This window comes from Vigna umbellata, chromosome 8, assembly GCF_029865625.1.
Source record: "Vigna umbellata cultivar VRB3 chromosome 8, Vumbellata_1.0, whole genome shotgun sequence".
Lineage (NCBI taxonomy): Eukaryota > Viridiplantae > Streptophyta > Magnoliopsida > Fabales > Fabaceae > Vigna > Vigna umbellata.
Genome location: NC_142172.1, coordinates 17,075,180 through 17,141,880, shown reverse-complemented (window position 1 = coordinate 17,141,880; position 66,701 = coordinate 17,075,180). Strand labels below are relative to the sequence as shown.

Sequence of the window (66,701 nt, the reverse complement as noted above, 5' to 3'; positions counted from 1 at the left end):
CTGAAAAAAATTTGATGCTGAGTTCATGTTATGACATAGGCACGACACTTTCACTGCTTTATTATCAATGAAATCACTGAAATAATTCAAACCGAAATCTAAACCTAACTTTTTTTTTTATATTAAAATCTAAATCAACAGCTTCTGTCATATTAACCCATTCAAACTGAGAAAATAGTAATTATCAAAAGCATATGAATTTTGAAAGCAGTGAAAGGCGAAAACCATGAATGGTCATTTGACACGTGAGAAAATGATGGGAAGAAAACATGATATAGAGGTGGTGATGATGTGATGGAAGAGAGAAAAAAATATATAAAAGATGTAAAGTTAATGTAATAATTGAGGTGTAAAATGAATAAAATCAAAATAAATGTAATGAAAAGTCAAAAACATAAACAAAAGTTCATGACAGTAACGTTTCTCTTTCTCCATTTTTGTTGAACGTGGAAGGGTGGCACACCAAGATGTGACATAAAGAAGTGAAAGAGGAAACTACATAGCAAATAATGTTACTGTTGCTTGGGAACGACATGTTTGAATTTTTGGTCTTTCCAACCATGATTGCTATTTTGATTTCTTCACGTTCTCGAAACTATAACATTGTATAATTTAGTTTCAGATTGTTTCAGAGATCAGACTGAGACATTTTGCATAAAAGATATTGCGCTGTTGACAATTGAAATACTTGATTTTAGATTCCTGTAAAAAGAATTCTGAGGTATCTTTCTGCTGTAGTCATGTGATGGCTTTTACCACAATTTGGTATTATGAATAGTTTTCTACCTACCGATACGAGGGGGAAATTATTTTCATTGGGTTAAACTGGAAATTAAACTTTTTTAGAGTTTAGAAAAACAGTAGTATGCAGGGTGTAACAGGATGTAACGTAACAAAAATATATTTTAGAAATAGCAGTGATATAAAACAATGATATTCGATTATTTTAATATTAAATAATTTTAATATAAATAATTATGTTATAAATTAGTTTTATTATTTTAAAATATATTTAGAAATCACTTTTTTAAAATTTTTTGATTTTTTTTAGAAGTTTTTTTTTCTATTCATCTGATTGAGGAATTAAGGTCATAAAACTGATCCTAGCGGCGAGCTCTTCAATTCAGATCGATCAGTTTCTTCGTCTGAGTAAGTTAAGTTTCTATTTTTTTTTCTCTAGTCCTTTCTTTCTTCTCTTGCATGTGGGTCCACTCATTTTGCATGTAATGTTTGAGTCTTCTATAATATTCTCTGTTGATCAGTGGTAATAACGGTATACCCTGATCGTGTTTTTGTGATCTGTAGGTACAGATAGAGCTCCTTGAACTGTATGAGCATAATAGGGTTTCTAAAGCAGTTGATCTTCTAAAAAGGTAAGAGAAGATAGTTTTATGTTTTAAGTATTTAATTTCCATTATGCTTGATGAAATTTCGAAATGAAAATATGATTTAGTTATGTTAGAAGAATGACTTGGTGAAAATGTTGTTTTGATTAGAGTGAAATTGGTTGTATGATGCTTGATGACTTGTATGAGTATGTGTTTGATTGGAATAACCTTGTTGATGGTATTTTAGTGAAATGGTGGTGTTATAATTGGTTGGATTGTTGAATGAAATTGAAATTGTAGAATTTTAGATCATTTTAGTCAAAGTGAGGGTGTTAGTAGTTGACTTTCACAATAAATGGTAAAATGGATAAAATGAGAGTTTAAGATCTTTGGTAGTGTCATTTTTGATGTGTTGTCTGATCATTGTATCCTTCCTTACATAGTTTATTTACCCCCTTATGTTTTTGGATGTGTTATATATGTTCACTTACACTCACATCAACGTACAAAGTTATTAAATGTGTTTTTGTTGGCTATGGATCAACTCAAAAAGGTTATCGTGCTTACCATCCACCATAAAAAAAATTTATATTTCTATGGATGTGACATTTAATGAGCATAAATTTTTTATGTTGATTCTACACTTCAAGAAGGCAATGAAGTGAAATGCATAATCATGATGTTAGTATGTTTGATATCTCAAATAAAATTATATTGTGAAGATAAATTATCATGTGAGGATTATTCTGCAGGAAGTGAGCCAATTCTAAATATGGACGTTTCTTTTTTGGATAATACAGTGTCTTTTGATCATAACCAATTGGCTCAATCTTCTTCACAGGTTCAACTTGACTCTTCAGAGGTACCTTCTGATCCTATCCTGATAATACTAATGTAGGTGAAACTAATCATGAACTTATTTCTCTTGATCCTACCTTTGATAATACTAATTTAGACAAAACCAATCATGAACTTGATTCTTGTATGCTTGAGACCACCAACACACCAAACACTGAGTCTACTACTGTTCAATATAATCTTCCTCTCCGTTCTAACCGTGGTCAACCTCCAACTAAATATGAACCAAACCTCCAAGCCAAAGTTAAATATTCCATTAATAGATATGTGTATCTCAGAGGTTATCTAAGTCATATTCATAATTTGTATATCAATTATCTTCAATTTCTATTCCTAGTAATATACAAGAAGCTTTAGCAGATCCTAAACGGACCATAGCAATGGTTGATGAGATGATAGCTTGAGAAAGAAACAACACTTGAGATTTTTTGTCCTTACCAAGAGGAAAGAAAACTGTGGGCTGCAAATGGGTATTTACAATTAATTATAAAGCCGATGAAACTATTGAGAGGTATAAAGCACGACCTGTGGCTAAAGGTTACACTCAGTCTTATGGTGTAGATTATCAAGAGACGTTCGCACCGATAGCCAAACTCAACACTGTGAGAATACTTTTGTCGCTAGCAACAAACCAAGATTGGCCTCATTTACAATTTGATGTGAAAAATGCTTTCTTACATGGAGAAATTTTAGAAGAAATTTATATGGATTCTCCACCAGTCATGACATATTCAATTGGGAAGGTTTGAAAATTAAAGAAGGCTCTATATGGATTAAAACAATCCCCAAGAGCATGGTTTGGAAGATTTACCAAGTTTATGGAGGCTTTTGGCTATAGAGCAAGTACCTTTGATCATACCTTATTTTTGAAGAGAGGAAAAGGAAAAATTATAGCTTTGATTATATATGTAGATGACATGATTGTTACAGAAAATGGCCAAGATGAGATTTTTAGTTTACAACGATACCTTGCATCTGAATTTGAGATGAAATAACTTGGAAACCTCAAATACTTTTTGGGTATTGAAGTAGCTATGATCAAAACATGACATTTTTTTCTATAAACAAAATATACTATTGACTTACTATCGAAAACCGAGCTGCTTGGGAGTAAACCAGTTAATACACCAATTGAACAAAATCATAAACTCTTTCAATGTTCAAATTCAGCAAACATAGACAAAGGGAGATACCAAAGGATGGTAGAAAAATTAATTTATTTATCCGATACACATTCCGATATTACCTATACAGTGGATGTTGTTAGTCAATTTATGCATGACCCACAAAAGCTTCATATGGATGATGTTGAGAGGATTTTGAGATATTTGAAGTCTACTCCTAGAAAAGAAATGTTGTTCTCAAATCATGGAAACTTAAAGGTAGAAGGGTATATTGATGCAGATTTGGCAGGTTCAAAAGATGATAGAAGATTTACCTCTGGATACTTTACTTTTGTAGGAGGGAATCTTGTAACTTGGAGGAGTAAAAAACAATATGTAGTAGCAAGGTCTAGTGTTGAAGCATAATTCAGAGGCATGATACTAGGTGTATGTGAACTTTTGTGGATTAAAAATGTGCTCTCAGATTTGGGTTTTAAACAAAATGAAATTATGAGTTTGTACGGTGACAATACGTCGACTATAGCAATTGCTCACAATCTTGTGTAACATGATAGAACAAAGCATGTGAAGATTGATAGAAACTTCATCAAATAAAAGCTGAAATAATTTTCTTTCCCTTTGTAAGATTAAAATTGTAGTTGGTTGATGTTTTCACCAAAAGAGTGTCAAACAGAGTGTTTAATGAGTTTCTATTCAAGTTGAGAATGTGTGATATATGTAAAATGGGGTGTTACAATATCCATGCACCAACTTGAGTGAATGAGTTAAAATATGTGAAATATTCTCTTAACTATAATTTAAACATTATTATAATTTGTGCAGATATCATTCCTAATGAAAATCATAAAGCCTTATGTGTATGTATCTATTGTACACTAATATCTCAAATAATATATGAAAATTATTCTTTAAACTTTTTTTAAAAATTATTCTTTAAACATTTTTTTAACATGATAGAACAAAGCATGTGGAGATTGATAGACACTTCATCAAATAAAAGCTGAAATAATTTTCTTTTCCTTTGTAAGATTAGAATTGCAGTTGGTTGATGTTTTCACCAAAAGAGTGTCAAGTAGAGTGTTTAATGAGTTTCTATTCAAGTTGAGAATGTGTGATATCTGTAAAATGGGGTGTTACAATATCCATGCACCAACTTGAGTGAATGAGTTAAAATATGTGAAATATTCTCTTAACTATAATTTAAACATTATTATAATTTGTGCAGATATCATTCCTAACGAAAATTATAAACCCTTGTGTATGTATCTATTGTACACTAATATCTCAAATAATATATGAAAATTATTCTTTAAACATTTTTTTATATCATGTAAGCACACGTACCTTCTTGTTGTCATGATTACATTCACCTACTTCACCGTGTTTTTCCATTTAAAAAAAGGAAAAGAAAAGACAAAACTATTGAACTACAAAAACCCAATAAAAGAAAGAAACAACTCCATAAACAGATTGAAAATAACAAACCAATGACAGAAGCATCGAACATGAATAAAAGAAAACAAGCTTATATAAGAATCCAGAACAAAAAAGAGCAAAAACTTAATCTTATGGACAAAAGGTTTTGAAAAATTCAACATAGTGTATAACTCCAACACCGTCGACATTGTGAAAAAGAGATAAAAAACCTAAACCAGAAAATAAAGATGAATACCTACAACAAAGGAACAACAAAACTCGTCATGAACTACGGTGGTTCGACTAATAGAACCAATTACCTTGTAATACATGAAAATGTCAAAATATTATAAAAAAATGTAAATATATCATTTCCCTTTTCCTTATAACTTAAATGGGAATACAAAATGGAGAATATCATGATTACCGTAACTGCGTAGCAAGATTCGAACACAAAAAGAAAGGTTTAATACCTCTTTTGGTCCCTCGAAAGGGGACAAATGTTCAATTGGGTTCTACCTTTTTTTAGAAGTTCAATGTGGTCCCAAATTTTGTAAAAAGTGTGCAATCAAGTCCTTTTTGAAAACGGCGTTGATTTTTTAACGGAGCAGTTGACAGGGTGGACTGAAGTTAGCTACGTGGCTGTGAGAGGGTAATACGTGGTTTTCCTAATTCGGAAAATCTTAAATTTGAAAATTAGGAACCTAATTAAAATTAGAATTAAGAGGGAAAACTCCCCATCTGAAAGGATTATGAACCCTAAATTGGAAATCCCAATTTCTTTCTACCCTCTTCTTCTTATGTCTGCTTCGTCACGCTCATGTGAGGGAAAGATATAGTTTTCCCTTCTCTTCTTCTCCTTCGGCGCTGCTCTGCAACCATATGGCAGCTTCCTTTCTCTCACGTTGGGACAACTCGCGACAGCTTTAGGGTGGTCCGCGGCGGCGGAGCTTGTGAGCGACACAGCGACAGAGGCGCGACCCTTGGGGTTTCGATGGTGGTTCGCGCGGTGGGTCTCGAGCGACAGGTTTGCGGAGATCAACGAAACTTCGCCGAGGTTGGCCGCTGGATCTCTGGGTTTTGGTTTTTGTTTTTGGTTCTAGTTTTCTGCAGGTGGAGGGCTGGCCTCACGGTATGGTTCGACTTCTTCGACCTGGTTTATTCCTTCAGCGGCGGTCTTTGGTCTTGGAATGAGGGGAACTCAAGCAAAAAAAAATTCAAGTATACTATGTTTGCTAACAATAGATTCATCTCTGTATGTTTGCGTATGGAATTCGGCTAGCAGATTCTATTCCTTCTAAATAACATGATTCCTGAATGCCGTGATCATTTTGGGTGACAAGAACAAGATGAATGCCACGTATCACCCTCACACAGCCACGTATCACCCTCACACAGCCACATATTACCCTCTCACAGCCACGTAGCTAACTTCAGTCCACCTTGTCCGTTAAAAAATCAACGCCGTTTCCAAAAAGGACTTGATTGCACCCTTTTTACAAAATTTGGGACCACATTGAACTTCTAAAAAAAGGTAGGACTCAATTGAACATTTGCCCCCTTTCGAGGGACCAAAAGAGGTATTAAACCAAAAAGAAAAGTCATAGATAGAAAATTAAAGTTACGGATAAAAGAAAGAAAACACTTCTTTTCCCATTGTAGACAATTTTTAAAGTTTATTGACGTTAGATTATCAACTTTTTCTAAACAAGATTTTTTACTGTTTAAATACAATTTAATTTTGTAAAGAACTAATATTTTACAGTATATATTTTATTAATTTTACAAGTTGTTTGTTATTGAAATTTTGTTTTTTGATAAATGAATTTTTACCAACACCTTTTTTCTAGTTATAAACTTATATATTTATTAAATTACTTTATTAAAAATTTATAATTTTTTATAAACTCATGTAAATAATAATTTAAAAAATATATTTAATTTAATATTTAGAAATTAAATAGGAATAAAAAATTTGAAGAGTGATTATAATAAATAAGATAATTTAATGATATTGTAATTATGGTAATAAATAAATTATCACAATAAAATATTGCATATAGGGTTTCTTTTTTTGTAAAATTAATTTTGATAAATATTTATTAATTTGGTTAAAATAATTTATTTAATAATTTTGTGTGTAATAAGTTAAAAAAATAAAATTAAACAATAATTTGATTGTAGTTGAAAATATTTGAAAAGAAATTTAATGTAAAGTTAAAAATTAATGATATGAATGTAAAAAAAAGGAGTTTATTTATAGAAAAATTAATTAAAGAAAATATTAAAAAATTATAAATTTGTTTAAAAAATATTATTTAGAAAAAATCTATAAATTTAAAATATAGCAAAATATAAAAAATTCTTAATAGATTTTTATAAAAAATTTAAAATACAAAAAGGTATAAAATTCAAAAACTCGAATTTAAAAATTCAAATTATTCAAAATTTTTATTACATAAATTATTTAAACCAAATAAATATACATATATAAAAATTAACTTTACAAAAAATAACAATAATTACAATATTTTGTTATGATAATTTTTCTATTACCATAAGTACAATATACTTTAACTATCTTATTTATTATAATTATTTTTCAAAATTCTTATTCCTAATTAATTTATAAAAATTAAATTAAGTATATTTTTTAAATTTATATTCACATGAGTGTATAAAAAGTTATAAATTTTAATAAAATATTTTATTATAAATAAATATACAAATCGATAAAATTAGAAAAAAATGTTGTTAAGAATTTATTCCTCAAAAATTAGAATTCTAACAACAAATAACATGAAAAAATAGAGAAAAACATTATGATAATTTAATCTTTCTTAACAAAAGATTGTATTTAAATATTAAAAGGATCTAGTTTAAGAAAAAAAATTCCGATAATATACTTATATTAATAAAATTTGAAAATTGTCTATGAAAGGAAAAAGGTACAAGGAAAAAGCAAAAGTTGTAAATAGAAAAAAATATTTATGAAAAGTGTAAAACAAGGGTCCATAAGAATGTACAACATTTTATATTTTATAAATGATAAATGTAACTGATTTGGGCATGGTTGGAATTTATCTTAATTTTAATAAAATGTATTTATCAAATATATATAATATTTCAGTTCTTAAATTGGATATATATATATATATATATATATATATATATATATATATATATTTTTTTTTTTTTTTCCAATATTCGTTCAAATACCTATATATGTCATTATATTATTTTCTGCTTAAAAATTACTAAAATACCTTAGATAATTTTTATTTTTATTTTTAAATATTTGAATTTTAATCAAATATTATTTGAAATTTTTATTTTATATTTATATAATTATAATTTTTTATATTTGACATTGAGTAAAAAAATGTATTATTTTGATATTATATATATAATAATATTAGATTTTTCTATTATGATATTTCTTTGAATTTTTAAGACTTAATACCACTGTTGGTTCTTATTTTTGTTAATTTTATTCCATGTGGAACTCATTTTTTTCGAATGTTCAATAGTCTCTAATTTCGTAATTTATTTCAATTTGGTCTTTTTTGCTGCAACATTTAAATCGTTAACCACAAAATGTCTATAGCACCAATCAGTGAATTACATGGCAGTTATTGGCTGACGTGGTTAGGATCAGAGTTGACTAAGGATGGTCGCACCAATGAGGACTTGACATGTGACAACCCCTTTCTTCACCCAAAATTAGGGTTTTAGATTTGCATTTGCAGATTGGGGAAAAGCTTGCTCTAGTGCCGTCACGCAAGAATATGGTTTCTCCTTCACGACGGATATGGTGAACTTCATGATAGTTGGTTTGTTTCTAGGTTTTTCTCCTGTAGTGATGAGAAGGCATGGTGGAGAAGTAAAGAGGCGTTGGTGCGCCATTTGAAGATGATTGCGTGATTTGGCTTTACGTTTCTGCGATTTGAGTTTTGCTCGCGATAGGTTGGTTATGATGTTGGTGGCTCTTCACCATTGCGGCACGAATCGTGCTTATGGTTTGAAGGAGATTTCTGGTTCTCTGGTTTTTGATCTTCTGTGTTTTCAGGTTGATGGTGGCTAGGAGAGAATGAAGAAACTTCACGACAACGTTGGCGCGAGGAACTCGCGATTCGGTTTCGTGATCCTTGTGGCGTAGCGTTTGGAATAGCGGCGCGGCCAGTGTGTGATATGTTCGCAAAAGGTTTCTAGTTAGGGTTTCGAAATGTCTGATGATGGAGGTGCGAAGATGGTAGTTGTCTGTGAGCGTAGCGGTAGCGACTAGGGTTAGGTGGTGGCTCGGGTTTTTGGGAGAAATTAGGGTTTCTGAAAGTAGGAGTTGATGATGATGACGTGTCAAGGGTGATGTGTCCACGTCAGCCAATAACTGGCATGCAATTCACTGATTGGTGCTGTGGACATTTTGTCGTTAACGATTTAAACGTCATTAGCCAAAATTGAACATAAATTGTGATATAAGAGACTACATTGAATATTCGGAAAAAATGAATCCTACATCGAACAAAGTTGGCGAAAATAAAGACGAACAGTGACATTAAGCCAATTTTAAATTACTTAATCAAAATTTTAAATAATAAATGGATGAATACACGAATACTCATTCTTTCATATTACATATGAAAATGTGGATATAAATGAATTTTTACTTTGAAATGTAAACAAGGATATAGTTTTACTTTGACAATATGAAAAATTCAAATTTGCACTCCTAACTTGTGGTCCTTATTAGCATAAATCATATATACTAGATACCAAACTTGATTCAAGATGACTCAACTCACCTTGAATTGACTTGGACTCGTGCCGAATCAATTTAATTTGGATTTGGTTAACATAACTTTATATAGATTCAGGTCAACTAGGCTCAACTTGAACTAGGCTGACTCGACTACATCATGGATTGGTTTGATATGGTATTGATCGAATTAGGACCAACTTGGGCCTAATCCAATTCAACTGAAAGTAGGTTAGCCCTAACTTGGATGAACATTAACACACTTTGACTTGGCTCGATTTGGGTTCAAACTTAGGTCGGACAAACTCAACTTGACCTGGGTTTTAGTAGACTCGACTTGGCCTGACTTAAGTTGGTCTAGATTAAGCTTGACCATACGTAATCTTAATTGGACTATGATCCATTTAGGTCTACCTCAACTCAATTAAAGGTGGGTCAACCCCAACTTATGTGAATATGAATTCACTCTTGCTCAATTAAGGGTGGGTTAACCCCAACTTAGATGAATATGAATTCACTCTTGCTCGACTGTATGTAGGATGCTTCTCCATACAATATATCTTTATATATTAAAAACTCTAAAACTCCAAACAATAAAATGGAAGAATTGGTGAAGATGAAAGGTATGGTTGGAAGTAAAAAGCATATTCTTAATGAAGAAAGAAAGGAGTAATGGTGTTGTGGGGATCTCCTCCTTTACAGAATAGAGCGAAGGAAAATCAAATCCCTGAAGAATCTCTCCTACTTGTGCAATTCTTGTTTCCTTATTGGTTCTTTTGGTAGCACAGACCTTAGCCTTTAGAACCTAGATTGACACAAACAGAATCCTAATCTTGTCGTACCCACATCATGGGTCAATATCTCCATTCCATTAGTCAACATGTTGATGTGTCTTTCCCTCATACAATGATAGTTCAATTGCCATGCACCACAGGCTTGAACAAGGGTTAGAACTTTGTGTTGTCGCATATACCCCAAGATCCTTTCCTTTTTTTTTCAATAAATTATCTAGGAAAAGTGAAAAGAACATCTTAGTGTTGATATTGGACCGACAAGGAAGGAGATAACGATGACGATGGAATCCAGTGAATGTTGGTGATCATGATATTCTCCGAAAAAGGTCAAATTAGTTAGTAGGTGTATCTGAATAGGAATGTCCAAATCCCCAAAGAATATTCATCTCTATGGGGTGACTAAGGAATGGGGTCACCCATTCATCATTTCCAATAATTTCCATCACTAAATAATAATTAATCATTTTTTTTCATTCTAATGCTTTGTTTTAGACTATAATCTCATTCTGGTTGGAACTCTGATTAAAACCTCATCAAAGTTTGTTTTCATGGAGGAATGACTTTAAATAGTGTTCAAACATTCCACTTTGATTCAACACATTCAAAAGTTTTTGTTCATACATGTTCTGAAGCAAAATTTGTATGAACATTTAAGTACAAGAGTGTCTTGTACCAGTTTATCAGAAGAATATATTATAGGTTGTCTTGCAGCAAGTTCATCATACAATTACAGACCACTTTTACCTTTGCACCATTTTAACTTAAATGGTCTGAACGATGAAGATTTTCTAGAACAAATGATGTTGTGCACTACACTTTCACATGCCACAAAAGGTAATCTTCTGACACGTTTTCATTTTTATAGAATGCTTAATTTTCTTATTTATATTCAACCTGGGATTTACAACTCACATTTAAGTTTAACGATAATGAGATCACTTAATCATTTTAAATATGACTTTAAATGTATATTAGAAACAAATTATGGTTAAACCTCCAACAATGATTTGGTGGAATAAAATCTCACTCGAACTTAGTAAGTAAAAACAAAAAGCTTATGAAAGATGCTAAGTTAGATTCTATTATTAGATTTTGTTTCGACTCATGTCTTTTGAGATAGTACTGTTAAGGTAAATAAGTGTGTTTGAGTTTATGTGCCTTTTAGAAAAATAATATCCACTTTTGAGTTTTGTTATACTTTTTCTTTAAAACAAGTGTTATAGTGTTAAATAAAAAGAATGTATTTAAATTATCATTAATCTTTAAGTTTTTTTTATTATGTGAAACTATAAAAGTTATCGGAATCGGAACGTTTAATTATGAAAATTTGAGATTTAGTTATTGCTAAAGTTGATAAAAACTACTTAATAACGATAAATAATTATAAAAAAAATTATAACCTCAAACTTGTTAGTTTGTTTATTTTCAATTGAGTTCAATAATTTTTACAAAATGTTTATTTTAATTGTTTTTAAAATTTAAAATTTTCTAATTTTATTTGATAAATAACTATTAAAAGGATAAATTAGAGGGATTTATCGTCTCACAGGTTAGCTATGCTTGTTAAGAATATTTAATTACAGAATATGAGCACGTTAAGAAATCTCTAATACAAATTCTTTTATAAATGGAGCAATTTGTAATGTTTTAGGTGATTTTAAGTATCTATAGAAACTCTTGTATACCTTATAATATCTATCCTCATGGTTATACAATTTTACTAACATTGTTTATTTTTATTCGCTTTTGACTATTATCTTTATTCTACTTTCTATATTTTTTATGATTTCTATTTCTGGTATAATCCTTTTTTTAATAATATTTTATTGTTTATAACTCTTGCACCAATTTACTATATATTAAATATGTAATTCTATTAAAATATATTATTAGAAAAGTGTAGTTATAAAAGGTCAAAATGACAAGTCAAACTATATTTGAGGTTAGCAAACTATATTTTTATTATAGCTAAAATTTATACAAATTTTATTAAATAAAAAATCAGGTTTATAATTGTATGATTTTAAATAAATTTTAATTGATAATCAAAGTGTGTTTGAGGTTAATGTATACATTGTTTTAGCACTTCTCACATGGAGAGTCTCAATGACACCTGCCATTTTCTGGGTTTGGGCTCTTGGTGGACTGTTATTTAGAGCTATGGACATAACAATAAGCAACTATTGGGTGTTGCTCCCTCCACCACCCTAAGTGCTCAGACATCTTCCACTATTTTCTTTTATTCCAAAAATACTCTACACCTCCCTGCTATTTTTTTTTATTTCAAAAATACCATACACCTCCCCACTATATTCAACAATCTTTCTTTTTTTCTCTCCACATTAATGAAGCATTCACATGGCTCAGATTTAAACTTGTGATACTTTGCAAAATTTTATTTACATTTTTCCTTAAATAAGTTTGATTCAATCTTATTTTCACTGTTCAATATTTTTTTTCTTCTTCAAATTACTTAATGTATAGTACAAAATATTAACCGAGTGGTTACAAACAACCAACCGGATATTCAGGTAATCTGTTTATATCTTATTCTGTTTATATTTTATTGGGCTTATATCAGCTCAGGATCCATGAGATAAATTATAAATACAGAGCCAGGGCCAAAAGCCAGGTACGTTCCACTTACGCATTATTCACTCTACGCTACTCTCAAATACTCAATAGTGATAATCATTCACTAAATATTCAACCAAGAGCCGAGGCTCTTCAAATCACACGCCTAACTTGGGCGTCGGAGTACCTTTTGCAGGTACATCCTCCCTCGTCAAGAAGGAGACCGGTCGGTTTGTGCCAACACCGATCGGCCAATAGCAGGAGTTTGGAAGCGAGCGAGCGGCCCAGACACGTCAGCAGGTTAGTCTCTCGGTCCCCAAAAGTATCTACCGAAACATTTTGGCGCCCACCGTGGGGCCGAGCGGCAAACCCAACGGTGACCACGAGGAGCATGGAGGAACAACAAAGCTGAACGGTAAAGCCCGTTCCCTATGAAACACTCTACGTGAATCATCATCTCTACGTGAGACGTCATCCACAAGATAAGTATTTTTTGAAATATGAATATTTCATAAAATATCTAATTAATAATAGATATTATAACAACTATTTTATATATATTTTTTAAATATATATAGTATAATCCATAATATATTATATGATATATGATATATATATTATAGTATATAACTATAAATATAGTTATCTAATTATTATAACCGAAATATTTTCTAGCATGATTAAAATAGTCAAAGAAATTGTTGTGTGAGAGATAAGTATCAATAGCAATATTATAAAATCTCAAGACGGTTTTGATACCTTGTTTATTATCTATGTGATTTATTCAGTGCAATTCATAATATCTGGTAACCGAATCATTTATTATACGGTCATATACCATAATATATATCATCATGAGAATTTCAGCAATGAACATCTTGAAGAAATATATATCAAAATCCACGCCATCAATTATGCAAGTGCATACTAAGATCTAGTCATAAACGGACTTCATGGAATTCAATTAACGAAGGGGAAGTCTCCTATTACAAACACTGATTGCCAATTTCGTCAGCAAAGTTCATAATTAACGATCAAGTCAGGGACCGAGCGGTAAATCCCTCTCGGGAGAGAGGTAAAGCCCTCTCAAAGACGAACGGTAAATCCCGTTCAGTAGGAAACACTCCTAGATCAAAGCAGAGGTAAAACCCTCTCAAAGCCGAACGGTAAAGCCCGTTCCCTAGGAAGCACTCCTAGGTCGAAGACCGAGCGGTAAATCCCCCTCGGGAGAGAGGTAAAGCCCTCTCAAAGACGAACGGTAAATCCCGTTCACTAGGAAACAATCCTAGCTCAAAACAGAGGTAAAACCCTCTCAAAGCCGAACGGTAAAGCCCGTTCCCTAGGAAGCACTCCTAGGTCGAAGACCGAGCGGTAAATCCCCCTCGGGAGAGAGGTAAAGCCCTCTCAAAGACGAACGGTAAATCCCGTTCACTAGGAAACAATCCTAGCTCAAAACAGAGGTGAAACCCTCTCAAAGCCGAACGGTAAAGCCCGTTCCCTAGGAAGCACTCCTAGGTCGAAGACCGAGCGAACGGTAAAGCCCGTTCCCTAGGAAGCACTCCTAGGTCGAAGACCGAGCGATAAATCCCCCTCGGGAGAGAGGTAAAGCCCTCTCGGTTCATGTTGAAGAACGAGCGGTAAATTCCTCTCGCTTAATGTCTAAGGACGAGCGGTAAAGCCCGCTCGGTTAAAGTCGAAGGCCGAGAGGTAAATCCCTCTCGGTTCATGTTGAAGGACGAGCGGTAAATCCCGCTCGGTTAAAGTCGAAGGCCGAGAGGTAAATCCCTCTCGGTTCATGTTGAAGGACGAGCGGTAAATCCCGCTCGGTTAATATCGAAGGCCGAGAGGTAAATCCCTCTCGGTTCATGTTGAAGAACGAGCGGTAAATTCCTCTCGCTTAATGTCTAAGGACGAGCGGTAAATCCCGCTCGGTTAAAGTCGAAGGCCGAGAGGTAAATCCCTCTCGGTTCATGTTGAAGGACGAGCGGTAAATCCTGCTCGGTTAAAGTCGAAGGCCGAGAGGTAAATCCCTCTCGGTTCATGTTGAAGGACGAGCGGTAAATCCCGCTCGGTTAATGTCGAAGGCCGAGAGGTAAATCCCTCTCGGTTCATGTTGAAAGACGAGCGGTAAATCCCGCTCGGTTAATGTTGAAGGTCGAGAGGTAAAACCCTCTCGATTAATGTTGAAGACCGAGAGGTAAATTCCTCTCGGTTCATGTTGAAGGACGAGCGGTAAATCCCGCTCGGTTAATGTCGAAGGCCGAGAGGTAAATCCCTCTCGGTTCATGTTGAAGGACGAGCGGTAAATCCCGCTCGGTTAATGTTGAAGGTCGAGAGGTAAAACCCTCTCGATTAATGTTGAAGACCGAGAGGTAAATTCCTCTCGGTTCATGTTGAAGGACGAGCGGTAAATCCCGCTCGGTTAAAGTCGAAGGCCGAGAGGTAAATTCCTCTCGGTTCATGTTGAAGGACGAGCGGTAAATCCCGCTCGGTTAAAGTCGAAGGCCGAGAGGTAAATCCCTCTCGGTTCATGTTGAAGGACGAGCGGTAAATCCCGCTCGGTTAAAGTCGAAGGCCGAGAGGTAAATCCCTCTCGGTTCATGTTGAAGGACGAGCGGTAAATCCCGCTCGGTTAATGTCGAGGGTCGAGAGGTAAAGCCCTCTCGGTTAACGTAGAAGACCGAGAGGTAAATTCCTCTCGGTTCCTATTGAAGGACGAGCGGTAAATCCCGCTCGGTTAATGTTGAAAGTCGAGCGGTAAAACGCTTTCAATTCCGCCAACACAGCCTCCCTCAAACTCATCAGTCCTATAGTTAACCACGGCTAAAGCCAACCGCTTAACTCGGACTTGGGGGGCATAATGTATAGTACAAAATATTAACCGAGTGGTTACAAACAACCAACCGGATATTCAGGTAATCTGTTTATATCTTATTCTGTTTATATTTTATTGGGCTTATATCAGCTCAGGATCCATGAGATAAATTATAAATACAGAGCCAGGGCCAAAAGCCAGGTACGTTCCACTTACGCATTATTCACTCTACGCTACTCTCAAATACTCAATAGTGATAATCATTCACTAAATATTCAACCAAGAGCCGAGGCTCTTCAAATCACACGCCTAACTTGGGCGTCGGAGTACCTTTTGCAGGTACATCCTCCCTCGTCAAGAAGGAGACCGGTCGGTTTGTGCCAACACCGATCGGCCAATAGCAGGAGTTTGGAAGCGAGCGAGCGGCCCAGACACGTCAGCAGGTTAGTCTCTCGGTCCCCAAAAGTATCTACCGAAACACTTAATAAATGGTAAAATTTTGTTCTAAATTTCTAGAAAAATGTTTATATATATGTGTGTTTTTTTTACATTTAATATCTATAATTTTTAACATTATATTATGTTTTAACTTACTAACATGTTTGACTCAAATAACTTGAATAAAGTATTTAATTTATTAGATAAATAATATAAAAATATTATTAAATATTTAAAATATAAAAGAAAAGTTATTTGTTAAAGATTTGAAATTTATTTAGTTCTTTCGCCATTATAAAGTTAGTATATAATAAAAATTATAATAATAATATATTATTTACTATTAATATTATTATGTTTATTATTTTGTATTTGCATTTAACTTTTAAGTTTATAAAATGGAAGTGGTAGAAGCACTAATATTGAAGTTTTCTCTGAATTTTATATTTTGCAATATATCAAGTTTAAATCTAAGCCATATGAATGCTCCATTAATGCAGAGAGAGAAATAGAAAGATTGTTGAGGATAGTGGGGAGGTGTAATTTTTGGAATAAAAAAAAAATAGTGGAAAGGTGTAGAAGCACTTGGGTGGTGGAGAGAGCAACACCCCTCACATAATCTTTGCTATTCCCACCCTAACAACTTTGATGTAGATACAGCTTGTTCAACATTATGCATAATTTTTTTTTTAGCTGTATATACTTTAAAACAAGAACATGTTTCCCTTGAATGCAAAATAAACACATGACACAATGAAAATGTTATTTTATCAATGAAAATGTTATTTTATAGTTTGCAACACATAATGAAAACATAATTTCATTGTATTATGTGTCATACATAACATAGTAAATGCAGTGAAAATATCATCTAACCATAGCTTTTGAGAGATTGTTTAAGAAAGGTTTTATCTTGATCATCTTTGTAAATGGGAATTAGAAACTCTTCTTATACCTTTATTTATTATTTATACATGTTTTCATTAATATAAAAAAAGCATTTATTAATTCATTAAGGGGTGAACAAGGCACATATTTGAATTAATGTATATGTAATATTGATTTAGTGAGTGCAATCTCAACCATTCTTCTAACTTTTAATCATCCCCTAACGAGTGAAGAGATTAAGTCTTGGTCTATCTTTTGCTAACTACCATACTTTATAGAATGTAATACAAAATTTCTACATGTAATTTTGGATAACTTGTATTTCCTTTCATTAATATTTATATTTTGGTTGTTATATTATATAATAGTCAATGGTATTATATAATAATGATTAAAGATATATGTGATTAGTTTAAAAATAAGACAAGTTTATAATATATAAGTTATAATATATAAGTGAAGACAAATTTTTTTTCTTTTCTTTTTAAATAGTAAAATTGAGTTAGATTTAAATTTTATTATCTTAATATGATATTATATTTATTCATAAAATATTATTAGAATAATTAAAAGTTAATTCTAGGTTGATATTTAGATTTAATGTATCATTTATTTTTAGATCCTAAATTTTGATATTTTTGGGATGAAAATTATCGTAAAAATGTTACTGTCAAATAAAAATAAGATCAACTTATAATATAAATGAGAATATTTTTTCTTAATAAAATTCAATTAGATTTAAATTTTTACTATTTTATATTTGTTTCACTAAAAAAATATTTATTTTTTATTTTAATATACTTCTAAATATGGGACTTTTGACACCACAAGAAAGAGCCATTGAAAGACCTATTTTACCTTATCCATCCTTGTTTTATGCCTCGACATATCCTAATCCCTACAATAGGATTTCCTCGTACGATCCACACGGATTTAGGAGCTCAAGTAAGTTTAAAGGATTTATCAATTCAATCTGAACAATTTTTGCGTTTTTTACTATAAAAAATATTTTTTCCACGGACAAAATCCCCGTATGTAATGTATAAAATTTATAAATAATTAGATATTACATATGTATATAAACTAGACATAAATAAACTTTTATACAGAAAGAATTTTATAAGTAACTTAGATACAAATTTTTTCATACATAACACAATGCATAAAAAATTACCTATAAATTATTTCATATGTAATTTTCAGTGAATTACATATGAAATCATTTGAATGTGACTTACATGCGAAATAATCTGCAGGTAATTCACCTAAAATACATACATGTATATTACATACGAAAAAAATATGTAAGTAATGTTGGATGTATTACATACAAAATTATCTATAGGTAATGTTGGATGAATTTCATACAGATTATTCTGTAGGTAAATTTATATGTAATAATATACTTTTCAAAAGTTGTCTAAATAATTACTTTACAGTTTCAAATAGTAGTCTAGTATAGTTCTTAGTTTTAGTACTTTTACCTCATTTTAGTTACTTAGTTTTAGGTCTTAGGAAGTTTTAGGTAAATTTAGCAGGTTGAGTTGTTTCTTAGTTAAACCATTTTAAACTTTTAGGACAATTGATTTACTTCCTTCTAGGACATTTTAACGCATTTTTATGTTTTTAGGCTAATTTAGTAGATTATTAGTTTTAGGTACTGAATTCTTTAAATTTTCTTAGAAATCAATTTTTGGTTATTCGTAACCATTTCAAACTTGAATAGGTTATTTCAATATGATTTCTTCAATTGTTTTATTACAATCCTTAGCTTTAGCATGATTTAGTAGCTCTTAAGAAGTGAAATTTTGATTATTTTTTTTTTGTTATTTTTGAATTGTAACTTGGTTTTTATATTCCTTTAAAAAGTTTTTTAGGTAAATACTTGTACAGTTTCGAATAGTAGTCTAGTACAAATTTTAGTTTTAACACTTTTAGTCCATTTTAGTTATTAGTTTTTTTGTCATGTTTTATGTTTTAGGTAAATTTAGTAAGTTGAGTTGTTTTTAGTTATATTTTATCATTTTAAACTTATTAGAACAATTATTTTATTTTCTTGAAGAACAATTTAGTGAAATTTTATGTTTTTAGACTAGTTTAATAGACTATCAAAGTTTTGGTTATTTTCAACCATTTAAAACTTGAATAGTTAGTTTTAATATGATTTTCTTTACTGGTTTAATGTTGCCCCTAGTTTTAGCATGATTTTGTAGCTTTTAAATAGTAGATTTTTTATTATTTTTTTAATATTTTTGAATTGTGACTTAGTTTTTGTCTTTTATCATTCAAATCTTTGAGTTAATGTAGTTTGGGGTAACGAAGGGATGAGAATAGAATAGATAAGGTAGGAATATGTTTTTTAAGCCAAAAAAAAAAGTGGAGGTTTAAGGGGAACTAACATTTATTTATTTAATGACTATGCTCCAGTGAATAATATAATGTGATTACACTAAGATTATTAGAAATTAACTCATCATGGAAGCAAGGGAAACTCAGGGAATTCAGCATTAATCAGAATAGTTAGATGGTAGCTTACGGGACATATACCCAACTACATTACATGGATTTCTGCATTATGGGTCATATATCCAACACAATCAAGGATTTCTTAAGACTCCACAATGACGAGCTGAGTGGAAACACACCTCCTAGTTTTGGCTATCTCGTTTCTCTTCAAAGAGTTTCATCATCAAACAACAAATTAAGTTTTAGTGCAAGTTCCTCTAAAAATTTCTTAAATGCTAATATTTAAATGTTTAATAGCATGTGAAATTGGAAGAAAAAAATATAGATTTTCATTCAAAGTATTTTGATTGGTGGGTCGAGGATAAGTCTTCTCACACGGTTTATCTTCCAGCTCCAAGCTTAGGTCTTAGTTCTGTTCTTAGCTTTCCTCACACCATTCGGTCAAATCGAACGTCATTTACAGAAGACACTCAAATCAATATTTGTTTAGTCAACTTTAGCAATAAATGTGTAGTAAAACGTAACCAATTATATGAATATCAAATGTGTATTTATAAACTTTTAAAATGGGTCTCTGATTAGAGTCAATAAAATTATAGTCCCTATACTCATAACTTAGATTAAGATTAATCTAATTATTCTTGATAACTAATCCGGTTTAGTTATACCGATCGCTTTGGTGTTCGGTCCATAACTGATGATCATATAATAAACAAAGTATTAGATTAATCTCTAAAATTATTTTATTTTATATATATATATATATATATATATATATATATATATATATATATATATATATATATATATATATATATATATATAGACACACACACGATAGCATGATTAATAAAAATTCATTAATGTATTATCTGAAGAAAAAGAAAATAATCAAAAACTAATCAAGAACGTTAACACCGTGTCGATATGTATCACATATAATTTATTTTATTACTTAGTCAAATCTTTCATAAGTGAACTTTAGTTTATGATTAAGTATATCCCATATCGAAGTATTTTTAAGGTGTCTATAGTTAAGAATTCATTAAAAGACTCTTCACGTAAATTTTAGTAAAAGTATTTGACCATTGTGAAGAATAGTTTATAGAAGAGGAGCTTTTCTATAACCCCACTCCCATGTAGACGTATTCACAAAGTTGACATCAAACATATAATTGCAATCTTTTATATCTATGCATTTCCCACATTCATATGCATATAGCCACATTTTTGATACAATTTATTATATGTGTACACCCTCTACAACAATTTGGACACAACCACACTCTTCTAATTAGATTCATACAAACATGTCTCTCACATCTATTTATTATACTCACAATAATATTATAATCACAATTTTGTGGATAGAAACTCCACCTCTCTGGTTAAACCTTTTTTGAGTTCTTAAGAAATTGACTACACAATAATATTCTCTTTATTAAATATGCAAGATATTCAAATTATTTCATATGTGGGTATTTGTCTATATTTGTCACATAAAAAAGCTACAAAAGATGAACTACAAAACCTTATACTCATATAAATGATAAAATGCAGATAAGATAACTAACTTCACATTGATAAGATAAATCACAACTTGAGTTTAAAAAGTAATTGGACTTATTCATTTTGATGCAAATGCTTTTGACCTTGTGTTTCTACTTTTTGATCTTGGTTAAGCAGTGAAAGGTGCGCACTATTTAATGAATTAGACAATACAAAATTTACTCTAAGCTATTGTTGGTTGAGAACTAAAGAGTGTATACGTTAAATTAATTAGACAATACAAAATTTGCACCAATATCTCTTTTAGTTAAGTATTAAAAAGTGGACACTATTTAATTAATTTGACAATTAAAGGTTTGCATTGAGTTAATGTTGTTGAATACTTTTGTACACCAACCTCTACCAATCTATACACTAACTATTGTTATTAAACATTCCCATAACAATTAACAATCTTTACTTAAAACATAATAGCTCTCAAGTCAAACACCATCTATTATGCTTTGATTTTTCACTAACTCATTAAAAGACACTCTATGTTCCAGTAAAATATATATATATATATATATATATATATATATATATATATATATATATATATATATATATATATATATATATATATATATATATAACAGGGAAAGTAAACCTAAGATATCTGTGTCAGACAGAATTGGGTGTATGATAAAAATTTAGTAATTGAGGATCACTACAAATTTTGGCCATAAAGAGTACATGATTGTGGTCCATTGGCCACAGCAAAAACAGTGAATTGAATGAACCTGCAATATTTTGATATGGGGTTGTCGTGGATGGTAGTGTTTTCATTCGACCATGAAAACGTTGGTTCTGTCTGGTATACATGCATGCTTGTGGAAGAGGTAGAGACACGTGGCGCACAACCATGGTTGCATGTCACTTCCAACAATCTCATCTAGCTAGGACCTAACACGAGTTTGCTTAAGAAAAAAGTTTTTTTAACTAATTCTTTTAACGAATCTTTTACAATAGTCTACTTAATAATTTGTGATTGGTGTGCCTAAAATGTATGGATCAATAAAATAATAATATATAATTTATTATCAAAAAATTATTAAAAAAAGTTGTTAAAAGATCGTATTACTTTGCTTAATCAACATTGTTCACTCATTTTCTTTTACTGTTTTGTTATTATGCACTCTACCTTCAGTTCCATCATTAGATATGGTAAAAAATATTTATAACTAGATCGGCATAAAGATAAACCCTAGTTAAAGTATACCTAAGAAGAAGAAAAGAAGATAAGTGGTGATTTAAAGGAGAAAAAGTGAGGGATATACACTTGGAAATGCAGAGTTTGGTGTTTGAGAATGATTGGAAAGAGAAGAGGTCACGCCATGGTCCATGAAAAGCACGTTACAATGATTGCATGGCTACTAGCACACATCTTTTGGAAAAAAAGACATATTGGATGCTGTATCTTAATGCTCTCCCCACTGATTTTTGGCATGAATCACCCATCACTGCTGCAGCGTGGCAATCAAACAGAAATGTGAGAAAAGACACTATCGATCCTCGTTCATTCTCCATCATCTCTTGCGTTGCTGTGTTGCATGCATGGTGCCAGATAGAGGTGGAAAAACATGAAGCCGTAAACAGACAAAGGTTTTCACGCTTGAGTTTCTGTATGATGCCTGATCAGGGCCACTATGGGCCACAAATTTGGCTATTCTTGGAAGCACTGAGTAGAAGACCAAGATATTCATGTGAGTTGTGGCAGACTTTGCTGGTTTTGATTAACCTGGATTCTTCTGTAAATAGTTTCTTATTATTTGGGTATTATAGTATTCATGACATGAAAAATAATAGATGTTGAGTGCATACTTATATGTATTTTCTAGTCCCTTGAACAAAGTTTCTATTTTAATAATCAAAAGGGGAGACACAGGATAGATTTTCCAATAAAGATTAGGTATCTATAAAGTTAATTGATATTAGTTATTTTGAATTTATATAGACATTTTTTTATTAAATTTATTACAAATATTTTAATAATATTTTTAGAATCCCTATGAGCTGAAAGTTTGATATAGATGTCATTTACTCACTTTTCAATGACATTTTTTTTTTCAAAGGGTAATAATTGAAAATGTTAATTTGTTGATTGAGAGTTTCTGCAAGTAGTTTGAAAAATGTTATTCTAGTTAAAAAAAATGTGCCTTAATTAGAACAAGTGTTGGAGCAAATTTGGACCTACATTACACTTCTGCAAAATTTTAAAACAAAAGTGTGACTGCAAGACCTTATTTCGTGCTTAAATATACGTAGACACGACAAATAATTTTGGGAGAAGGTTAAGGAGATTAAACCATAAATAATTTTGGGAGTTAGTTGAGAGAACAAAGACACAAGAATGAGTTATTATACAATTTGTCCTTATAGTATGTGTATCGTATGACTGTCGAGTCACATACTAGACGGTCAATCATTGGTCAAACACTTTCACAAATTATCTTTCAGATTGTGCCGCTAGGAAACGAGACCGAAATATCAGTAGAATGGGAGATTAGCTTTAATGCTGAGTCATTAAAATAAAAGTGCGATTACTATCAATTGGAACGTAATTAGGCCAATACAAAATAAAAAGCACACTATAAAATCTATAAATATAGGTTTGGGGTAAAAAGATAAGTAATTGCATTTACTATACATTTAATATTTGAACTTTTGAAACTCAAACTAACTTTTGACATCAAAACATCTTCTATAAGTACCCTCTGAACGGTATTAGACGAATGACTACAACAAATTTGAAGTGAATGACTATGTTTAGATCCTTTGGATAATTACATAGACTTTGGACGTTGACCTCGTCCCTACACTCTAAAACAATATGTTTAACCTTTTAAGTTATAACTTAATATTTATCATAGGTTTGTTTCAACATAATAATATAAACTTTATTTTCAAGATAAATATAAGCAACATCGCAAAGAAACCTAAAAACATAACATAAATTAAAATGCATGACACTATTCGGAAGTTAAATATTGAACTCTTGGCAAAGAGTGAGGAGAAGACACTTGAAGAAAAGATTGAGCAATTGATGAAAAATCATGAGCAATAGAGTGAACTCACAATGGTTAAAATAATCCTATGATAGAGGATTATCGCTTGATCTTATAGAAGAAGAACTTGAGAAAGAACCATTACACTTCAAAGGACCTGTGACAAGGTTAAGGATCAAAAAGTTGGAAGAATAAATCTCGTCGAGGCTCATGATGCTCCATGAAAATTGGAATTAAAGGGACATAAAGATCATGGCTTGGAGTATAATTATATAATAGTTTAGGAAATTAAAAATATTTGTAATTTTTTTTAATTGCAAACAATTTGTTGCTGTTTTTTTTTTAATTTTCAAGTTATTTTTGGACTTAATGTCTTTGGGCTTTCTTTTAGGGTTTCTTAAGTATCTTAAACATTTGTGCTTATATATAGGGGCACCAAATATATATAGACACTTTTGAGTCATATTATATGTATTTGCATTCTTGAGAGAAGATTCTCTTGGTTCTTGAATTAGAACTCTAATTCTTATCAAAGATTAACATCTTTGTGGTGAATCTTCACTTGACTTATCAATCTATTAGATTGTGACGTCTTCATCTCTGTTTTATTTCAAATTCTTCTATGATTTATTTTTGTTGTGCCTTTTGAGGATTCAAATTAAGAAAAGATCGTACTCTTTCCTGGACAATATCATATTCCATTGACAATTTTCAGACTTTCGTGGATGTGTCATTGTTAAAAGTCCAACAAAAATGATAATGATTACAATAATCATCACTAAAGATTTGACAAAAAAGATGACATTTGTTTCTGAATGGTTGCTAAAAGTCCAACAAAAAAGACAATTAACTTTAAAACAGTCGTTAAAAGTCATTAGAAAAAAGAAAAAGAAAATAAAGTGTTGCACATTACAATGAAATTAACAATACCAAAGTAGTAGAAAAACATGTCCATTTGAGGTGTTAAAAGACTTATAAGTTTTTACGAGTTAACTATTTACTTACTTATGAAGTCGTAAAGATAAATAAAAAATAAATAAGAAAGTCATTGGATAAATCTAAAGTACCAACTATATGGGAGAAGGAGACTGGCGGTGAGAGTTTTGCTTCTTGATGTAGAGAGTTTCATGGATGAGCTTTGCGATGTGGTGTGGAGAATTTGGCGAAGGAGTCTCGCAGTGTCGATTTTACAACACGATGTGATGGAAACTTGTGATGTGTGATGATATTGATAATGCTTTCACTAGTGCAGTAAGAGGAAATGACACCGGTTACTTTTGCTTATAGGCACCGGTTCTACAACCGAGACATATATAGACGAGATAAAAAATGGTAGGTTTTATGCCTCGGTTACGGACCGAGTCAAAAAGAATAGAATTATGCCTCGGTTTTTAAGTAACCGAGGCAGTAACGTATTTTTTTTTTAATTTTTTCAGCCATCCTCAGTCATCCTCAGCCATTTGGGGGTTCACAGCAAGAACAACAACATATCAGAAATTCCTACATACACCACAAAACAATACATAACACACACATAAGCTTCGCGTGCCCTAGATCCTGACGGTACCGGAGGCATCGACGGAGGCGACCCACTCGTCGTTGGGGGAGAAACGCGCGATGGTGGCCGAGGCGGAGGAGACGAACTTGCGAGGTTGAACAACGACCAATTGGGATTTTCTGATTTAGGGCTTCGTGATTTGGGCTTCGCGATCTAGAGCGGTGGATGAAACCCTCTTTGAATCCTCATCACAACACGATTTTCTTCTGTTTTAACTCCAACAATATCTCTATTTTCACCCTTCTTTCTTCCCTCATCAGCACCCTCGTCCGAAACAACACCATTTCTGGCCGTTTCAACTCCAATCCTCTTTCCTTATACCCTCATCGGAAAAAACAAAGGACCAAAACAGAGAGCGAGATAAAAGGAACGAAGCGAGCTGCACTTACCTTTAATTGGGAAGAGATCTGATGCTCACTGGAGGCGGGCTGACAACGAGAGGAAGACGCGGACACAGAGCAACGCGGAACAGAGGATTGAAAAGGTGTGGTTGGGTCTCAGTGGAAATGGCAGCAGCGACCTAGGGCTGACAGATGCAGAATGTGGTGGGAGCGTGACAGGGAGGCGCACGCGGGGGAGACTGGTGGCCACGGTGAAGTCGTAGCCTTTGCTATTTGAAGAGGCTCACTAGAATCTGTCATGGTGACGAGGGTGTGAGCTCCGATGCCGGATGATGTGCAGTGAGCTCGAATGGGGGAGCGCGGGGAAGATTTAATCGATGTCGTTTAAGCTCGTCGGAACCCCACCGGAACCTCACCGAGTGAGGGGTAGAGGAATTATAGAGAAAGGGGAATGAAGGAGAAGAACAGCGGTGGACTCGGTGGACTCGTGGCGGAGTGGCGACGACGCTGGTGGGGGCAGCCCTTGGAGAGAACAGCGGTGGTGGCGACAACCCGTGGAGAGAACAACGGCAGTTGCGGCAAAGGGCGACGAAGAAGAGAAATGGACAGGGCGGCGGTGAAGAAGCAGTGAAGAGAAATGGTGCGAAGAATGTTGTAGCTCAAAGAGAAAGAAGAGAAAAAGGGCTAAAAATTTTGAAATTAGGGTTGAAGCTTATATGCCTCGGTTCTGCGTGCAACCGAGGCAATAAATGCCTATATGCCTCAGTTAACAAAGCAACCGATGCCTATACACCTCAAAAATAAATAAAAGAAAAATATAAAATGACATTTTTGAAATTACATTCAACTTATACGCATCGGTTCGCCACAGAACCGAGGCAGTAAGCAGGATCTGAAAAGCTGTTGAATTTTTCAGGGTTTTAGGCATCAGTTAAAATTGCAACCGAGGTAATACAGCTTATATGCCTCGGTTCCCTTTGAACCGGGGAACCGAGGCATATAAGTTCGACAGAATTACAAAAATGCCACTGTATTCTGATAGGCTTCGGTTTCTCCTAAACCGAGGCTTATTGTGCGAATTTAAATGTTGTTTTTTTACTAGTGTTTACATTTAACGGAGGTTTTCGCAGAGCAATTTGCAACTAGCAGAGAGACTTAGAAAGCTTCACCAATAATGGTAGTGACAATTATGAGAGGCAAGAGAAAGAGAAAATGAAAGTGTATGAGAAGAGAAAATAAAAGTGTAAGGAAAGAGAATGTCTTTTCTTACAAAAGTACTACACATTCCATGGCAAAAATTGGTTTTATTGTTTCATGAATATATTATTAGCCACCAAATATTTTTGTGACCTGTAAATTATAATTTAGCGACAATAGAATATTAATTTGTACCGAATTAGTGATAAAAAAGTATTTAAATTTTAATAATAAATTATCAGGGTGAATTTATTATTTGGAGTGATGAAAACTTGTTACTCTTTTTCGTTGTTAAATTGATTTCTTATATTTGGAGTGATCAAAATGTTACTGATGACATGGAGATAGATTTTACAGGAAAAAGAAAAAATTGATCATTAATTATTATAATGTATATTTTTTTGTGATATTCTATTAACCTTTTATTGTTAAAAAGAAAACTTTAAGTTTAATTTAATTTTATAAAATTAATTTATAAAATAAAATTTGGGTTCATTTATATATTTTAAATTAATTTTATTTATAGTAGTAAAATTTTCAATATAATTTTTTGTTAAGATATAACGTTTAAATATGAGACTTAAAAAGTATTTGTTAAGATATAACATTTAAATATGAGACTTAAAAAGTAGAATTTAAATTGAATTTAATTGTAAGATAAAATTTATATTTGTTTATATAATTTAAATTTATCTCTAATTAATATGAGATTTTTAGCATTCTTTATTAATTAATATTGAGTTATTTTCAATTGAGAACATATATAATCTTTTAACCATTGGACTTTGTAAGAATTATATCAATTTTGAGTCTAATTAGAAATATTCATTCAACCATAAAAAAACATATTTTAAAATACAACATCATTACCAAATTGTACATTAGGCATAAGGTAAATGCATATCTAATTTGTTTTAATAATATTATATGCATGATATAAATAATCATTAAACCGATGCAATTAAAACATGTGATTTGAACTTTATATTATACAATTCAATATCATATTATAAATCCTGTAACGATAATTAAGTACCCACAATAATTAATATTAATAATATGAGAATACTATGTATAAATAACAAAAGGAATAGCTGAAAAATATGAGAATATTATGTATAAATATGAGAAGAGTTGTTATACAAAGATGAAAAAGATATAAAAAGAATAACGAATCATAGAAAGAAAGGGTTATAAATAGAAGAAAAATAAGAGTCAAAAGGCAAGAACATACAACTTTAAATTATTCAACTTTATAACTTATTTTGACACCTTTTTTTACCATTTATATACTCTCCTAATTTTTATCTAAAAATTTATTTAGGAGTTAGGTTTGAACAGAAATCGAAAGGACATTTTTTTATGTAAAATAAATATTTTCTATTTTGGTAGGCTTTTAAATAAAAAAAAATAATAATATATTAACATAAACTTATCTTAATCTCTTTATTCCCTTTACCAAAAATACCCAATGCTAACCTAATCTTATCTTGTTTTACAATAAAATCTTTTTAAGTAGAATAAATATATATATATATATATATATATATATATATATATATATTAATGCAATATTTTGTAAATTTAGTATAAAAATACAAATTATAAACATCAAGGGAAATTTAATCGAATCTCATTGTGTATTTATAATTACAATAAATGTTTATTTCACTTCTGATTATTACTCACATGAAATAAATCTTCTTTTATTTGCCCATTATATGAATGGCCTACGGAAGTCTTCCAAAATTGAATTTAATAAAATGTTATCCCAATAATATTACATGTATAAAATACGTAAAAAGTAAATATATCATTTATTTTTCATGAGGTGTGATTTGTATTTTCTTTCCATCTGAATAATAGATACAAACAAAATAAAGATACATAAAAATATAGTAATGAGAAAAAAATTAAAAATTATTTAGAATAACTCTACAAATATTGGAAGGTCATAGCAAAAATTTGCTTCAAGTGTTTTAAAGATCAAATATTTGTTTCAAATACTCAAAGAATTCTAATAATTATTTAAATATTTGTTTCAATACTCGTAATCAAATATGTTACAATAAATATATACTTGAAATTTATAAAAGAAAAAAGGACATCAACACAATGACAACAAGTATTAGTAAAATCATTCATGTAATTATATGATCATGTAATGAAGTTAGAATTGTAGTAAAGAGTGATTGATTGTTTATCCTCTTTGACCGGAGTTGCTCCAATAGTTTTTTTTTTTTATTATTATTATTATCTTTATTTATTTATTTATTTTAACGTATTGTTTCTAATAAAGAGTGAGAATTAAAAAATAAATGTGGAAGTTAGAAACAACTTTATGTCAAACAATATTTAGTATTATTGATGTTAGGAGAGTTTATCACGAGTGACATTATGCACTAATTATATTTGACAATGTTCATAAAAAACCCACTCATTCACCAGAGACATTTGATATGTAAAATCCTTTTCCATATCAATTTCTCCAATTGATTTCTAAGATCATTTTCAATAATATCTTAGAAAAGTAGATATATAATTTTGTAACTGAAATATTTATAAATAGAAAAGTAAAACCAAGGTTTAAGGACTTGGAATCTTTATTAATGATGTCAATTAGGGAAAAGTTGTTCATATACACTATAAAACTATAAATATAGATAAAATTAAAAAAAGTTATGAGTTATGTAATTTGATAAGAAGAAAAATAGAATATATAATATATTATAAAAGTCGAATAATTAATATTTTATGCTACTTTAATAAGCTGTGTATTAAAAAGAAGTACAGTAAAAAAGAGTATTATATGTGTTGCTAAAACTGATAGAAGGAATAAGTGTATTTTATATTGGGCTTGTTTGTTAATAGAGACCAAATTCACTGCTATTTTTCCAAAGAATTATTAAGCAGCCATGATTACTTATTATATTATATTACATTTTTTTTATTATGTTAAAATTTAATTATTACAGTAATGTTTAGCATTTTAAATATTAATTTCAAATTTAGTAACTTTTTAATATATATTTGTTTTGTTATTTTATTTAAATTTAAAATATTATTTAGGAAATCTAAATTTTAAAATCAACATAAATTGAATTCATTGAAAATAAGAAAAAAAATACGGAAGAGAGTGAAGAACTTAAAAATCACCACAAAACAACTAAATAATATATATATATATATATATATATATATATATATATATATATATATATATATATATATATTAAAAATATATTAAACAATAAACACATAAACAAATAATCACCTTTATATAATATACCTAACATTACTAATTACTTTTTATCACTTTCTGTTTATTAAATTATACATATAATTTATTTACTCGAAAGGAACCCTTTCTTCTAGAAAAAATAGAAATTTCTTTAATTGGAAATAGGCAATTCCATTCAAGTACGATTTTTTCTATTTCCATACAGATAACTGAATCTAGATCATGTAAGCCTTCATCATACGAAATTCATTTACTTCAACTTCCAACCTCACAAAACAAACTTCACTTAATAATAATAATAATAATCTATATCATTATATAAAATATATGCGGTTTTCTAACTATTTTAATTTCATTTTAAATAATTTCAATGACTTAAAATCACGTTTGATTTAATAAAACACGTAAATATACAGTTTCTCTGCACAAGTTCTTCACTTAAGAATAACCAACCGCCTTACAGTCTATAAGAAACTATTCTTTCAAATACACAACAAATTATTTTTTATAACTATAATAATATACATATTTTGTAGGTTACAATAACTATTTACTGTTATTTCTCTCTCACAATCTCAATCTTTTTTTCACTTTCTAAAACATACCACATCACAGGGATTAGAAAGAACTATATTCACTTCGATTTTAAAGAAATCAAAATATATAAAAGAGCAGTGATAGTTTCGTAGTTTAAACTAACGTATATGTCTCGGTTGTCCCGAAACTGATGCTTAAAGGGTGCTACTGCTTCGGTTCTAGGCAAAACCGAGACATAAAACTCTGTTCCAGGATTGCTCCAATTTCAGAGAAGTCACTTCAACTTGTGAGGAAAACACTGGCTAAATATGTAATTCATTTATACAATAGTATGTAGTAGATATTAGGATATAATAAGTTCTGAGTTTATGTTTCTAAGTTGTTTTATGCTTTTCTACATTATTATTAGTTTAACTTTGTATATTGCATTGATTTATGCTTCAAACTTGATTTATGTTTCTAAGAAGTTGATTTATGATTCCATTGAATATATTTATGTTTTAATATAATTTTCATTCAAAATATACGTTTCTGGATTATTCTGAACTGTTCTGGTTATAAAAATATATTTAAGTCTATTTCTGTAGTTGAGAATGTTTCAAAAACAAACCTCATTTTAAGAAAAAAACAGGGGTATATGCCTCGGTTGAGGTCACAACCAAGGTAGAAAAGCCCCTTATGGCCTCAGTTATGGCCACACCCGAAGCAAAAAGGCTGGCAGATGAGAGAAAAAAAAGGGCTCTATTGTCTCGGTTCAAGCTACAACCGAGCCAGTAGAGGGGGACATACCGCCTCGGTTCAGGGGGAACGAGGCATAAAAATAATCATTGTCGTTTTCGCTTGGATATGCCTCGATTCTAGAACCGCTACCTATATGTAAAAATAATCGTTGTCGTTTTCGCTTACTGTACTAGTGTCACATTACAAATTATCCATTATTTATTATATAACCACCATTATTCTTTTAATACGGAAATAAAAAAAATATATTTTTCAATAATAATATATAGTAATAATATTTTATATTATTACATATACAAGGATGATTTATTTTCTTAACCTAGGTTGAACCATTTTATTTATTTTGTTTTATCTACATATTTTCTTTCATGTCTCAAGTTTCATTTATATTTTATAATGACTTCAAAGTTTTATATTCTCTTACATCTCATTTTTCTTTTCTTTCTTTAACGGATCACTTTTTTAAATTAGAAAACAACATAAAATAAATAAATAAATATTAGATTAAAAAATATAAATTATTACAACAGCTAAATATGAACCCGATAAAAGAAAAGAAAATAAAGTAAAAGACATGATAAAACCAAAACTAATAGTAATAGTATATTATTTGAACTACCATGTTTCATTACAGAAAAACTAAAACCGAACACCAATAACCATCGAACTCCATTATTAAACTAACACAAACTCTCCGTTCCACCGTCATAACAGAGTCTCCTACTCCGTCCGCAACCACTTCACTCACCAGCAAAGAATGCTTCAGTTTCGGTTAAAACCAGTAACGGCATTCGCGGCGAAGCCGTCACCGTTGGTGGCTTTCGTCACGGTAATCGTCATTGGAGTGGTGGGGTTTTATTCCCTACATTTCCCTTTCCGTTCCGCCACTTCCCTCGACGCTTCGCGCTTCGGCCACGTGTTCCTCTCGTCCTCCTCCAACGCAACGATCTCCAACTACCTTCGCGGGCTCACCGTGCACCCTCACCTCGCGGGAACAAAACCCGCTTCCCTAACCGCGCGCTACGTGCTCAACCACTTCACCGGCCTCGGGCTCCGAACCAGGACCGCTAAGCACCGCGTGCTATTGTCCTACCCGCTGCGCTCCTCTCTCTCGGCTCATTTTGGTGACGGTTCGAGTTTGGAGTTTCAGTTGGGGGAGGGAGAGGGGGACGGGGAGGTGGTGGCGCCGTACCACGCGTACTCGCCGTCGGGGTCGGCGTGGGCTGCGGCGGTGTTCGTGAACTACGGGCGGGAGGAGGACTTCCGGTTGCTGGCGGCGGCGGGGGTGAGGGTGGCGGGATGCGTTGCGGTGGCGAGGAGCGGCGGGGGAGTGGGGCGTGGGGCGGTGGTGGAGGCGGCCGAGAGGCATGGTGCGGCGGCGGCGGTGGTGTTCAGGGAGGGGGACACGTGGCCCCGAGGTTTTGAGAGGGGACACGTGATGAGAGGGGGGATTGGGGACCCGCTGAGTCCTGGGTGGGGTGGGGTGGATGGCGGCGAGAGTTTGGGTTTGGATGATAGTGAGGTTTTGAGAAGGTTTCCTAAAATTCCATCCATGCCTTTGTCTTCTGAGGCTGCTGAGAGGATCTTGGTCTCGCTTGGTGGAGCTCCTCTGCCCTCTGATTGGACGGGTACCCTAAAGTCCTCCAAGGTTACGAATGTTGGTCCTGGCCCCACCATCCTCAACTTCACTTATCAGGTAATTTTCTTTTGCTTCTTCATATTTTAGTCCATGCATGCATGTAAAATTTTAGATTAGTTCAAGTTTTGTGCCATTAATTTTCTGGAGAAGAAATTTAGAATTTTTACACTGTCTAAGTATGTTCGTTTCTACATTTATACCTACTATGAATTCTGATTGATTAACAGTGTAAAATTCTCGTGTATCCATGATGCACCGAGAGTGAAAAAAATTTCAAGTCAGTTATTTTAGGTACGAACTTTAAAGTAATAATTATTATAAAAATAAAGAAATTTATTATATATTGATAGTTGTAACTTGTATGTTATATTTTTTCTGAAAGTCTTTTATAGTCAACTAACTAATATCACTCTAAATATAATTTTTAAGACAACTATGACAAAAGTGAACTCTTTTATCATACGCAACCACTTATGATTAGATGTGTATTCTAACTAAATTCTCGTTTGCATTATTAAGAAGAAGAGATCAACTTAGATATATTGTCAACTTAAATTTTTTTCTTTAATATTTAACAGAAAACACATAATATTTATGTGGTAGAATAGTCAAATTCACTAATTATTTGTCTAAAACAAATTGACCTTGTACTTAAATTAAAATACGATAGAGAAAATATATAGAGAAATGTTGAGTTATTTTTTGAAGTTCAGGTTTTTGGCCAAGTCTAATGTGTGTCTAGGTAAACGTTAACCAAAAGCTTGTAACATGAAAGTCTTTCTAAACATCCAGGATATGGTATACAGTTTATTGTTCGTGTTTGTTGTTGTATGTTTTTGATTATGACAGCATATCGATGTTCATCTTAACAACTACTAGCAAGCTGTACGTTTTCTGTGCATGTTTTCAGTCTGGCTTATTTGGTTTTTCAGGGAGAAATGAAAGTGGCTACCATTGAAAACGTTTTTGCCATTATCAAGGGACGGGAAGAATCTGATCGCTATGTTCTGCTTGGGAACCATAGAGATGCATGGACATATGGTGCTGTTGACCCCAACAGTGGGTCAGCTGCCCTACTTGACATTGCTCGTAGATATGCTATTCTATTGCGTTTGGGGTGGACTCCACGGAGGACCATCATTCTATGCAGTTGGGATGCAGAGGAATTTGGAATGGTAGGTAGCTCCACTAATCTTGCGTTCATCATGGTTAACCACTTTCATTATGTGGCCACTCGATTTTCATAAATGATAAGTCAATGAATCTGAACACATGTGGTGAAAGTGAAACTCTACTTACATTTGTCTTATTTACCTAAATTTGTTGCCACTATCTTGAGTTAGTCTCTTTCACACGCGTTAGAGTCTTTGATAAGATTTTTGCTTTAAAAGTAAATGTATAGTTTGTGCTTTTTATTTGATCAATTTTCTTTATTTCAATGACGGTGTCACTTCCAGTAATGTGCTCTCTAAATCAAATTTATCTGTTTCCGTAGATAGGATCCACAGAGTGGGTTGAACAAAACCTTGTTAATCTTCGTTCCAAAGCTGTAGCATACCTTAATGTAGACTGTGCTGTTCAAGGGCCTGGTCTTTTTGCTGGCTCAACTCCTCAGCTAGATGATCTCCTTCTCGATATCATCAAAAAGGTATTTGAAGTAATTATACATGCATATGCAAATCTGCACGGGGGTAGTGTTTTAAACATAGTTGATCATGGTATTTGATTAATGCTTTATGTTAGTATTTTGAGGTTGTGAAAGGAATAGTTGATGGGATAGAGAAAATGTAGAGATAGTTGAATGTAGAGTAGTAGTTAGAAGAAGTGTTGTAGTTGTCTTTAGTTGTAGTAGATGTTTGCTTCATTCAAATGGTAGATGTTGTCTACACTCAAATGGTAGATGTTGTCTACATCTTGCATCAAATGGTAGAGTTCATGGATATTTATAGACCTATAGATTATTCTAGAACATGCTAGCTACAACTTATGTGAAATGTTTTAGACTTTTACCTATGTAGAATATTCTTGATTTTGCTTCCTATCATTAGACTTTTCTACAATATTCTAGAACTTGTGTTACATTTCTTTTCTTCTATCTTAGGAGTTTTTACATTCTTCTAGAATTTGCATTACACTTTAATACTCCTCCTTAATGAAAATTCGGTAACTCCAAGCATTATGCGTAGTAGTTCAAATCTTGGTTTTGGTAATGCCTTCGTAAATATATCTGCAATTTGGTCTTTTGTTGGGCAGTACTCGAGTCGAATTTGTTTAGTTGTCTCTTCATCTTGAATGAAGTGATATTTAATGGCTATGTGTTTTGTTCTTTGATGATGGACTGGATATTTTGCTATTGCTATTGTCGATTTGTTGTCGCAATAATAATAATCGGTCCATCTTGTGGTTCACCCATTTCTTCAAGTATTCTTCGTAGCCATATTGCTTGACTCGTGGTTTCAGCAGCTGCTACATACTCTACTTTTGCTGTTGATTGTGCCACGGTTGCTTGCTTTTTTGATGCCAAGATAAAATACCCGATCCTAGTGAGAAAGCATATGCTGACGTACTTTTCATGTCGTCCATTGATCCTACCCAATCACTATCTGTGTAGCCAATTCCTTGCGTTAGTCATGGTTTTGTACCATATATACCAAACTCCTTTGTGCCTTGTAGATATCTTAAATTCTTTTTCCTACTCCATAATGAATTTGACTTGGCTTTTGCATGAATCTTGATAGAAGACTTGTAGCATACATAATGTCTAGTTGTGTGGCTGTGAGATAGAGAAGACTTCCAATTAAGCTTTTGTACCATGGTGCATCTGCTTCTTGTGCTCCATCATCTTTCTGTAGCTTCTCGTTTACCACCAGCGGAGTAGTGACAGGTTTACAACCATTCATCTTGAACTTCTTTAATAGAGCTTCAATATATTTCTTTTGAGAGATAAATATACTTTCTTTTTCTTGTTTCACCTATATACCGAGGAAATAGTTCATCAAGCCAAGGTCGGTCATTTCAAATGTCTTCATCATGTCTTTTTAAAATTCTTTCATCATCTTTATATTATTTCCTGTATAAATAAAATCATCGACATATATAGAGACAATGAGATGCTATTGACCTTGTGCCTTAATATATAATGTTGGCTCACTCTTGCTCCTCTTGAATCCTTGATCGATGAAGTATTTATCAATCTTGCTATACCATGCTCGAGGAGCTTACTTCAGGCCATATAATGCTTTTTTAAGTCTTAGTACTTTGCCTTCATTGCCTTCGTTGATGAAGCCCTGTGGTTTTTCAACATAAATCTCTTCTTCGAGCACCCCATTTAGAAAGGCTGACTTTTTGTGCTGCAAGAGCTATTAAAACTCTAATTGTATCTAAGCGAGCAACTGGAGCAAATGTCTCATTGTAGTCTATTCCTAGTTGTTGTGAGTAGCCTTTGGCAACCAATCTTGCTTTATGCTTTTGTATAGTTCCATCAGGATTGAGCTTTGTTTTATATATCCATTTGACTCCAATGATGTCTTTTCCATGAGGGCAATTTATGAGTTTCCAAGTGTTATTCTTCTCAATCATTTTAATCTCTTCTTCCATAGCCTTGACCCATACTTCTTGCTTTGATGCTTCTTCATAACAGTTAGGCTCAATCATGGTCATATTGCAAGTTTCATATATGTCTACCAAAGATCTTTCTCTTCTTGGACTAGATTCAGGTGAAGAATCTTGTGGTGGAGGTAGAGAAAGCGTACCTGAATTTTCTGCCTTTTCTTGAGTTTCTTCTTGAGATTGTTGCACTGAAAGTAGAATGTTGTTTTTAACAACTTTTTCTTCTTCTCAATTCCAAGAAGCATTTTCATCAACTTTAACATCTCGACTGATGATGAGCTTTTTTGTTTGTAGGTTGTAAACTCGATAGCCTTTTGACTGTGTGCTATATCCCAAAAATATTTCTCGTATAGTCTTGTCTTCTAGCTTGTGCCTCTTTTGATCAGGAACATATATGTAGCACATAGATCCAAATACTCGTAGGTGTTTAGCTGATGACTTTCTTCCACTCCAAGCTTCAATAGGAGTCTTGTCTTGGACTACTTTAGTTGGACATCTGTCCAAAAAGTGTTAAGCATACTTTTCTCTTTCAGCATTGATCTTGCCATCTCCATAACTGTGCGATTCTTTTTCTCTGACACGCCATTTTGTTGTGAAGTATATGCGACTGTAAGTTGTCGCTCTATGCCTTCATCTTCATAGAATTTGTCAAACTTGCGAGATGTGTACTCCTTGCCACGATCGCTTCTAAGTATTTTTATCTATTTTCCACTTTGCTTCTCAACAAGGGCCTTGAATTTCTTGAATACTCCAAAAACTTCTGACTTTGCCTTTAAGAAATAGACACATGTCATTCTAAAGAAGTCGTCAATGAAGAGGATGAAATACCCGTTGTTATGATGTGAAGGTGTTTTCATCGGTCCGCAATCGGTATGAATCAACTCCAATAAGTCTTTTGCTCTCCATGCTTTGTCTGTCGAGAATGGTAATCGGTGTTGTTTTCCGAGGAGACATCCTTCGCATGATTCAATATTCTCCTTAAAGCATGGAAGATCTCTCATCATGTTTTTCTTATATAGAAGTTTTAAGGCATGTGTGTTGAAGTGGCCAAATCTCCTATGCCAAAGCCATGAGTCATCAACTTCTACCTTCATGGCAATATTAGTTCCAAGTTTGAAGCTTATAGGAAAGCTTATATTTCTCTTCTCCATTTTTACTTGGCCAATTTTTATCATTTTACTATCATAAATTTTGCATGTATCTTTCTCAAAATGAAGAGAATATCCATTCTTCATCATTTGGCCAATACTTAAAAGATTCTCTTTAAGATTGGGAACTAATAAAACATCCTTGATAAATTTCGTACCTTTCTTTGTCTCCATCATGATAGTTCCTTTGTCTCGAGACTCCACTGTGGTGTCATTTCCTAGTCGAACTTTGACATTGATAGATTTATCAATGTCTTTGAAGATGCTTTGATCTTTCGTCATGTGATTGTTGCATCCACTATCCAAGTACCAACTTCCTTCTCTATCAGGAGATTCTTGATTGGCGTAGAATAAGAGTTTTCCTGATTATCTTCTTCTGCAAAGTTTGCTTGATGCTTATTTTTATTACGACAATACCTTTCTACGTGACCAAATTTCTTGCAATAGTGGCATTGAGGTTTTCCATGATGCCAACAATCTTTTTCCAAATGACTTGTCTTTTTACAGATGCCACATGGAGGATATTTTCCTTGAAGAGTCATAGAGAAGCTTCTAGGATTTTCTTTATTTCTAGAAATTTCTTCTCTACTTTTATTTCCTTCATATTCTTTATTCGGAGACCGTAATTTTAGTTTTGATTGAAAGACATTTTCAACCGAGTCTTCTTTATGCCTTTTCAATCTTTGTTCATAAGCTTCAAGAGAGCCCATTAGTTGTGTTACTAACAATGTAGCCAAATCTTTTGTTTGTTCAATCGCGGTTGCGATTGCATCATATTTTGGGGAATAGAAATTAAAATTTTCTCAACAATCTTTTTGTCAAGAATATTTTTCCCATAGGCTCTCATCTGTCTAACTATTTCTTTTATTCTAGAATAGTAGTCTTTAATGGTCTCAGATTCTTTCATTCTTAATAATTCAAACTCTCGTCTTAGAGAATGAAGTTTAACATTGCGTACCTTGTCACTTCCTTGAAACTCCTCTTATATTGTGTTCCAAGCTTGTTTTGCACTTGTGGCACCAATTATCCTTGGAAAAATTGTGTCATCAACTGCTTGTTGAAGAACAAATAAAGTCCTTGAATCCTTCTGCTTGTTTTCCTTCAACTCCTTCTTTTGAGCTACAGTAAGAGTGGAGGTGTCTTCTGGAATAGTGAATCCTTCTTCTATGATGTCCCATAAATCTTGAGAACGGAAGAATGTCTTCATTTTGACACTCCAGAAATCATAATTTTCTCCTATGAAAATAGGTACTGGAGTTGATGATGTTTGATTGGTAGTATCCATGAGTTGAGAAAATATTTTGGAGGTAGTACATGATGGAGTAATAGTTTTATTTAAGGTAGTTGAAGATTTTTATCTACGCCCAATAGATGACCGAACGTAGCTCTGGTACCACTGTTAGTATTTTGAGGTTGTGAAAGGAATAGTTGATGGGATAGAGAAAATGTAGAGATAGTTGAATGTAGATTAGTAGTTGGAAGAAGTGTTGTAGTTGTCTTTAGTTGTAGTAGATGTTGGCTTCATTCAAATGGTAGATGTTGTCTACATTCAAATGGTAGATGTTGTCTACATTCAAATGGTAAATGTTGTCTACATCTTGCATCAAATGGTAGAGTTCATGGATATTTATAGACCCATAGATTATTCTAGAACATGCTAGCTACAACTTATGTGGAATGTTCTAGATTTTTATCTATGTAGAATATTCTTGATTTTTCTTCCTATTATTAGATTTTTCTACAATATTCTAGAACTTGTGCTACATTTCTTTTCTTCTATCTTAGAAGTTTCTACATTCTTCTAGAATTTGCATTACACTTTAATACTTTACATCAAGTTCCATGTCTGTTTATTTCAGGTCAAGGATCCTGACTCTGATGAGGGTACACCGATATATCAGAATTGGGCAACTGGTGGTGGAAAATCTAATGTAGGACTAACTTCTTGGTTGTCTAGATGCCTTTCGAGTTTTGATAGATTCATATGTATTGTTTTCCCTTTTTGCTAGTTATGTTTTTATTTAGGAATCTAATTTAAAATTGAAAAAAAAATCTTTCAGCATTAATTGATGGTGATAAAAAACCATATATTTGTTGCTCAGCAGTTTTATCTTGGTTGATTGCAGATTCAAAGGCTGGGTAGAGTTGATTCTGATTTTGCTCCTTTTGTGCAACATGCAGGGGTTCCATCTATTGATATATATTATGGTAAAGGTATGCACCTCATTGATATGAACTCAAAGGGTTCCATATGATTTGAGAAAAAGTCGTGTCAAAATGTATCACATACTCGTGCTTTATGTGTTGACTAATGTTATGTCTTTTCTCTAGATTATCCTGTTTATCATACTGCTTTCGACTCCTACAACTGGATGACTGAGTTTGGAGATCCGTTCTTTCAGCGCCATGTAGCTGGTTTGATTTCTTGTTTAATACTCCTTTTACCAAAAACTTTAAAATTATAATTTTATTGGCAAATCCATGTGTTAGTCATGAGATGATATATTTTTAAGGGACTTAAAGATTAAAGGATTAGGCACAAAGGTAATGTGTTTAAACTATATGTATATTTGTATATTATTCAACTGAATGTAAAGCGTAGTATCACCCTTATTTATAAGGGTTAGAACCTCTGACCAGTGTGCACCAGATAAAACAACACCGAAACACAAAAAACAGATAACTATTAACATGAAACAACTTTATGCAACATTTTGGCTTAACACCTGTACACTTAAACATATTCTAATACACCTCCCTAAGCCAAAACTAGATTGTTCTAGCAACCCCAGTCAGCTTCTTAAGGCTTGTAAATCTTTCAAATTTGAGAGCCTTGGTTAGAACGTCAGCAAGTTGCATTTCTGATATGTAATCGCACAACTCCAACGTTTCATCCTTCACTCGCTCACGATAGAATGAAACTTTGTTTCAATATGCTTGCTTCTTCCATGAGAAGTAGGGTGCTTGGCCAAATCTATTGCAGATTTGTTGTCAATGCATAGTTGTATTTTTTCCGCTAATTCTATCTTCAATCCCTCCATCATATATTTTAGCCACATAGCTTGGCATGTTGCCTCACATGCTACAATATATTCTGCTTCACAAGAGCTTAAAGCCACCACAGGTTCCTTGGTTGAACTCCATGATAATGGTGAGTTTCCATGGAAGAACAAATACCCTCCCGTGCTTTTCCTATCACTTTTATCTCCACACTATTTTGCATCAGAATAGGCCTTTATTCTCATTACTATACCTTCTCTTCTTCTTGAAATAGAATGTTATAGTTGTGTGTGCCTTGTATGTATCTTAAAATGCGTTTTACAACATTCAAGTGTGATATTCCTGGATTTTGCATGTACCTGCTCACAAGACCAACACTATAACTCACATATTGCCTTGTATTGCACAAGTATCTTAAACTTCCTACCATGTTATGATAAAGAGTAACATCTACAACCTCCTCTTCTGGATCAATTTCCAGTCTTAAACCCACTTCTACAGGTGTATTTGCAGCATTGCAATTCTGCATTTCAGCCTTCTTCAACATCTCTTTAGCATAGCGTGATTGATGCATCACTATCCCCTTCTTAGTTTCAACAAATTCTATGCCAAGAAAGTAATTTAGCTTGCCTAAATCACTCATTTCAAACTCATTCAGCATATGGAGCTTGAAATTATGAATGGCCTTCTCATTGCTTCCAGTAATTAGCATGTCATCTACATATAGGCATACTATTAGTCTTTCAACTCTCCCTTCTCTTTTGCTGCTCTGCACATAGACACCATGTTCTGAAATACACCTCTCAAAACCAATGTTATCCATGAATTGATCAATCCTCCGATTCCAAGCTCTAGGGACCTGTTTTAGCCCATACAGGGCTTTCTTTAATTTGTAAACCATTCCCTGCTGCACCTCAACTTCGAATCTAGGAAGCTGCATTACATTGACCTCTTCTTCCAATCTTCCATTTAGAAAAGCTGACTTTACATCCAATTGATGCAATGATCAACCAAAATGATTTGCTAAAGCCACCACAAGTCTCACCATTTCCATCCTAGCCACAGGTGCATATAACTCACCATAGTTTATTCCTCCTAGTCTAGCCATAACTCCATTGTAACCTCCTTCTTGCCCTCTTATCCTCCCAGATGTTCTTCTTCTACACTTCTTGAAGACTCAAGATACCTCACTTCTTGATGGCCTCAAGATACACACTCTGAAGAATTCTCATACCACTATGGATACACTTCTTGAAACCTGAAGAACAAACTAGAAAACTAGTTTGTCTCACACTCACACTCACAGGTTTCGAACCTATGCTCTTGATACCATAAAAGATTAGGCATAAAAAAGAAGAAAGGTAACGTGTTTAAACTGTATGTATATTTGTATATTATTCAGGTGAATGTAAAGGAGAGTATCACCCTTATTTATATGGGTTAGAACCTCTTATCAGTGTGCACCAGATAGAACAACACCGAAACACCAAAAACAGACAACAGTTAAAATGAAACAACTTTTTACAACATTTTGGCTAAACACTTGTACACTTAAATAGATTCTAATAAAGATGAGATAGAATCTTTAAAACACATGTAGATGTACCTCTAAAAGTCTATACACACCCATAAACATAATATCTCACTAACAAATCTTTTATTTCTAATTAGTTTTGTTTATCTCTAAGTTGTCTAGTTATATTATAATTTTTTTCTTTCCTATATAAAATGGTTTGGTCAGGTCGTGAAGCTTTAAATAAACATGAACCCTTAAATATCCATTTCATACCCTGATTTCTGTTTAATGAAGATTAATCACATAGTAGCATTTATTCAACACAATATCCCTGAACAAAATTATTGCAATTCATGTCAAACAAGTTCAACATAAAAAAAATCATATTGGATCATCTAAAGGTTGATAAAGATGAAAAAAAAAACATGTCCACCACCTACAAAAAATTATTCAACAAAGAAAATAATCTTGAATCATGGTTTACCATATCTAACATCCAAATCACATGCTTTGACCAAATCTCTTCTTTGCTTCCATCTTTAAAATAGCCAGATTGTTCTCCAAAATAATCACATTCTCCTTTAACCTTTTCACAGCAAGAACTTTCTCAACCCGAGTTTTCATGTCTAAGACAGATTCAACATGAGGTTTCAGCCATTGTAGATCAAATCCAAAGTTCTGAACTTCTTCCTATATAATTTGGAGATGATGACAAACATCATCGTCCATGTCTCTAACCCTTTTAGTCCTGAGGAAAAAAAAAGAACTTTACCTAGTGCTATAAAAGACATTGAGTAAAACTTTGAGTTTTCCTCTTCTTGCTCTCAAGAAGGGAAGGATATCGAGAACAAACTTCAACAGAGGAATAAAGTCTTCCTACAACTCCAGTTGGTTTATGAAGCCTGAGGTTGAACTCTCACTATAATGAAAATACAAGCTTGAGGATTCTTCAAACATGATCAAGAAGACAACGGAAGAAAAGAATCGGAAAGAAAAGAGAAACGTGTTAAATAAACTTAGATTTAAAAAAGGTTAAAAGTGTATTGGTTTATTGATTTTGTTAGTTTTAGGGGATATTTTTTGTTGGGCATTATTAGATTCAAGTACGCGTTTTCAGTTGGTTAGTTTTTATATTTTTATACAGCTACACTATTGAATGTTTTTATTCTGTTTCTCTGTACGACTATTTTAATAGCCTTATTCAATTAAGGAAAGGTAGCACACATTTTACACTTAGAAATATGCCTTTGTGCTTGAGAGATTTTTAACAAAGTGGTATCAGAGCTTTGGGAGGGAAGAAGTGAGTGTTTGATTTTTTTGTGAGAGAGATGATAAAGGTTGTCAATAGTATGAGTGTGCCACAATTGACAAAAAAAAAACAATTATAATAATTTGTGCCTACAGATGAAGACGTTATTAAGATCTCAAGACATTTGGGATATGGTGGAAGACGGGTACGTTGAACTTGATGAAGATGATCATCAGACGGTGGCACAGACAACCCTGTTGAAAAAAAAACACATGCAAGAGATGGGTAAACATTGTGTTCTCACTACAATGCAGTAGATGAGTAGGGATTTGAAAAAATAGTGACGAAGCTTGAGAGATATTGGAGGTTGCGTATAAAGGTGACAACCGCGTTAGACAAGTCCAGATACAAGCTCTACAGGAGAGTTTGAACAGTTGAAGATGAGGTCTAAAGCGTATATAATTGAGTACATAACTCGAGTGGAGAAGTGGCCAACCAACTCGGCAAGAATGGAGATCCCTTACAAAAGATATTTCGAAAGTATTGTGTGGGCCATCGGAGAATCGAAGGACTTGTTCGTTCTCACCGTGGATGAACTTGTTGGTCATTGGAAGCCCACGAATAAAGGAGGAGTTGAGATGGACAGGTTGAACCTCTCGATCAAGCAGTGGCATAATTTAACTCGAATGAAATTTGGATTACTCATAGCCAAATTACTCAGAGTCGAGGTCTTGGAAGTAGAGGATGAGGAAGCCAAGGACGAGATAGACGTGATCGAGGTAATTTTAAGAATGAGAGTGAAGTGCATACCGTTCAGCAGAATTGGCATGACCGAGGACAAAGGAAAGACCAAGGAGATTGATCATGAGTGGAGTGTTTTAAGTGTAACAAGCATGACCACTATGCAAACGAATGTAGATAAAGGAAATGCTATAATTGTGGTAAGTCCGGTCACATTGCTAAATTTTGTCGAGCTGAGAAGAAAAGTGAGAGAAACCTTCTTAAAGAAGAAGAAGATGAAGAAGAGTGTGGATGAAGTGGACATGGAGAGCTCGGTTCCAACAATGGATGAAGTGATCTCGAAAAATGGTGCGACAAATGTTGAGAAGGCAAACGTGGAAAATAAACTCAAGTATGAGAAGCTCAAATATTGAGAAGTCGAACAATCTGATGAGTAAAATTCCAGACAAAGACTAAGAAGTTGATCAAGATTGTTGAGAAATCGCCTAAGGTCATAAACGAATTAGTCGAAGTTATTAAAAATTCAGACATAACAAAATAGGTCAAAACATTAAAGAGGTCTACCAAGACAAAAGATAAGAGGGCCATATGAAAAAAAAGAGGAAATAAAATATGATTAAAAGAAGCAAATCCAGTGGGATGATTGACTGTTTTTATTCTGCTTTTGTACTATTATTTTAATAGTCTTATTCAATTAATGAAAGGTATCACACATTTACCGATAGAAATATATAGTGAGAGATCTTTAACAAAATGGAGTCTTGGAGCTAGAGTTGAAACATATGCCCTATGCTATATGTCTGTTTGTATCTATCTAAAACTGATAAAAGGAATAAGTGTATTTTATATTGGGCTTGTTTGTTGATAGAGACGAAATTAACTGCTATTTTTTCAAATAATTATTAAACAGTGTAACTGATGATATACATGATTACTTATTATATTATATTGCATTATTTTATTCTGTTAAAATTTAATTATTACAGTAATGTTTAGCATTTTAAATATTTTAAATTAAAAAAATTATTTAGGAAATCTAAATTTAAAAATAAACATTAATTAAATTCATTGAAAAGAAGAAAAAATACTGAAGAGAGTAGAGAACTTAAAAATCACCACAAAACAAATAAATAAAATATACCCCTCGTAGCAAAAACTTTAAAATTATAATTTTATTGGCGAATCATGTGTCAGTCATGAGATGATATATCTTATCTGTTCTTTGTTGTATCAGTTACTGGAATTTGGGGGCTTCTAGCCCTTCGCCTTGCTGATGATTCCATTATACCTTTCAATTATGTGTCTTATGCGGATCAGTTACAGGTATGCATTTATCTTCATAAGTATTTTGATTAACTTTTTGTTAAGTACTATCTTTCGATATTAGAATATCAAACAAGGAGGGAGTTTTAGTTAGACGGATAATGGCAAAATTATATTAGTTTTGATAAGTTAGAATCCAATTTACAATATCTTTAGTGTCCACAATAGTTATACTTGAAAAAGAGAGTAAGTTTCTTGTTTTCATTCAAGATAATTATATTTTTCTTGCCTCTATTTTAGCAATCTAATTTTTCAAAAGAGAAATAGAAAAACAAAATAATCTAAAAAATCATACACATATTTTATCTTAAATTAAAAAGATTATATAGATATTTTCTCTAATTATAAAAGTTATTATGATACTAGAATACTAAAATTGATTTTACAACTTGAACCCACGACAACGATCAGCCTAATCTTTTGAGCTAGGCTCACTTGGCCATCAAATCTTAATGGCGGTTAGTGTTAATATTAATTACGTAAGGACTTGAGAAATTACTAATTTTTTTAATTTTAAGTCTATCTTAATCTTATAAAATTAATAATTTGTAAGATAAAGTTTTTGTGCACTTTGATTATTTGATTTTGTTAGTTCAAATATTTAGTTTTGATTCTGTGTTTAGTTGAAATGTTTAAGTTTTTCTAAGGAAAGAATAGAATGCTAATATTTGGCTGATAGGCAAAGAGGGTAAGATGTGGGGGTGAATTGAAAGAAGTTTTATGAATTCTAACATTGTACTTCTATGTCTTCCATCAATTCAAAACATTCTAGTATCATTATTGATTAGATAACCATCCACCACTTTGGACAGGTGTACAATGACATATTGAGCAACTTGTTAGACAAGCAAATTTCTCTACATCCACTAACTGCGTCGATTCAAGAATTTGCTTCTGCTGCCAAAGAAGCTAATGAGGAATCAAAGGTAAAAGGAAAGTGCAATGGGTTGTAATGTATTAGCATTATTTATGATTTAAATTTGACATAATTACTATTACTATTATCATGCCTTCTTCTACTTGTCTTCATGTACTGCAGAAACTGAGACTGCAAGAAAACTCAGATCATTTTGTGGATATGAAGATACGAGCATTGAATGATAGACTGATGCTTACGGAAAAAGGTTTCTTGGATGTTGACGGGCTTCGAGGAAGACAATGGTTCAAGCATCTTGTGAGTGTGTTTGCCTTCAATGTGCACTTTAAACTCTTCTTGTGCTAGTTGTATGTTAAAAATTTCATATGATAAATTGCTAATTTGTGTCATTACATTACATTACTGCACAGGTTTTTGGGCCTCCCAGAGACCAAGAAAGCAAGTTGGATTTCTTCCCTGGAATAGCTGACTCTATGTCTGAGATGTTTAAAATGAGTGAAAAAGAAAGGCTGGCAGCAATTCAGCATGAGCTTTGGAGGGTGGCCAGGGCTATTCAAAGAGCTGCTTCAGCACTAAGAGGAGATTTGGCCTAAAACTACTGGAAAAGATGGAATTTATCTTAGTTGAACTGTAAATATCAGTTTCTATTTTGTGCTTCATTTTTACCAGTAAATGTTCAACTGTACATTGAGGTTAAATCACTTGCCTTGTTTGTTTATTGTTTCTTTGATGAGAATTCACTTTTCTAGTCGGCTTATATGAACTCCATTGTTTTTTCTGGTTTGTCTTTCTTTTATGTTTTGTTCACTTGGAGTGATAGAGGAAGATAATTTGGGGAGAGTAATGGAATGAATTTAAAGAGATTTGAAGGTAAATATTTTTGTGTTTACTTAAGTGAATTTAGAAGTAATTAAAAATGAATTTAGAAGTAAAGTTTGTAAGAATTAGTGTAGGATTTGATTAATGTGACAAATAAAAAAATTGTTTAATGAATAGAAATTGAATATTATTAAAATGTCTTTAGTTATTAAAGTAATATAAAATTATAATTGTTAATGTTATATTTAATTATAAAAATGTTTATAAAAAATAAAAAATTAACATTAATTATTTAATATTAAAATTTAAATTTAAGAGCTATTTAATATTATCAAATTGTTTTTAAGTTTTTAATATTATCAAATTATTTAAAGATTAAATTAGAATGTTTCTAAGGTAAAATCTTAATTAGTTTTTAAGATAATATTAAATGATGTTAAATATTTATATATTAGAATTTCAATTTAAGAGGCAATTTAATAATCCATTACAATAGAAGAATAATAATTCTGCATTATTTTTGAAGAATAAAAAAAATATTAAAAAGAAAACAAAGAAAGCTTCTTCTTTGTTCCACACGTCCTTTGAAAAAATAGACTGCTCAGACAATGCTATTCAATGATGTTAAAGTAGTTGTTGAGTTTTTGTCTAACACAGAAAAGAAAAGGGTGTGTTTAGGCCTTTGTCCTGAGTCAATATTTTTTTCAATTTTTGTCACCTTTCTTCTTCTCCAACTAAGAAATCCAGTGGGAGTCTTGCAGCGCGCACGGGAAAATTCTTTCCCTTTCTCTTTGGTTTGTGCAATCTCTTTTTCTTCATGCACAAACCCAGCGTTGGGGTCTTTTTGTCGCGTCGCCGATGGGCTATTTCTCTCCTTCTCCGTTCCAGGGAGGTTGCGGGGCAGAAAAAGAGATACCCTTCTCTTTTCTCTTTCTGTTTTGGATTGCTTGCAGGGGAACTAATTTTCTCCTTCGTCTTTGCTCCTGATCGTGCATGCAACCGAATACGAAGCTCATTGAGAAGTATGTGAACCGAATATCACCCGCTGGGAATCGAATACGGATTCTTCAAAAATTATTCACACTCCTGGAACCGAATACGGGTGGAAGGTAACCGAATACACCTCCACTGATAAATCCCTTCAAATCTCTCCACTCCAGCAGGTGATGAAAAATTCCTCAATATGCAAATCAGCACATTTCGACTAAAATGAACATACATTTTTTCGCATTTCATCACCTTAAATATGCATGAACAGTTTTTTTTTATCAAGTAAACACATGCTTAAAGATTTATCAAAACAATTATGTAATTATCATCTGATTATATATGGAATTCTTTTTTCAATGATTACTCTGAAATATGTAAGATGAAATCAAGTTGATTTATTGTGAAACACTGAAATGAACAATATTTGTCAAGAAATTACTTTAGAAAGTTAAACTTGACTTAAAATATTATTCTTATTTCTTAAATTAAAATAATAAATCATTAAAAGAAGGAAAGGTAAAAAAGAATTGCCGCGCCAGGTAGGGGTCGAACCTACGACTTTCTGCTTAGGAAACAGACGCTCTATCCACTGAGCTACAGGCGCTTACATGTTCAATGCACTTGATTAGCTTTATCTAAATTAAAATAAAGAAACAAAAGAACTAAATTAGTAACTTCAATTTAATTTATTTTGGACAAGTTCAATTATCTTAATATTTTTAAAAATTAATTATAATATTTATTTATATTTCCTATTGATAAAGGAAATAGCATGAGATTATCTTACTGTGAATCTTATCACAACTTGTTTACACCAAATTGTAGTAAATATTATCCTTTAGCATAAGACGTATTTACTTACACATTTTCAAGTAGCAAAGACATACCCTGCTTTCTAAGACTTCTTATTTAAACAAAACTACCTATACCAACATATTTTTATTCAAAGTTAAATATTTTTAACCGACTTAAAGATCAGACAGAACCTTTCAATTTTACAAACTAAATTATAAAAATTATTAAAAAAAAGCAACCCTACACGTTGGAATATAATCAAAGTATGAGAAATATAACATTTTAGCATTAAAATAACTGATAAAATAATAAAATAAAGAACGTAATGTAAAATATAAGAGCCAATATAAATTGAATACTATATAAATATTTTAAAACCATATCGTTTAAGATACAGAAATTTAAATTATATATAATTATTATAAATAATATTATACTGGATAAATAATAAATCAAGTTATTAGATTTTATTTTTCATATGATAATAATTAATTTATTGATAATATCTTCTTTATAAAGTGTTCTAATGATATTCTATGTTTTAGTATCAAAATTTATATGTAGTAACAAATTTATCAAGAACATTTTAACTCTTACTTTTTTTTTTCTTTTTCTTTAACTTTTTCAAAATGGGACTCATATTTTCTAATTCACATTATATACTACTACAACTAGAAATAAAATAAAATAGATGAATATAAATAAAAAATTATAAACAAAAACACCGCAAAAATTGTAAGAATTACATACTATTCACAACAATAATTTGAGATCAATTCTTCACTTCGGAATTACTTTTAAGTCTCAAAAATGATGAAAAAGGAATCACGAATAATTTAAATAAAAAAATTGATTTATAAACGAAAATAAATTAATATCCATTACTTTTTTTTTTCTCATCACATAAAACACATTGGTTTAACAATTAACATAATATTAAAAAATATCAATTAATAAATAAAAAAGAAGAATTTAGTAAATAATCAGATTGAAATGAATAGTTATAGTTTTAGTATAATTCATTATTATTAGTTATAATTTAAACATTATTATAATTTGTGCAGATGTCATTTCTTTCTTTAATAGAGGAGGAATTATAGGATCTTTGTACGTATATGTATGGTACACTAATATCTGAAATAATAATCATAATTATTCTTTACACTTTTTTTATATGGTATCAAGAGCAAAACACTTATATCCTCTGTAACATATAAATTTGTGTTTCTTTTTTCATTAAATGTTTGATGGTTTCTTTCGATAAGAATCAATGGGAGAAACATGATTCCGGGATTTTCGCGGCTTCCAAGAGTTATATTTCTACTACTACCGGATTTGTGACCAAGTTAGGTAAATCTAACTATATCCTTAATCTTTTTGTTGTTACTAGGGATAGTGATTGGATAATTGATTTAGGTGCTACTGATCATATGACTGGTGATCCTCATAAATTTACTAATTTTTCCCTGATTTGTTCTAAAATTGTTATTATTAATGTCGATGGGGTTAGTATGTTTGATATATCTGATATAAAATTATATTGTGAAGATAAATTATCATGTGAGGATCATTTTGCAGGAAGTGAGTCAATCCCAAATATGGACACTTCTTTTTTTGGATAATATAGTGTCTTCTGATCATAATCAATTGGCTCAATCTTCTCCACAAGTTCAGCTTGACTCTTCAGAGGTACCTTCTGATTCTATCTCTGATAATACTAATTTAGATGAAACTAATCATAAACTTGCTTCTCTTGATCTATCCTTGATAAGACTAATTTAGATGAAACCGATCATGAAATTGATTCTTGTCTGCATGAGACCATCAACACACCAAACACAGAGTCTACTACTGTTCAATATAATTCTCCACCTCGTTCTGTGGTCAACCTCCAACTAAATATGATCCAGACCTCCAAACCAATGTTAAATATCCTATTAGTAAATATGTGTCATCTCACAAGTTATCCAAGTCATATGCATCATTTGTATCTCAATTATCTTCAATTTCTATTCCTAGTAATATATAGGAAACTTTGGCAGATCCTAGATAGACGAAAGCAATGTTGATGAGATGACAACTTTAGAAAGAAACAACACTTGGGATATTGTGTCCTTACCAAGAGGAAATAAAACTGTGGACTGCAAATGGATATTTACAATTAAGCATAAAGCTGATGGAACTATTGAGAGGTATAAAGCACGACTTGTGGCTAGAGGTTACACTCAGTTTTATGGTGTAGATTACCAAGAGATGTTTACACTGGTAGCCAAGCTCAACACTGTGAGAATACTTTTGTCGCTAGTAGCAAACCAAGATTGACATGTTCTACAATTTGATGTGAAAAATGCTTTCTTACATGAAGAAATTTTAGAAGAAATTTATATGGATTCTCCACCCGACATGGCAGATTCAATTGGGAAGGTTTGCAAATTAGAGAAGGCTCTATATGGATTAAAACAATCCCCAAAAGCATGGTTTGGAAGGTTTACCAAGTCTATAGGTTTTTGGCTATAGAGCAAGTAGCTTTGATCACACCTTATTTTTTTAAGAGAGGAAAAGGAAAAATTACAGCTTTGATTATATATGTAGATAAGATTTCTAGTTTACAACAATACCTTGCATCTGAATTTGAGATGAAACAACTTGGAAACCTCAAATATTTTTTGGGCATTGAAGTAACTAGATCAAAACATGGTATTTTTCTATGCAAAGAAAATATATTATTGACTTACTGTTGGAAACTAGGCTACTTGGGAGTGAACTAGTTAATACACTAATTGAACAAAATCATAAAATCTTTCAATACTCAAATTCAACAAGGATAGACAGAGAGAGATACCAAAAGCTGGTAGGAAAATTAATTTATTTATCCCATACATGTCCAAATATTACCTATATAGTGAATGTTGTTAGTAAATTTATGCATGACCCACTTAAGTTTTATATGGATGTTGTTGATTTGATTTTGAGATTTATTCTTCTAGCAATTTAAAAACACATCCAAAAGAGAGTCTTCATATGAAATTATGAAATTGCCAACAGAAAAAAAGTTTCATTCGACTAAGAAAATAATATTCAAATATCAACATGGGAGATAAGTGTGAAATATACCGTGAATTATATTTCTTGTGACTTATTAATATGTTAGAGTGTGATGTCTCCATCTGTTTTATTCCATATATTTATTCAATTAAAGAATAAAGCTTAAATAATATAACATTAAATTAAGATATTAAACTATTTAATCAAAGAATAAGATAAATTTACGATGGTTGTATAGAAAATAGTTATCAAAATATATGTATGTTTGAACAAAGCTGAGGGCTCGCGAGTGTCGAAGCTGGTTGACATTGATGCTGAGACTGAACGCTCGTCTGGTTCTTAATGGCCAAAAGGGAATGTTGTTGTTCATGTAGAATGTCATTGCATTAACCAACGTCCTGAGGTGATCATCTAGATCAGTTGATCCATCATATTTATCCAATGCGGGAGGAGTTTTTTCTGGCATTGGAGTTTACATGATGGTCGCCGTAAAAGGGAGTAAACTGGTAGGCCGAGCGATTTGCATGGGCGTTGGTTTCCTTCTTTCTCGACCGTTCGGGTTGGTGTGATGGGATGGCTGTCAATTACGACTTGCATCATTTTCATTCTCGCGGTTGTGATCCCGGTGGGCTGTCGACACCAAGTGCTGAGTAGACTGCTCAGGGCGACCTCGTTTTGCTCTCAATGTCGCCATCTCCTCCTCGTGTTTTTGTTGCATCTCCAACTGCGCGCGTGCCTGAGCCTGCATTTGTGCTTGCATATCTCTGATCAGTTCTCTGGTACTTTGTTGCTCCTTCATATTTCTCGTGGTCACCATTGGGTTTCTTCAGCTTCTCTCGACCCTACGGTGGGCGCCAAAATGTTTTTGTATGGGTATGTGTATGGCTGAGAGATATACCTTTCTAATGTAATCTTCCTATCTTCCAATGCTTGAGTCGCCAACTCCGCTTACTTGCACTCTTGACAAGGGGGGAGGGGGGCGGAGAGATACCTGCAAAAGACACTCTGACGCTCAAGTTAGGCGTAGTTTAGTAAATTGTTTATCACAATTGAGTATTTGGGATCTAGTCGAACGTGACTGGCTTTTGGCCTTCTCATTATATTTATAAGTTTTCATAGATCAAATAAAAATAAATTGCTCATAAACAGCTTATCAATATATTTAATCGGATATCATTAACATTGTTAAATAATATCCTTTAATCATTCTTGTATTATTTTATTATCTGTCTGATTATATCATTTGGCCCTATCTCGTTGGATTTGGCCCAATAACTCAAGCGTTTATCATATTGAGGCCCAATGACCATGAAGTATGTGCCGGCCCAACATGAATAAAATCATTTACTTTAATCAACGTTCGTTGACTAGAAGAGCATGCTAGTCAATTGCAAGACCATTTACTTTAACCGTTCAGTCATTGCGTATACTTTTTAACCTGGTCGTGGGTGTTAACTGTTCGGTCTATACTATATATCATACAATTTTGATTTATTTTTATTGTATTTCTTTAGAATTTAAATTTAGAAAAAATGTAGTTTTTCATGAACACGATCGTATCAGAGTTATTGGTGGAAAGAGTAGAAAATTAATATGCACAACAGGGAAGCTTTTGGCTATAATGGGTTCTTCTGGTTATGGCAAAACCAGAATTCAAATTTGGAGAACGTCTAAAATTTGATGGAACTTTTTTGCTTGAATCATGTAAGAATGTTAATATGTAACAACGATACTGGTTGTTAATATCATGTCATCAAATTGTTTTATAGAATAACTATGCATTTTTCTAAAAACAATTTAAAAAAATTACCGGTAACTTATCAAAGTCCCTCATGATAAGTTAATTGGTAGCTCTGTACTTATTATTACATTATTGGCTTGTTATCTAACAGAGGTATACTAAAAGTGATAATGAGAAAAAGATTTAAAGAGTCTCTCAGAGTTAAAATAGATTAAATATATTTTCAGTCTTTATATTTTAATGTCAAATTAAAATTTATTTTGATCCAAAATTTTGATATATATTTATTTCTAAACATTAAAAATGAAAAAAAAAATATAGTTTTTTTAACCAATTTACATTAATTTATATTCTTGTTTCAATATTTGTTTCAACACGTGTTTGATATATAATTTTCTTTTAATTTAATTGAATTAAAAAAATTATATTTTTTATTTTTTAAAGTTTGAAAATGAAAATGTATTAAAATTTTAAATAAAAATAAATTTTAATGTTTTTAAAACTAAAAATATATTTAACTAAATTTAAATAAAGATAAAAGACTAAAATAACAAACAAGAAAGAATTTAACTAAAAAGAAATAATCAACTTAATTTAAAATTTGGAAACTTGATTTTACTAAGGTTCTCTTCTTATAATTTGGTTTGAGCGCGAAAATTTCAACATATACCCTTTTAAAAAAATGAACCTGTCTACATAGGATTACAACTGAACTTGTCTGTATAGACATTATTTAAACACAGACCTAATTTTAACAGGAATCCTCACGTTGACATTATAAGCAATGAATATATATAATACAATTATTTTTAAATTGAGTATGAAGAGAACAATAATATCTATTAATCTATTAAGTATTCATTTTTATATTTATCGTCCCTTTAATTCATAAAACACTTACCATTTAAGATAGTAGAATATTGACTTTTTTTTTCTGTTATTAATTTCGAAACTTAATTTATATTTTACAATACTGAAAATAGAAAGTGTATATTTTTTAGATTGAATACTAGACAATCTTATAATGTTTTTGTTATAATTTAAAATTTTCTTTATAAAAAATTATCTGATTAATATTCAGAACGGTAAACCCTGGTACGAACCCGAGTACTGCATACTCATTTACTGACAGAGATGTGAATAGAAAAAAAATTATCCGTTAAATATAGCTACGAAAATAAAAATAAAATATTATTTAAAAACTAGAAATAAGATGTAAAATCTGTAGTAATTTATGTATATCAAAGGAAATTCATCACTCACCCTCTTACAAATTCATATTAAAAACTCACATGCTGACGTGCATCTAAAAGCCTATACACACCAATAACATAATATCTCCCTTGCGGAACTTTTATATCTAATTATATTTGCTAGCTCTAAGTTCTCTAGTTATATTATAATTTTTTTTCTTCCCTGTTATAAAACGGTCTCACACATGAACGAAAAGTTAAATATCAATTTCATACTCTAATTTTGTTTAATGAGGTTTTTTTTTTCTACATATACAGGCAAATTTGAAAAATATTACGGAAATAGGTAAAATTTTTAAAAATTATGCATTTAGGCAAGTTTTTGCGGTCCATACGACTTCAAATAAAAAAGTCGTTCTTCCTTGCACGACTTCACCCCGAGTCAAACGTGAAGTTGTGTATTCCTAAAAGTGGAGCATTGCTCCCTCCATCACCACGACATGCATGCTCCCTACATCTCCTCAAATTTTTTTATTTCCAAAACTATCCTTAAATTAAAGGTTAAAACTTTTTTACTTTTATCACAAATTTTAAATTTATTTCCCAAACCCTAATTTTATCTCATTCATATTCCCCAAACGAAGCAGTTGCACCTCACTCCCATGTCAACTTATAATCTTCTTCTACCTACTTGTATCCATGTCATATATGGATTTTCATCATTCAAATTTAAAATATTAATTAACTAAAATTCAATAATATGACATGGATACAAGTAGGTAGAAGAATATTGAGACATGGGGTGGGGTGCAGCTGCTGGGTTCAGAGAATATGAATAACGTAAAATTAGGATTTGAAAAATAAACTAAAAATTGATCATCTCTTTTCATAATAGGTATTTCCACTAATAAATATTTGATACACGGGATTAGGTAAGATTTCATGTAATTCAGTATAAAGAATAGAAATTCCAGTATTGCTAAATGGATTCATGTGATTTGATGAAGCATGACAGCAAATCGTGGAATATTTTTCGATAAAATTCACGGGGAAATTTAAAATGCTTGGGAGTGGAAATGAAGAAATGTCTACACTACCTGGATTGAATCAGATACAATTTGAAGGGTTTTGTAGGTTCATTGATCGGGGCTTAACAGAAGGGCTTTTTAAGTATTGGGAATAATTACCAATCAAAAATATCTTTTCATCACAAAAATACTCATAACTTTTGTAACCGCAATTGGAATGATATTAACTCCTATTTATTTATTATCTATCTTACGTCAAATGTTCTATGGATACAAGCTTTTTAATACACCAAATTCTTATTTGTTTGATTCGGGGCAGTACTGGTGGTAGAGGGAGCAACGCTAGTTTTAGTGTTAAAACAAAAAGTTTTTTTATTTATATTTTGTGGTGTAGTAATAGAAATGTTAATTTTTATTACAATCAAATCATGGAGTTACATAGACGAACAAGTAAATATAAGAAATAGATAGATATTTTAATTTTTATGTCATTTGTAATGTTCCATATTAAGAATGTTTAAGACTTCTCTAATTATTGTAATGTTACATTTTATCTTATGTTAAATTATTATATTTGAAATAAAATCAAATATTATATAAAATATAAAATTTCTATTAATAGTCGTTTATATAAATTTAAATGGAAACTGTAATAAATATTAATTATGTACAAATTAACATTTCTATTATTACATTTAAATAGAAATTATAATAATTACTAATTATATACAAATTAACATTTCTATTATTACATTTAGATGAAAATTATAATAATTACTAATTACATACAAATTAACAAACATAGCCCACAGAACCAAAACTCTTTGTTTTAACACTAAAATTCTCTGATAATAGATTACCAGAGAGTTTTTGCCTATTACAGTTGAAGTCATGCATCCTCTATACAAGTTCAGCCTTTTGTAATCGATTACAAGGCCTAGTAATTGATTACAAGTCTTGATAATCATTACCGGAGTCTGAAATAACTTTACCTCTTACTCATGTGTCAGGATGAATTCGTGTAGGAGAGACCCAACTTCTTCATTTAAAGTTGTTTGAATCCCCACAACTTGTCTAAATACATAATTTTAAAATCTTTTGCCTACATCCATAAAATGCTTTTCAAATTTGGCTATATACATAAAAAAATCGTTTAATGAAAGAGTAAACAAATAGTAGCAACTACTCAACACACAAGGAAAATAATTACACTCGAGAACAAAATTATCATATCCAATTAAGGTCAAACAAGTTTTACAGTAAAAAAAACCCGTTGATTATCAGAACATAGCCAATACCTGTAATAACTTATTTGATAAAGAACATAGTCACGAATCATAGTTTATTATATCCGAGTTCGGCATCTAAATCACATTCTTCAAAACCTTCTTTTGCTTTCACCAAATCTCTCTTCTTGTTATTTCTAGATTTACCTCTGCTTCAATCATCTTTGCTCTCAAAGACATTGTTTCCATCTCTAAAATAGTCATGTTCTTCTCCAAAGTAGTCGCATTGTCCTCCAACCTTTTCACAGTAAGAACTTTCTGAACACAATTTTTCATGGCCAATGCAGATTGTACATGAGGTTTCAACCATGACAAATCAAATCCACATGTCTCAAGTTCATCCCATAAAGTTTAGAGATGATTGCAAGCATCATCATCCATGTCTCTAACTTTTTTAGTGTTGAGAAAATGAAGAACTCTACCAAGTGCTATCAATAAGACCACTCAATAAATCTTCGACTTTTCCTCTTCTTGCTATCAATAAGAGATGGATATCGTGTACAAAACATCTTCCAATAGAGGAATAAAATCCACCACCTCACCAAATGATGAAGTTGAAATCATTTCCATGGGGGAAAGATTCTCAATGATTTCAACAAGTTTATTCTCATGGTCTAACATATTAACCAATATGAGCTTCAATAATACAAGTATCATTTACAATGAATCCGAGACTAGAGTTCCAAAGTGCACCCAAAGATATGTAGGATGTGTAACCCCAAACACCCTGCTCCGAATTCTAGTTTCTGACCAATTCAAACATCAAGAGTTAGTTGTGTAACGAGTTTAAAACAAAATCATACTATCTTAAAATAAATATATATTTCTTCAAGCAGGATATGACTATTATTTCTAGAGGACAAAATTAGTAGATGAGTGAGGATGGAAACATTTTGTTGCAGCCGTTGTTGGTCTCAAAATAATTCTCATATTGATAAAACCGGACAATTTTCTGAAAATCCAGAATACATAAATACTACGTTCTCTCAAACTCACAACACCGGTGACACTCACAACAGAGACTTATTTCTTCTTCTTGGTGGTGTTACAATTTTCTCTCTTCCTTCTCGGTGAAAGTCCTCTTTTCAGGGTGGTGGTATTTATAACAACAAAGCATCCCCTATGTCTATCATACCATCACATCACTATGTATCGCCATCACTCCATCACTATCAAGCATGCACCATAGTTTTTGCAAGGTAAAGAAAGCTACTGCAACAGTTTCATTCGCCTAAGAAAATAACATCCAAATATCAACATGAGAGATAAGGGTGAAATATACCTCTTATTATATTTCATTCGTGATTGAGCTGATTAATCAGAATGAGTTTGAAATTTGCAAGTTTTTGCCATCCATCAGGCATAGCAGCAATACCAGCATCCAAAAAAAATGACATACAGTGCCCACGATTCCCTTTTGGAAAGATAATAATCCTCCTTAAAGCAAAGTAAGCAAACTTAATGAGAAAAACGGATGAAATCGTATGAAAGAGCAACATGTAGAGTACGCAGTAATTTAATCACCATGTGTGGCCATCGAGAGAAAACGTGTCCGAGTACAGTTTCTTGGAGTCCAACGTGGAGAAGTTCGTAAGAGTCCATGTAAACTTCTGAAACATTTTATCCTTTGTATTCTGATTCTCCATTTCAGTAACTTCTGAGCTTCAACCGTAGCTCTAACAAAAACAATATTTATTTTCAGTTAGGAAGATCAAACGATTGAGTATCCATGAGAAACAAACGTCTTTGATGGTTGAGTTCATGAAGAAGTACATCTACACTATGAAAATTTAAGTAATAATTTTACTTTTACGAGATTCTTAGGAACTTGGGCCTTGGTAGACGCTTGGATTGCCTATTAAGTTTTGGAAGTTATTTTTACATTATTCAATTCTGCTTTCCAATATTCTGGAGATTGAACCACAGCATGATAACTGTAAAAGTCACAAAATTTAATAACTCAACTTAATGTACTAATTCAGAAAAGTTTATTCTTGGATGAAATAAATATTGATATAAGTTTTTTTCATTTTTCTGTTTCAGTATTTTTAACCTACTCTTGTTTTTTAAAATAAGTTTAGTCGTGTATTAAGTTATATATAGAATTTTGTAACAAATATGAAATAATATTATAATTAATGTAAACAATTAGAGTCATTTATCATTCAACTCTATACTCTTAATCTATCCTTAATTTGTATATATAAATTTTTTTATTATCAGAATCTAAAAACATAAACTTTCAAACAAGTGTCAAGATATGAGTGAATTGAAAAATTCTTATATATATTCTTAAGAGTTAATATAGTAAAATATCTACTTGTAAAAGACTCATGTTAATAAGAGAATTTAGATTAAATAAAAGAGAGTGAGTATGAAAGATAGTATTTCTTAGTGAAATACCATGGCTATTTATAGGATATATGGACCCTATAACTTATGTGATAAAAATATACAATATCAAGATGATATCAAGTAATATTAAAATAACATATTATCATATATATGATAATTAACATAATAATAATAATAATAATAATAACAATAATGCGATACCTTACCTGTATACTATATATTTTGTAGAAATTTGGTATCGAAAAATGTTATGATGTAATCAAAGTAAGGAGATTTGTTCACATATAGTGTTTATATATGAATATTTACATTAATAAATATATCTTAGAATATCTTATGATCACTTTATGTTAGTAACACTAGTACAATATTTGCTTTTAAACTCGCACAATATACCTCATTTTACACCAAACCGTTGCTTATCAAAACGCGATGGCAGATTTGAAATTAAGGGGACCTTATAGGCCTCGGTTGCATGCAGGACTGAAGCAGAACAACACTACGACCTCGGTTGCAAGCAGAACCGGTGCCTAAAACCCACCTACCAGCCAGGCTTTTGGGCTGACAACTTTTTGAAAAGGTAATACTACCTTGGTTGCATGCAAAACCGAGGCATAAAGCCTCTGCCACACCTGCAACTCACTGAACACGCTTCTTCCACACGTCAAGTCAGTTGTACGACATCGGGTGCTATGTTTAACCGAGACATATAATACTTTACTACCTCAGGCAAAGGTAGAATCGAGGTATAGTATGCTTTCCAAACTCCATCATCTTTCTTCTTACCTTTCCCCATTTTGTTCGCTTTTTGTGTTCTTCTCCTCTATGCCCCAAAATGAAGCACTTCGTGCTCCCAAGAAACCCTCTCAGGGACGTAGAACTCGCTACTGCAGCCACCACAGTCGCCTCTCCTAGCTCCGCCAAAACTCGCCCCTCTCGCAAGCACAAACACTCCAAAGAGAATGACCCTCCCTCCGATCCCAATCTCGTCGTTCCTTCCCCCGCTAAGTTCAAGAGTCCCTTGCCTCCGAGACCCCCTGCTTCCAACCCTCTCAAGCGAAAGTTCGCCATGGCTGTCGATGCCCTAACCGACAATTCCCTCGCCGCATCCTCCGATTCTAGAGTCAAGGTTGTTTTCGCCTATGACTCTTTTCGACTTCTTACTTTCTAATGTCTTCTATCTGATTTCCCTTTCTCGCTTCTTGCCTTTTTTGCAGGTTATTGTGAGGATGAGGTTAAATTGGTTTAACAAGGTTAAATTTTTTATGACCTAGGACGTTGACGTGAACAATTTTTATACGTGGCACAAGCAGGGTGTTACGTGAAATTTCCTAAGTTTGATGTGAAAAATATTTGATTAAAAAATTAAAAGAAAAAGGTAATCTTCCATTACAATGAAGCATCACTCAAAAATCCTCTTCCTTATCCATCACCCATAAATCTTTTTCCCTATGCACAAACCTGTGAAAAGAAATCCAAAAATCAATTCCAATTTACATTTGAATCGAGCCTCACATAAACCTAAACCTGTAGAGAAATCCCAAATTTCACAACCTAAAGAACCCTAGACGCAAGCCATACTTTGTCACCTCTTCTTCCAATCTCATACTTTTTATCTTCTTCAATACCCCAGACGAGGAGACCCAACAACTTCTACATACTCTGAATACTCCACGGATTGCAAAAACAAAATAAGGCACACCTCTACCTAAATTTTGATTATCATTTGAAATGTTCAGAACGGAAAACAAAATTGAAATGAGAAAAGGTTATCAAGATTGAGTCATTCTTATTTATTCAATTAGAAATGGCAGAGTGAGAGGGGAAATGCTGAGTTGGCTTTTGAATTTGGGAATTGCGGAACCGTAGTCATAAGTTTTGCTTAACCCACAACACAACACAACACATGGAATCTATTCTTGCCTGAATCGAATCAAATCATATTTGGTGTGTTGAAGTGGGATGGGAGGATCAAAGATGTGGTGGAGATCGGCGTCATTCATCATGAACAAGTAGCAGAACGAGGTTGCTCTCAAGGGAGAATCGTCGCTCGTACTATCAGACTAGAGTAGCACATCATGGTGTTGTCACCAGCGATTGGCTGGCCCAAGCTCAAGCCACCATTGGGCCGAACCCTGATCCTCTACCTCAACTCAAGCCCAATCTCGACAAGCCATTCAACGTCATGAAGGAGTTTAATAACGGGCAGATACAACCCCATTTGGCGGAGGCCATCGCCGCCATTCGCGCCTTGACCGCCATCATAAGAACCAGTCAGGCTACCACCATGATGCAACTAGAAATTGAGCTGAAGAAGGCCTTTAATACTCTGAAGGTACTCTCAAGCCACTAACTTCATTATCTTATTGTTCATTGATTTCAACACTCTCACGTAAGACTCTGCTTATACCACGTATAAAATACTGTCCACGTCAACGTTTCAGGTCATAAAAAAATTAACCCGTTAAGTCAATTTAACAGCAAGAGCCAAATTGAATCGATTTTTCATTATAGAGGACTAAATTGGCGAAACCAATAAATCGAAATCTAACTGAGAAAACCCACGTAAATAAGAACTTTCGAAGGTGTTTAACCTTTTATATATATATATATATATATATATATATATATATATATATATATATATATATATATATATATATATATATATTGAAAACCTACAATTAATTATAGGGTTTGAGTTTTAAAACTTCCCTCAACTGTAAACTTCTCCAAAATTAGATAAGTATTTACAGAACAATGTTACTAAAACTATTTTGGTTACATTTCATCATTTGTAATATAAAACAATATTTAATTAGCACAACAAAAGATCACTACTTATATATATTGACAATTAATAAAAGTACTAACAATCAAGTGCTAATGAAAATCTATAAATAACACTTAAAGTTCATGAACAACACAAAATAAAAAATATGACATAAAGTAAACAACTAAATTAACCCTTAAATATCAATCTTGACTTGTTTCTGTTTAATTCCATTCCAATCTTCCTAAATGTTGTTTTCATCAAAATCATGATCCTCCATAACCTAGTTCAGCATCCAAATCACAGTCTTCAAAACCATTTTTAGCTTTCATCAAGTCTCTTCTTGTTATTTCAAGATTTACCTCTGTTTCAATTATCTTTGATCTCAAAGCCTTTGCTTCCATCTCTAAAATAGTCACATTCTTCTCCAAAGTGGTCACATTCTCCTCTAACCTTTTCACACAACACTAGTTTTCATACCTAAGGAAGATTGAACATGAGCTTTCAGCCATAGCAAATCAAATCCAAAGATGTCAGTTCCTCCCATAAAGTTTGGAGATGATTGCGTATCATTGTCCATGTTTTTTTAACCTTTTTAGTGTTGAGAAAATGAGCACTCTACCAAGTGCGGTAAAAGTCCATTCACTAAAATTTTGACTTTTCCTCTACTTGCTATCAATAAGTGAGCGATATCATGATGAAACTTCTTCCAATAGACAAATAAAATCTTCTTTCTCTACTTTTACCATGTCCCTAAAATCCATCACTTCACCAAATGATGAAGTTGAAATCATTTCCGTGAGTGAAACATTCTCAATGCATTTAACAAGCTTATTAGATGTTATCACTGATTCATCAACTTGTTTCTCATCTTCTAACATATGAAATGAGCTTCAATTATACATGTATAATTTACAATGAACCCTCTACCAGAGACCCAAAGTTCATCCAAAGTTATATATAAGATTTGAAACACCAAAAACCCTTCAAAGTATCGGGCCTTTAATTTTGGGCTATCATTAGAGAGTCTTAGTCTTGAGTGTTGTTCCCTACACCACCACAGACAGCTTCCAACACCCTTCCCATTCCTGTTTTGCTCTTTAATAAAATTTAATTTTTAGGATTAAACGGATGTGGGTATCCGTTAGCAGATGTCAACATCCGTAAAATGGATGTTGACATTCATTCCTTCTCGAGTAAGACCAGAGGATGCAGTTCTTTAAGCAATTCTCCTCGAACGTTCATTTCGTAATTCTTCCATCCTCTTCCTAATCTTATCTTCTTGTTTACCATCATATTAACTGTTAGGATAAATACCTGCTATTTGAAAAGAAGTATATGCACGAAGCATCTTCAAAATATAACAATCTGAATAATTGAAAAATCACCATACATGTTCCCTTTTGCTCTTCTGAATAATAGGCCTACTAGGGAGAGATGGTTTTTTGGCCCTAAAAAGGATTTCATGCTTGCCCTTTCTAGCAGAACTGTGCAAGGCTTTTGACTTCTCATTTTTTTCTGAACTTCTTGTTTCAGAAGTTTTGCTTTTGGTCACACTGGTTTTCTCTGGACTAGCAAGAAGGTTTTCATTCAACTTGTCATGAGAATGGTCAAAGGAAGATCTTCTACCAGTTTCTGGTAAGGAAAAGTCAATTTCATAGTCCATTGTTTAAGAGCCCTCAATAGAATCTAATCCAGAATCACGTTATAGAACTTCAAAGAGGTCGTTAGGCTCCTAGTTCTTTGATACTGCACGTTTCTCGTTTGAAGAAGCTGCATCACTTTTAGGCTTGTTGGAAAGAGTTAGATTTGCAACCATACTTAAGTCTGTCTTCCATTGGGAGCGAAAAAGATCATTATTTACTAATTGACCCTAAATCATGAAGGAATCATCAACGAGAGTTCGTTCACTTCTTTTTTAGATTGGGAATGGCCATTCACTGGTGATTTCTAATCACCATCAAACAATGCAAATACAATTTCAGGATGAGGGCTTCTCATCTTTTCCAAATTTTCAAATCTGCAATAGCAGCAATTGAAACCCAAAAGGCGGAGAAGAGAACAATTAACGAAAAATAAAGAAAGGGAAGGAAGAAGAGAAGAACTCAAACGAAAATGGGAAAGAGGAGAGAATATGTGAGAGTGAGATGAGATGCGGGGGTAGGGGTGCAACTGTTGTATGAACGTGGGTTTGAAAAATAAATTTAAAATTTATTATAAAAATAATAAAATTTTAATCTTTAACCTAAGAATAATTTTAGAAATAAAAGAATATGAGGAGGTGCAGGGAACATAGGTGCAGGGAGCAACATTCCTTAGTCTTTAACTCTTCAAAACATAAGACTAGAAAAATACATGACCAATTTATCTTAATGGGTAATGGGCCTATCATTACATAGTCTAACATATGTTTCACTTATGTAAAAAAAATATAAATATGAAACACATGTGATAATAAAAAATAAATACTAATAAATGATAAAAAAATACATTAAGTGAATGTAGTCTTGTGAAAATATTTTATTTGTATGTGAAATATGAGAAGATGTTCCTTGCATATTTTAATAATTAAGATAATAACAATTTTAATATATGTTTTTTCTTTAATTATTTGAAGTGTGTTTTAAAATGAAACAGAAATAAAAATTTCTTGTGATTAATTAGAAAAAAATCTCATATTTAATTAGGTTCTGTAAAAAGAATAATCTGAAAATATAATTGTATGAAGGTTTTGTTTATGATTTTGAAGATATATTTTTCACATTGGCTTAGTCTCTCATTTAGTGATTATATGAAACTCATGGACAAAAGCATTGAGAAATGTGAAATTTTAAATTTTTTTGAGTTAAAATAAAATTCATAATGCATAACAATATCATGTAATTTTATTAAATTTTTCAATAAAAAAAATAATACAAGGGTGGATTAAATCGTACTCCTTCTTGTTATTTCTATTTTAAAATCAAAGCCCATAAATTTTCAATAGTATGGTAAAAAAAATGATTAGATGATCATTCATCGTGCAACCATAACCTCTTATAGGAGATAAAAACAAGGAAAAAAAGAATTTATACCTACAACCCAGTTTTGATACAACATGGAAAAATACAGCACTGAAGAAACTCCATGTTGATCTTCAAGGTGTCAGGACAGGAACTTAACCATCTGTCCTTTTAACGAGAAAGACGTATATGAACACATGCAACATTTTTCTTGTAGTGTGTCAAAAGGTTTATTACAGTTAGGAATGACAAAAATTTTGCGGACACATGCATATCCGGATAAAATCTACGATGGCTACTTACCATCTATGGATATTTATTACCTATGAGTAATGGTATTTTAATATACGTTTCTAAAAAGATTGGGTATTTTAATTTTTTGGGTATTTACAGGTTTTAAAATATTTGTAAATATTTTTTAAGTAGATATTCATATAGATAGCATACGGATTAGTTGGATTTTTTTTTGGATTGAATTGCGAGTAAATATTATCCGTGTCCAATCCGATATATTGTCATCACTAATTACAACCTCGGTCAAGAGCTCTTTGATGCGCCTATCACATAAACTGATTTAATCAAATTGGCTTCTATTATAGACATGATCACTTGTATTATAATGTTCAGATCCACTTCAATTCTCCACTTAAAAGGTTCTTGTTAGAAAATGTTCATTGTTCAACTCAAACAAGCTGAAAAAGAAAGAAACCTAGAGAACATATGACTCAAGAAAAAAAAAGATGGACTTAAAACACAAAAAAAATCAGTTGCTTAATGATTATATGCACTACATGATAAAGCGTATATACTCACCACATAACCAAATGGAAATTGACAGTACACATGTTGATTATCACCAAATTAAATGACAAAGGATTGATGCACAAAGTCTAGAATATGCATACACCGAATTAGAATTAAGGCACTGACATGAATGATCGAAT

The 66,701-nt window shown here is 32.1% G+C and overlaps 1 protein-coding gene, 1 non-coding gene and 2 pseudogenes across 2 annotated transcripts; 1 reads left to right on the top strand and 3 right to left on the bottom strand.

Annotated features, from left to right (window-relative positions):
- The first annotated feature begins 32,206 nt into the window (after positions 1-32,206).
- On the top strand, positions 32,207-47,510 carry LOC124843220 (putative glutamate carboxypeptidase AMP1). The gene is made up of 10 exons (XM_088095784.1): positions 32,207-33,324; positions 34,200-34,442; positions 34,763-34,915; positions 39,884-39,955; positions 40,151-40,238; positions 40,356-40,439; positions 45,765-45,853; positions 46,666-46,779; positions 46,893-47,027; positions 47,141-47,510. Exons 1-10 carry the CDS (start codon positions 32,386-32,388, stop codon positions 47,321-47,323), a joined length of 2,100 nt encoding a protein of 699 aa, XP_087951910.1. The 5' UTR covers positions 32,207-32,385; the 3' UTR covers positions 47,324-47,510.
- A 1,560-nt stretch (positions 47,511-49,070) lies between these two features.
- TRNAR-CCU (transfer RNA arginine (anticodon CCU)) lies at positions 49,071-49,143 on the bottom strand. The gene has a single exon. It is a non-coding gene; the product is annotated as a tRNA-Arg (tRNA).
- Positions 49,144-57,676: 8,533 nt separating this feature from the next.
- On the bottom strand, positions 57,677-59,273 carry LOC148194142 (protein RESTRICTED TEV MOVEMENT 3-like; annotated as a pseudogene).
- A 3,748-nt stretch (positions 59,274-63,021) lies between these two features.
- Positions 63,022-64,421, bottom strand: LOC148194141 (uncharacterized; annotated as a pseudogene).
- Positions 64,422-66,701: the final 2,280 nt, after the last annotated feature.

What these genes read in the sequence shown, in the direction of transcription:
- LOC124843220 (XM_088095784.1), top strand. Translation starts at nt 32,386, where the DNA reads ATGCTTCAGTTTCGGTTAAAACCAGTAACGGCATTCGCGGCGAAGCCG. An exon ending in ATGCAGAGGAATTTGGAATG is followed by an intron (nt 34,443 to 34,762) that starts GTAGGTAGCTCC and finishes CTGTTTCCGTAG; the next exon opens with ATAGGATCCACAGAGTGGGT. An exon ending in CTTTCAGCGCCATGTAGCTG is followed by an intron (nt 40,440 to 45,764) that starts GTTTGATTTCTT and finishes TTGTTGTATCAG; the next exon opens with TTACTGGAATTTGGGGGCTT.